The sequence below is a fragment of the Gastrolobium bilobum genome, unplaced genomic scaffold (assembly GCF_033153095.1).
Source record: "Gastrolobium bilobum isolate Gb01-03AN ecotype WA unplaced genomic scaffold, APGP_CSIRO_Gbil_v1 utg2361, whole genome shotgun sequence".
Taxonomy (NCBI): Eukaryota; Viridiplantae; Streptophyta; class Magnoliopsida; order Fabales; family Fabaceae; genus Gastrolobium; species Gastrolobium bilobum.
In genome coordinates, this window is record NW_026898473.1 from 325456 (window position 1) to 397544 (window position 72089).

The 72089-nt window shown below is 34.4% G+C and overlaps 3 protein-coding genes across 7 annotated transcripts in view; 2 read left to right on the forward strand and 1 right to left on the reverse strand.

Annotated features, from left to right (window-relative positions):
• The first annotated feature begins 498 nt into the window (after positions 1-498).
• On the forward strand, positions 499-43097 carry LOC133316538 (glycine--tRNA ligase, chloroplastic/mitochondrial 2). 4 transcript variants are annotated; one of them, XM_061518291.1, is made up of 36 exons: positions 499-781; positions 895-945; positions 1663-1730; positions 2049-2130; positions 2240-2303; positions 10421-10476; positions 10612-10689; positions 11954-12028; positions 12115-12185; positions 13967-14083; positions 14198-14299; positions 16281-16407; positions 19408-19491; positions 19793-19879; positions 22459-22560; positions 22641-22704; positions 23250-23305; positions 24045-24116; positions 24719-24801; positions 25563-25611; positions 27819-27881; positions 27962-28051; positions 28130-28216; positions 29419-29490; positions 29583-29641; positions 33661-33754; positions 34077-34295; positions 34762-34856; positions 35528-35618; positions 35764-35868; positions 35957-35995; positions 39937-40026; positions 41409-41510; positions 42111-42192; positions 42393-42478; positions 42835-43097. In XM_061518291.1, exons 1-36 carry the CDS (start codon positions 521-523, stop codon positions 42931-42933), a joined length of 3222 nt encoding a protein of 1073 aa, XP_061374275.1. In that variant the 5' UTR covers positions 499-520; the 3' UTR covers positions 42934-43097. The 4 variants fall into 4 exon arrangements, with proteins under 4 accessions (XP_061374275.1, XP_061374276.1, XP_061374278.1 ...); XM_061518292.1 differs by lacking the exon at positions 11954-12028; XM_061518294.1 differs by lacking the exon at positions 499-781 and having other exon boundaries at positions 896-945; positions 1663-1747.
• A 17447-nt stretch (positions 43098-60544) lies between these two features.
• On the forward strand, positions 60545-64535 carry LOC133316535 (RGG repeats nuclear RNA binding protein A-like). The gene is made up of 7 exons (XM_061518287.1): positions 60545-61052; positions 61835-62156; positions 62239-62304; positions 62434-62566; positions 62982-63137; positions 63241-63297; positions 64177-64535. The coding sequence occupies exons 1-7, from the start codon at positions 60839-60841 to the stop codon at positions 64354-64356; spliced, it is 1128 nt and encodes a 375-aa protein (XP_061374271.1). The 5' UTR covers positions 60545-60838; the 3' UTR covers positions 64357-64535.
• Positions 64536-69722: 5187 nt separating this feature from the next.
• Positions 69723-72089, reverse strand: part of LOC133316545 (ras-related protein RABD2a) — a 5969-nt gene continuing 3602 nt past the window's right edge. The window contains exon 8 of one of the 2 annotated variants that reach the window (XM_061518304.1): positions 69723-70093. In XM_061518304.1, coding sequence (XP_061374288.1) covers positions 69997-70093 — 97 coding nt within the window. In that variant the 3' untranslated portion in view covers positions 69723-69996. The remainder of the gene's footprint in view (positions 70094-72089) is intronic. The other variant, XM_061518303.1, reaches the window with a different exon arrangement.

Consider the following 72089-nt stretch of genomic DNA (forward strand, 5'->3'; position numbering starts at 1 on the left):
ATGCATTTATTTCTAAAACGACGTTGTTTTGGGATTGAAATATTAGAAATTATAATTATAAAGACTATAATAATCATGCAATAAATTAAAATTACAAAAACACTATGATTTCGGCCCCAAAATGATGTCGTATTAAGCTTACTGTATAACTTATCTGCAATAATTACAGAAAAAACGAATCCTAGTAAATATATTATTATTATTTTCATGGGGAAGGATATTATAACAACCAAGTTGTGTTACTACCATGTTACTACTAATCAATCTCACTGTTAGATCAATTATGTTAATCTAACAGTTATATTTATTTCTATATTTGTATAATTATGATTTCTCAAATTTAATACTTTATATTTATTTTCAGCCTTGTATTATTATGATTTCACTTGGTAGTATACAATATCCTTCCCCTATTTTCGTTAACATATACCTTGATTTGATTTTGAGTATGTAAATTGAAAGGGTTAAACCCTATCTTATCCCCCATTTGTGGAAGAAGCATAAGGGTAGTGTGTGTGCAATGATGGGTATCATGGCGTTGCCACTCGTCATCTCCGTTCTTAAACCCCACGCCCCGCGCCTCTCACTGTTCCGCCACGCCAACCCCACACTCCTCCTCCGCCGCCGCAGCCGCCAATTCACTGCCGCCTCCGCCGCCACCACTCCTCCTCCTCCTTCCCTCTCACACCACTCTTCTTCTTCTTCTTCCTCAACAAACCCGAACATTCACGCCCACAAGGCCTCATCCCTCACCTTCCAGCAAGCAATTCAGCGCCTTCAGGTCCTCACAACTCCACCCTCATCCCATTTTTTTATTCAGTTTGTGAGAATCATATTGCAAACGGGTCATTTTTTATTTTTTTTTGGTTAATTCTTTCAATGTTGATGTTGCAGGAATATTGGGCTTCCGTTGGATGTTCCATAATGCAATGCAGCAACACTGAGGTAGTTAAACTTGCTGTGTTGCCATTGATCCATTCAATTGTGTTCTAAAATTGTTGTTGTTGTTGTTGTTATTATTATTATTATTTGCTTTTAAAATTAGTCTTCAGGATATGAAGTCCAGTTTTGAACTTTGGACCATGTTAAATTATATGTAAGGAAAATATTTGTAGGCATGTGTGATTCTTTTTTTCTTGTTTTTACTACTGAATGCTGCAAGGTACTAGGCTAGATATTGGATTCTATGTGCTGGAGTTATTGCTACTAGTTACAAGTGGTAACATTTTGTTTTAAAATTATTAATGTGCCATTAAAAATGTGCGTGTGTCTTTTAATTTGTTGTTGTTATTATTATTCTTTTATTTTAAGATTTGTCTTCAGGGTATGAAGCGAAGTTTTGAACCTTGGACCTTGTTAAGTTAAATTATATGTGAAGAAAATATTTTATGGGAATGTGTGATCTTTTTTTTTTTCCTACTGTTTGTTGCAATTTACTTGGCTAGATATTGGTTTCTATGTGCTGGAGTTATTGCCAGTAGTTACAAGTGTTAAAATTTTGTTTTAAAATTCTTAATGTGCTGTTAAAGGTGTGTCTTTTTAATTTTGATCTGCAATAGCTGCTTTCAAGAAGTTTTTAGCATGTTGGTTTTGTCTGCTACTAGTTCATTCTCATGTGATAATTATTTATGGTACATATTTCTTTTTGGCTATATTGAGCAGGTTGGAGCTGGGACTATGAATCCTCTTACATATTTAAGGGTTCTTGGTCCAGAACCATGGAATGTTGCGTAAGTATGTTTTAGATGTAAGTTCATTGGTTTATGCATCGATTTTCCAAAATATAAAAGTTATGTCCTTCCCCCCTGTAGGATTAGAAAGTTGTAGCAGATACCAGTTACTGAGTTCCATTATTTTTAATTGTATTCTTTTAGAAGGTCGCTTCTTTTCTCAGAAAAACTTTTGCTTCTAAGCCTACTTGAGTGGATGCTATTTGCTTTTAATATTTTATTTATCAGTTTTTGTTATCTCTACTTGTAAATGATGAATGAGGAGTGTGAGGGTTTTGGATCTGAAATTCCTGGTGTTTTTGACTTTTATGATGAAAGGTATGTGGAACCTAGCATCCGCCCTGATGATAGTCGATATGGAGAAAACCCAAATAGGCTCCAAAGACACACTCAATTTCAGGTCAAGTTTGATAATATGACCAAATTCATAATTTCAATTTATTAGATTGCTTTTCTAGGATGTTGTGTTCATTTCTATCATTGAATTCTTGGTTGCTTTCTGATCTCAGGTGATATTGAAGCCTGATCCTGGAAATTCACAGGACCTTTTTATCCACAGCCTTTCAGCGATAGGTATTAACTGGGTCTAATATTCTCTGAATTAACTAAAATAGACTAAATTATTCTGTTCATTTGCTATTATTGTTTTGATTTACGAGCATTTCAGGGCACCAAAAAAAAATGGCATGAAAATGTAAGAGAAATCTTACAAAAGAAGTAATGAAACTTCCTGTTAAGAAAACTTAGAAGCTGTTAGAGAATAATATAAACCATTAAAATGATCCTCACCCAATAGCTTAAGCTTTTGGGTTGAATTGGTTCTTTACATGGTATCAGAGCCTCGTGTATCGGGTTCGATCCTCACCGCCCCCCACTTTCTTTCTAGTGGAATTTCTTTCTTAGCACAGGTAGGTGGACCTATGTATTGTCCACACTTCAAGCCCAATGGGCTTTCTTGTGAGGGGGTGTGTTAGAGAATTATATAAACCATTAAAAGGGCCCTCACCCAACAACTTAAGCTTTTGGGTTGAATTGGTTCTTTACAGAAACTTTGGTTGGAACATGTTAGAAATATAATATAAATATAAAACCATTCATCTGCTTTCACCTAATAGCTTAGGTTTTGGGAGATTTGGCTGTTTGACATATTATCATAGCCTCTATGACCACATGGTCTAGAGTTCGGTCCTTGTTGACCTTATTCTTCTGATAAATATTTAATTGTGAAATTTTTTAGCATAAGTAAGTGGGCCTTTACATTGTCCACTCTTCAAGCCAAACAAGCTTTTGTGAGAAGGGGCGTGTTAGAAATATAATAGAAATATAAAATCATTCATATGCCTTCACCTAATAGCTTAAGCTTTTGGGAGAATTGGTTATTTGACAGAACAGAATGATGGATTCTGGTTGATGATTTATAAGTTATTTCAATTGCTCAAGGTTGTAGAGTGCACAGAATCTAATTGTCTCTGTGATATGTCTTTGGCATCTTCAATGTATATACTATAGGTGACCTCCTATTTGGTTTTCCAAGCATTTGGGTATTAAGAGTTTAGATCAGAAGGGATGATTGGTTTGGGAGTTAGGGGTTGTTGATGGTTATTGACAGTTAGAATACTAGTATAGATTCATTAGCATTTTTAAAACTTGTTATAATATTAGTCAACTATAGTTATCACTGCAGTTAATTGCTGTTGATTAGCTCAGTAATGACTAATTAGCTCTTGTACTTGATGCACCAAGTATAAATGAGATAGACTGTGTGTAAACATGACGCACAATTTCTCCCAAATACTTTCTGTTTCAACATTGATCATTGATGTTTTGAGTATCTGAGCTGATATAAGATACACTTGGGGTGGAAAGTAGAATAAGCTATAATAGTTGATAATGCATGCCGTATCCATGGGAGTCATTGACTACTTTTATATAAACTTGTTTCTTAGATAGAATTCATTAGGAAATGATAGAAACCATGAGCAGAAACTCACAATGAAACTGTTAGAAATAATATTATTTTATTATTATTAGAATAGTCTAGATTGTGGGCTTGGCCCATTAGGTCATCCCATTAGGTCTTTTTAGTCTCTATAAATAGAGAGTCTCCTTGTACAGACTTATACACTTGAATATACAATATATTTCAGATTCAATTTGGTATCAGAGCTCTCGATCTGAGGGCTCTACTTCCGCATATAAATTTTTTCCTTTCGTTGTACTGCCGTGCATCATACCGGCAAACCTTTTTACCGCCGTGCATCATACCGGCAACCTTTTTCAACCCTCCGAACATTGTTAGACCCTTTTCGATCTCAGATCGTCATCCTCCTTCATTATTTGACCAGAAAACACTGTTCACATCGCCAGAAACACTGTTCCGTCACTGTTCATCACTGTTCCGGCCACCTTTCAGGCGAGAAACCACGCGATCAGGATCCCCTCACGCCGGCGACCATTTCTGTCCAAGACCCGTCCCAAACGGCCGCCGCACGCGCCTCCACGCGCCACCACAGCTGTCTGCGCGTGGGCCTCACGCGCCACCTCTCTCCGGCGCGTGTGCACTGTTCCGGCCACCTTTTCCGACCAAACCAAGGCAGACAGGCTCGCCTCTGCCTCCTCCTTCCAGATCCAGTGACCGATCGTTGTGGGTCTCTTCCGTTCGAGGGTTTCCAGTGCAAAAGTCGCTACTTTGTTCCTTTTTCGCGTAATTTTTACAGTTTTTTTGGTTGTCTGATCGCTGTTCCTGATGGAAGGAACCAGTAAACATTCTTCCGGCATCATTTCAAGTGCTATTCCATCTATCACAACTCTGAAATTGACCGGATCTGCCACTTACAAGACCTGGTCTACCTCCGTTAAGATCTGGTTTACCGGTCAAGGCCATGACAAACATCTCACCACTAAGAAGACTAATATTTCCCAAGATCAGATGACTGAATGGGAGAAAGTTGATGCTCAGCTCCTCAGTATTCTTTGGCAATCCATTGATTCATCTCTTCTCAATATTTTCATTCCTTTTGAGACCTGCTATGATGTGTGGACGGAAGCCAAAATCCTCTACACCAATGATATTCAACAACTTTATTCCATTGTCTCCCAGATGATGGATTTGCGCAAATCACCCGAAGCTCGTATGGAAGTTTATGTTGGTAAGATTCGTTCTTTGATGCAGGAATTTTTGGCTATGTTACCTCATGCTGCGGATGCTACAGTGTACAAGACGCAAGTGGAGCGTCTCTTTACGGTTGTGACTCTCTCTGGTCTCCCTGACGGATTAGAAAGTGTTCGTGAGAACATTCTAACCAGTACTGCGATTCCCAGCATATCCCAGACCTTTCAGCGCCTTCTGAATCTTCAAGATAAGGTGGCTCCCGCACACGTCACAGCTACTGACTCTACTGCTCTCTTGTCTGATTCTGCTGCTTTAGTCTCTCGTGGTAATTGGAACAATGGTGGACGCGGTCGTGGTCGTGGCCGCGGACAAGGCGGTCGCGGGCCCATGACTTCATATGGCCCAGGCGGGCGCGGACAGACGATGTCGTATGGACAGGGTGGCCGAGGACAAAGGCCTCGGTGTAATTATTGCCAATATCTGGGCCACATTGAAGAACGTTGTTATAGAAAGTACCCTCACTTGAAGCCACCACATATGAACTTTGCTCAAACAGATGTTGTGCCGCCCTCTACCGGATCAGTGACTATTTCCGCTGCAGACTATGAGGCCCTTCTCCAGAAGAGTTCTTCTCAGCCACCTGCTCCAGATACTGGTAATCATGTTGCTTGTTTTTCTCAATCGTCTCTTGGACCCTGGATAATAGACTCAGGTGCTACTGATCATCTTTGTGGTAATAAGGATCTTTTTACTTCCCTTACCTTTTCTAATAATCTTCCCTCTGTTACTCTTGCTGATGGCACCAAGGCTCCTGCTCGTGGCATTGGGCAAGCCAAACCAACTCCCTTCTTGACTTTAACCTCTGTTTATTACATCCCTGGCATTCCTTTTAATTTAATTTCTGTTAGTCAATTGACCCATTCTCTTTCTTGCTCTATCACCTTTTCTAAACAGTCTTTTTCTATGCAGGATCTGGGTACGGGGAAGACGATTGGAGCGGGCGGTGAGTCACGAGGTCTCTACTATCTGCATGCACCCTCTGCTCCAGTTGCATGCTCTCTCACAGAGTCTCCTGAGCTTCTCCATAGCCGTCTGGGTCATCCAAGTCTCTCGAAGCTTCAGCATATGGTTCCTTTTTTGTCAGGTCTTAAGTCTTTGAATTGTCAGTCTTGTCAGCAGGGAAAGCATACTCGTTCTTCCTTTGCTAGTAGAGTCAATAAAAGAGCTGCTGCTCCCTTTTCTATTGTTCATTCTGATATTTGGGGTCCGAGTCGGACTATGTCAGTTTTGGGTTTTCAGTATTTTGTAATCTTTATTGATGATTTTTCCCGTTGCACTTGGGTTTATTTAATGAAAAATCGTTCTGAGTTATTTTCAATTTATCAAAAGTTTTATGCAGAAATAAAAACTCAATTTGGTGCTTCTATTCAAATCTTGCGCAGTGATAATGCAAAAGAGTATGTGTCTCTTGAATTTTCTAAATTTTTGGATACACATGGGACGATACACCAGACTACTTGTCCCCACACTCCACAACAAAATGGAGTCGCTGAACGTAAAAATAGACATCTAGTTGAAACTGCACGTACTCTTCTCTTTCATATGAACGTCCCACTTCGTTTTTGGGCAGATGCTATTATCACCTCATGTTTCCTTATCAACCGCATGCCCTCTTCTGTGCTAAATAATGATGTTCCCCACAGTATTTTGTTTTCCGGAGCACCTTCTTATCCTCTGCCTTTACATATTTTTGGCTGTACTTGTTTTGTTCATGATCTTACTCCAGGTAAAGACAAGTTGACATCCAAGGCCTTCAAATGTATTTTCCTTGGGTATACCCGTTTTCAAAAAGGGTATCGTTGCTATTCACCTGATCTCAAGCGTTATATCGTTTCTGCTGATGTCACTTTCCTTGATCAGCAGCCTTTTCACTCTACTCTGTCTCCAGTGTCACAAGTTGATCAGGTCCTTCCTGTTCCTTTTCTTGACTTGTCTTTACCAGCTGCAGGTGCCCCTATTCCAGAGGAGCAACCAATTACCTCCATACCTGCTGATCGTCCTCTCCTCACATACCAGCGTCGTCAGCCTGCACCTCCTCCGACTTTGCCTCTTGATGACTCGTCGCCCTTTCCCGTCGGCTCTTCTCCTCCGGATCCTCCATCAGAGACTCCTCCCATTGCCCTTCGGAAAGGTATTCGATCCACTCGAAATCCTCATCCCCTTTATTCTTTCTTGAGTTATGACAGACTTTCTTCACAACATTTTACTTTTGTTTCTAGTCTCTCTTCTGTTTCCATCCCTAAAACCACAGGTGAAGCACTATCTCATCCAGGGTGGCGCCAGGCGATGCTTGATGAAATGCAGGCACTTCACTCTAATGGCACTTGGGATCTTGTTCGTGCTCCTCCCGGGAAGTCTGTTGTTGGTTGTCGATGGGTGTTCACAGTTAAAGTTGGTCCTGATGGCACTGTTGATCGCCTTAAAGCTCGCTTAGTGGCCAAGGGATACACACAGATCTTTGGTCTTGATTATGGGGATACCTTTTCTCCTGTTGCTAAGATGGCTTCTGTTCGCCTGTTTCTTGCCCTTGCCGCCATTCATCACTGGCCTCTTCTCCAACTTGATATTAAGAATGCTTTTCTACATGGTGACTTGCAGGAAGAAGTTTATATGGAGCAACCACCAGGTTTTGTTGCTCAGGGGGAGAATTCTGGAATGATATGTAAACTTCGAAAATCTTTATATGGCCTGAAGCAATCTCCTCAGGCCTGGTTTAGCCGCTTTAGTTCAGTTGTTGAATCCTTTGGCTTAATCAGAAGCAAAGCTGATCATTCTGTCTTTTACCGGCATAGCTCTTCTGGCCAGTGCGTTTATCTCCTGGTCTATGTTGATGACATTATCATTACAGGCAGTGATCAGATCGGGATTGATCAGTTGAAAGAGCATTTATTCAATCAATTTCAGACCAAAGATCTTGGCAGACTTCGATATTTCTTGGGGATCGAAGTTGCACAGTCTAGGCGGGGCATTTCCATCTGTCAGAGGAAGTATGCACTGGATATCCTAGATGAGACTGGAATGTTAGGCTGTAAACCCATTGATACACCTATGGACCCCAATGTTAAGTTATTACCAGGACAGGGGGAGCCACTGCCAGATCCTAGTCGCTACCGCCGACTAGTTGGAAAATTGAATTATCTTACTGTGACAAGGCCAGATATCTCCTTCGCAGTGAGTGTTGCAAGTCAATTTCTTGATTCTCCCTGTGACTCCCATTGGGATGCAGTTATTAGAATTCTCCGATATATTAAAAAGGCGCCAGGAAGAGGTTTATTATATACAAATTAAGGGAGTTCAGAGATCTCTAGTTATTCAGATGCTGACTGGGCAGGTTCTCCTTCAGATAGACGATCCACCTCAGGGTATTGTGTTCTTTTCGGAGGAAATTTGATCTCTTGGAAGAGTAAGAAGCAAACTGTGGTCGCCAGATCCAGTGCGGAGGCAGAATATCGGGCAATGGCAAATGCAACCTGTGAGCTCATCTGGCTGAGACAATTGCTGAAGGAACTCCATCTCTGTGAACAAAGGCCTATGAAGCTCATTTGTGACAACCAAGCCGCTTTGCATATATCCTCTAACCCAGTCTTTCATGAGAGGACCAAGCATATAGAAATTGACTGTCATTTTGTTAGAGAAAAGATCCAGTCAAGGGAGATCGAGACAGCATTTGTCAATTCCAATGATCAACTTGCGGATGTATTCATTAAAGCTCTTAGAGGTCCCCGAATAGATCATATTTGTAACAAGCTGGGAGCTTTTGATATATACGCACCAGCTTGAGGGGGAGTGTTAGAAATAATATTATTTTATTATTATTAGAATAGTCTAGAATAGTCTAGATTGTGGGCTTGGCCCATTAGGTCATCCCATTAGGTCTTTTTAGTCTCTATAAATAGAGAGCCTCCTTGTACAGACTTATACACTTGAATATACAATATATTTCAGATTCAATTGAAACTAAGAAGACTAGCCTGTCCCTTTAAAGTTGTGCTGGTAGAATTATTGCTAGAAATTCTGGATTTACACTTCAGCATAATTGAACAATCTCCTGCAAAAGAATTTTATATCTTTTCTACTCCTAAAACTGTGATAATGAGTAGTAAAAAAAATTCAGTTCAGATGAGTATCTCCAACAACCTACAAACAGCTGACACCAAAGCTGCCATGCTACCTCCCAACGTGAAAAGAGGTGGCTATTTGTTTCAGAACTTTAGAAGGACATGAAGCAAGCCTTGGGAGAAATGGCCTGGCCATTTGCATTAATCCTATCAAGCACCACTGTTAAACAAAGGCTGTAACTCGTAACTTTGAGGGGGCATTTGACCTTACAAAAAGAATTAGCTAAAGCTAAATTTTGTGGAGCTGGGGATTAGAAATAAGAAATAGAGAATTAATCTTCTCCTTTGTTTTGGATTTAATGGCCACAAATTGTGTCTTTCTTGGGGATCTAAAACATGTTCTGCTGATTTGAAAACTAGTAACTGCTATTTTAGGAAAGAAAGCATGAATGACTAGATTTCTTGATGCATTTGAATCAAACCAAATAGCATTAGCATCATTAATAGTCTAAGGTGGGCGGTGGGTGATTTCAAAGGAATTGGAAGAATGTACAGATATGCATTTGCTTATCTTTTGTCCTATTGACTCTACCATTGGTCAAAGATTTTGTTCCTCATAAGCCTCTTATGTGTATTTGCATATTGCAAAATGTGGTAATGAAGCAATTTAATAGTATTAGAGATATATTTTATGGCTGTAGTGTTCTGTGATATCTTGATCTATTTTATGTGTCACAAAGCAATTTGATCCTATTAGAGATATATGCCAATGTTTCTACATGATTTGACTTACATACTTAACATATATATGATATTTATTTTAACAGATTGTCATATATCTGTAGCTGTAAATGTATGTTCTATGTACAAAAGTCAGAACCTTAAGCCCCTCCCCTTACTGGTTTAAGCACCGGTTTGGTTTTCATATCATTGTGTTAGCCATATGAGCTAAAGGCTCTAAACTCTGCCATCGGCATTAAAACTCGGGAGACCACTCTTAGCCAACTTTCTACAAAGACCAGAAACAACCTCAAAAACATTAAAAAAAAGACCAGATATTTCTAAAATATTCATGTCTTCAGCAAGGAAAAGAGAATTATAATCTGCAAACTGCAAATTAGACACCTCCACGCTCTCCAATCCCACCTAGTGATTGACCTCTGTTCAAACCTTGCTTGCAACCTTTCCTTAACAAGTTGCTCAAAGCATCATCCACCAAAATACGCAAAAAAGGCGATAAGGGTCTCCCTGCCTCACACCTTACTCCCTTTGAAAGTTGTGACTAAGTTACTGGTATACCTTGACCATAGCAAAAAACGTTTAAGAAGTTTAGTTTAATTAGTTATTCAAAATGGGGAAAAAACTCAAGAAGTTTGTGCAGTTCTTACTGTACCTTATTTTTTATATTTCCTGATTTTAAAATCCTGGGTCTGAACTTGTGGAGTTCATTTATGTGATAGGTATTGATGTGACTGCACATGATATACGGTTTGTGGAGGACAACTGGGAGAGTCCGGTAATATTTATTGTTTTGGTTTATAGTTATTTTAATGCTGCTTGCAGAAATGCAATTGAAACATTTTGTCTTTTAAATCTCATACTGGTAAAATTGTCATCTCCCTATCTTTATACTAATTGAAAATGCATATAGGTTCTTGGTGCTTGGGGTTTGGGCTGGGAAATCTGGATGGATGGGATGGAGATTACTCAGTTCACCTACTTTCAGCAGGTATGTTTTGTTGCTTAGAGCGAATTATTATTATTTTTAATGGAGAAGAAAAATTTTCGGGGAGAAGAAAAAATTACAACAGGTAAAGAACAAAATATCCTGCTTTACAGACATGGGAGCTTTTTCCATAATAAAAAAAGAAAACAGCGGGATTTTTTTTATGTACCATCACTTTTTTATTTTTATTTATTTATTTATTTTTATTTTTATTTTTATTTTTATTTATTTTTTAATCTCCTCTTATTTATTGTTGGATTCATCTACCACTAACCCCAATTAGCTTGGGTGGTGTTGAGAAATATAGTCCCACATTGGTTGTATGGGCAACTAATGTGATGTTTATAAGGCCTTGGACACTCTCACCCTTTGAGCTAGCTTTTGGGGCAACTAATGTGGCCAGGCCTTGAGCACTCCCACCCTTTGAGCTAGCTTTTGGGGTGATGTATTCCAAGGTTCTTTACATGATATCAGAGCCTCGCCGCCGCCCACTTTCTCTTGTGGAGTTTCTTAGCATGGGTAGGTTGGGCCTGTTGCATTGTCCACTCTTCTAGCCCAATGAGCTCTTTTGTGAGGGGGTGTGTTGAGATATATAGTCCCACATTGGTTGTATGAGCAACTAATGTGGAGTTTATAAAGTTTTGGGCACTCCCACCCTTTGAGTCAGCTTTTGGGGTGGTGTATCCCAAGGTTCTTTACATGGTGTGGCTGCTGGGATACCATGTTAAGAACCTTGGAATACACCACCCCAAAAGCTAGCTCAAAGGGTGGGAGTGCTCAAGGCCTGGCCACATTAGTTGCCCCAAAAGCTAGCTCAAAGGGTGAGAGTGTCTAAGGCCTTATAAACATCACATTAGTTGCCCATACAACCAATGTGGGACTATATTTCTCAACACGCCCCCTCACATGAGAGCCCACTGGGCTTGAAGAGTGGACAACATACAAGCCCTTCTACATGTGGAAATTCCACTACAAAGAAAGTGGGAGGCGGTGAGATTTCGAACGCTCTGATACCATGTTAAGAACCTTGGGATACACCACCCCAAAAGCTAGCTCAAAGGGTGGGAGTGCCCAAAACTTTATAAACTTCACATTAGTTGCCCATACAACCAATGTGGGACTATATTTCTCAACAAAAGGTGCTGTTGATCACTTTTTTACTTGCATCCTTTTGAGTGCTGATCTTTTGCTGAAAATAAAGAAGCCCTTTTGAGTGGTTCTTTATTGTACCATTTACTTTCATGGTCTCATCTCTCTCCCCCTCCAGGCTGGAAGTCTACAGTTATCACCTGTATCTGTAGAAATCACTTATGGCCTTGAGCGTATCCTCATGTTACTGCAGGTCTGTTGGCTAATATTCCTTTTTCTTCACTCAATCTCTATCACCCATTAAATAACTTCAGAAAAGTTTCATAAATTTTGTGACAGGGAGTTGATCACTTTAAGAAGATCAAATATTCTGATGGAATCACATATGGAGAGCTGTTCTTGGAGAATGAGTACTTGATTACTCTGACTGCTGTTTTTTGAATTGCATTTTATTTTATTTTCTTTGTGGTGAAATATTGTTTGGAGTTATCATCAAGAATGTTACCCTTTTTCTTCTATTTTGCATATACTTTTATAACACAATTTTTTTAACAAGACAAAAACACTTATGATTTGATGGCTGTTCTCTTGGCTCGAAATGAAAGGAGCGTACAGAGAAGGACTAGGAAAGCTAAAAAAAGGCCACTAAAGTACTGTAAAGCAAGCAATTAGTTTCATTTCATAAAGAGTTCATTATTTGAAAGGAGAGTTCAGTTAAGGACAAGACATCCTTGCGAGACAACCAAAGTACTGGAAAGCAAGCAAAACAAAATTTAACACATTAGGTTAAGAGACCTGTAGTTCATGAAAAAGGCTGAAGAGAGGAATGAAAGTGATAACTAAAGCTGAATGGAATGAACTGTATTGCACCTCCTCTTTTTTATTCCTCATCTTAATTATTTCATTTTTCACTGAAACAAATCAAAGTTTTGCTTGTACAGTGGATGAATACAAATGCCTTGGTGTGAAACAGCATATGCCAAAGAATTTAACAAGATACAGGAATATTAAAAGAGAAACTGAGTAACTGACTCAGAGATGAAAATAATGAAAACTGTGGTAGCGGTTAAGTAGACTTTAGCCTTTGGAAATTATGTGTAGCATCACAAAATGTGACGAGCTTATGTCAGAAAAAATTGGGGACAGATACAAGTAGCTTATCAGCCATCGAGTACACCCCAAAGCAGATGGTGGTACTAGACAATTATAATGTAGGATAATTAATGTAAAGAGTAGTTAAATTTGCTATGTTGACTTTATTAACCATTCTAGTAGTTTGTCTATCCTAAATTATAAATATGTTCACTGGGATATCCTATAATATAATTTTCTATCACCCAAGAATATTTGGTGTGATGGTACACCCAATGGCTAGCTAAGGAATAGGTTTTAAGGCCTGTTTTCTTCTTGTTTCTGCATTTATGAGGATATCTTATCCTCCTCCCTTGTAATAGTTTTCCTACCTGTCATTGATAACTATGTATTTTTATAAATAAAAAATATCACATTTAAACAACTGTCACACTCAAGCTTCCAAGAATGATGTTCTTAACACGTGATTTTTACTTTAATGTGCAAAATGTGTTTTTTTGTTCCATATCTGTTTTGCGCTGCTCATACACTTTGTTGCAGTTGATTTGGTTCATTTTATTATATCTCCATTTGTGAAAGCTTGAAATTTGAAGTAATGCTCAATTATATGATATTTCAATATGAAGCTTGTTATGTCACATAATGATGTCAATTGAAATGATTGTTATGATATGCAAATCTCAACATCTTTAGGGCATGGTCTGTAGTTGCAGAACTTTCATTAAATTCTGAGTATATACCTTTTTTGGTCCTCAGCAAATTTTACGATGCCCGTTTTAGTCCCTAGCAAATAAAAAGGCCCATCGTGGTCCCTAAGAAATTCAAAATAGACCCATTTAGAATTGTGGTCCCTCACAAATTCAAAAAAGATCCATATTAGTCCCTAAAATGACTAAAATGAGTCCATTTTGAATTTTTTAGGGACCACGATGGACCTTTTTATTTGCTAGGGACTAAAACGGGCATCGTAAAATTTGTTGAGGACCAAAAAGGGTATTCACTCTTAAATTCTTAATGCTATGGGTCTCTTATTTGTGTTGTGCTAATCTTGACTGCATTGTCTGTTTATGGTGATAATATTTTGTTTTTTGTATTCTAGAAAGGAAATGAGTGCATATTACTTGGAGCATGCCAGTGTTGATCGTGTCCAAAAACATTTTGATTTCTTTGAGGAGGAAGCTCGTTGTTTACTTTCTTCAGGCCTTGCAATCCCTGCGTATGTTTATGGCATTTTATTTTTCTGTTATTCTTACCCTTATCGGCTGTTCAAAATGCTTTATGTTTCTTCGCTGTCTTTATTTCTGATGGATGTTTTATTACTGCATGCTAGGTATGATCAGCTTCTGAAAACATCTCATGCTTTTAATATCTTAGACTCTAGAGGCTTTGTTGGAGTAACAGAGCGCGCTCGATATTTTGGTCGCATGCGTAGGTAATGCTTGTTGCCCAACTGGTAACTCGAGTACATTAAGGAGCTCTTTGTAATTGCATTACTTCGATAGTTTGATAAAATCTTAATCATGATTGAGAATTATTCCTTGAGATTTATCATGATATTGTCCTGTGAAAATCTCTCAAATCAAAAGTTGGGTACATTGGTAATATTGTGTTCTCAGCTCTTATCTTTAACATGACAATCTGTGGTATTCTTGTGCAATTGTAATAAAAATGGATCAGAATTTAGGAAAGAAAACATAATATTATTGATAAAATTCCTCTACCTTTGAACCTGTATCAATGGGATACAAGCTCAAAGATGAAGAGATACAATAAAATGATGGTAACAGAGAATTGTTATCTCATACCAGGATATTCTAGAGTCCTGTCTCTCTTTTCCCTTCACTCTTCTGAAATCAGAACCCTTGACTGAATAAAATCACTGGCCTCCCTTCTTGTGACAGACCAGCCCCCAACCCTTTACTGGAAGCATCAGTTTCCAGAATAAAGGTTTTTGAAAATTTGGAACTGTGAGTACAGAAGCATACTGATGCTCTTTTAGTCTGTCTTGGTTTTCTGATAGCAGGTTTTGGACATTAAATTGTTATGCAATTCTGTTCTTGACATTTTTGTCAAGTTTCCTAGTGCAAAACTTTCCTCACATGTCAATCAGATTTGGAAATACAGGATTCCATAACATTAAGCCATTTCTCTTGTCTTTAAAATTTGTCTTGTCTTTAAAATTAATAACATTGATTGAAAGATAGTATTACTATGTTAGTGTGTCTTTGGTGATTTATTATCTGGGCTTTAACGATTTTCGTGGAAACGGGATCAAATCACACTATCTATTGTAATATTCTTCTGTTGATACTGATATTAGTGTGATATTAGCAGTGTTGTAAAAACGTAGTGTCGAAACGTAAAAATGGACCGTGTCTATGTTTTTATGACCAAAATCGAGTCAAAACGGTAGTTGAAACGGGTTTTGAGTCGAAACGGTTCAAACGTAATGTCGAAACGTAATATGGATTTGTTTTTGCATAGTTCAAATATATATATATATATATATATATATATATATATATATATATATATAAAACACGTAATAATAAAAAAATTATATATATTTTTAGTCATTAATTAGCTTAAATTTAATAACTTATATAATTAATATATTAAAATTATTCTATATAAATTAAAACAAAGATTAAAATTGACATTCTTATAAAATAAACATGTTTGTGGGTTTTGGTATTATATATGTTGGATATATATTTTATTTTTAATACGTTAGTAAACTTTTACGTTTCGTTTACGTTTTGCGATTTTACGTTTTTGCTCACCCCTACCGTTTTTTCATAGACTCTACGTTTTAACAACATTTGATATTAGTATGTGCATGGTGGATTTACAATGGAAGATGAAGAACTGAATCGGAAATAGGTTAAACAGGATATTCGAGAGACTCTGCACTCTTCCTCACTCTTCTACACTTCACCACCTAGCTTCTTCCCTCTCCTTTTTATGTGCGTACAGATCAAACTTTCCCTCCCAATTCCCCTTGATTGCCTCACTGGCAATCTATTACTTAACTATTCCCTCTCTTTAGATCTCAGTTCCCCTTGATTGGCTCTATTGCAATCTGTTACATCAACCATTCCCTCCCTGAAAAACCTGGATACTCTGTGCTCCTTCCTAATATACACCTTAGTAATAGGTGGCTTCCTAACATATTTGTGCTGCTCCACCTAATTCTCTAATATAATACACTCACAAACGGAGCCTAACAATCATCAAGTTTGGGCATCTCTATACAAAGTAACTCTTTTGATCTGGTATTTCTTTGAGGTTGTTTAAGGATTTTCATATACTTTTGATTACATTAGTATATTATTTATTTTGTCAGCACTTACGATCCCTTCTCTTGGATTTTTGCATTTCATTATCTTTTCCTTCATCTTGGTTTTTTTCAGTTTAGCTCGCCAGTGTGCACAACTTTGGTTGAAGACTAGGGAGATGCTTGGCTTCCCCCTTGGCTCCATCTCTGAAACTGATCATTTTGATTTGCCAAAAGAAGTTGTGGAGGTTGCATGTGAAAAGGTAAGTTTGCACATGTGGATCAATCGAGTCACTTTATCTTGGCTTAAATTTTGATATTGCTAGTATTTAGGCAGTTGTTTTGCTTTGGATATGCTTTTTCTGCTTGTAGAAAATGTATGTGTGAATTAGGTTACGGGCCGCTAAACCGCTACCGTAGCGAGTAGCGGCGGTCGGCCGCTACAAACCGCGACGCTACGCGACATTGGCCGTAACGGAAGGTAGCGGCATAGCGTAGCAGCAATACCTCTACCCGCTACCCCACTCCCACGTTGGAATTTGATGGAGAATCCGGAGACGATGATGATTTTCTTTATTAGTTCACTTCTTGTACTTGACTATTTGACAATTTTATTGTTCAATTGTGTTTAATTTTGGATCCTTCCTTTTTGTTCCTTGTATTTGACATTGATTGTGGAATTATGTGTTTGATTTTGTGTGACTTCTTATGTTTGAGCATTAATACTAAAAGCGGTATTGCCTCGTTTCTTGACTGTTAGTATAATATATGTGGAATTAATACTTCACCGTAGCCGTAATACCGCTACACCGCTATACCGTTTTCGGGGTCGACCGCTACCGGCCGCTAACTGCTATTGACAACTAGTGTGAAAAACAAGGAAATACGAAGAGAGAGTTGAGAGAAAGTGAGAATGTGTGTGAAGAGAGAGAAAACAGTTGAAAAGAACAAACTGAAATATTATTAATCTATTGTGTAGGAAACATACAATGGGTACTTATTTATAGAGAAGCTAATGGGTCTAAAGAACTAAACCCAAATCCTAGAATACAATTTGACTTATAAAGGAAACAATCGGGCTGATAAAAGAAACAAATTAGTACAAATATTTTTCATATTTACAACAAAACAGAGTACCGTAAACCCTGAAACTGAAAATACATTCTCCCGTTTTGTTTGTGCAGTGAGTTGAATATTTATAGTACAGAAGTAGATCTAGAATCTGAACTAATTCTGTTAGAAACTGTTAGAGATAGTTATATGTTAGAAACTGTTAAGAGATAGTTACAGGTAGCAGTCTGTTTGGAACTCAATCCAAACAGTTTTATTTGCATTTCATCAATCTTTTCTTCTTTCACACTTTACGATTAAATTTTTGCACAAGGAATGCTGCAAGCCCAAAGGGCTATTGGCATGAGGTTTATGTCAGTGATATGAAACTATTCTTGGGTTTTCATCTAATAGCTTAAGCTTTTACAAGAATTGATGCTTGACATGAATTAATACTAGCAAAGCAATTTTAACATATTTATCACAAAAATCCTCTAACAACAAATAATGCAGTTCTTTTGTGGCTTTCTTCTGGTGATATTTAAGTCATGGCTGCATGATTGGAAACAGTTGATATGATATTAATGCTGATTTAATTAGATTTTTTGGTAGGAATGAACTTCTTGGAGATCAAAATCACTATATCAATAGATGAAACATGATTGTACTGTTAGCATCTTTACAAAATTTGGTGAATATTTGATGATGGTGTTTAAGGTTTTACAAACAGAAATATTTCTTCTAGATACATACATAGGTAATGGTTTTGTGTCTTTCGGTGTACCTGAAAACAGAGGGATTATACTAAATTGTTTCAACATTAACATCAATAACACCTTTATCCCAAACAGAGGGATTGTACTAAATTGTTTACTGTGTTATAATACAAAGAACTAAATCTAATTATACTACTAATCTAGGTCAAGTTTTAGTTTACTACTACTGCTGCAAAGGCTTGAACTATAGTTTTGAAGCATTTAAACCTGGCTTGAGGAGACTGCTTCAACCCAAACAAAGATTGTGATTGATTAATGGAACCATGGGACCAACTTTGACTGTAATTCAGTAAACACCCACCAACAGCCAAGTGTAAATTTGCCAACCAGTTTAGAAACCAGATCCTATGTGCCATTAAAATGTTGGGTAGATGTCTAATTTATGATTGCTCATTGCTTGGTGCTAGCCTGGATTGGATAGAGCTTCACTTGTGGTTTTTGGAATGGAAATAGAGGAAAAACTCAAAACAAAGGTAAACAGCTACGAAAAACAACATTCATAACTAAGAAAAGTATAAAGAGGATGCAGGTTACTATTAGACTGTTTACGTTTTGGATGGTCTGTTGAAAGGGCAATAACTAATGTAGTTCTTTCAATCAGAATAAGGAATAAAGAAAGCTATGAGGATGTTACAGGTGAGTTCAAGCAATATAAAGCCATCTTAAACATTGCCCCAAACTATGCTCAGAATCATAATTTTTTTTTTAGAAAATAGCCCAATGCTTCCTGGATTGATATTGTGAGTTTGGGACGAATTGGAAGCTTAGCAATACTGACTTCCTGACATATCCAATAGCAATGTTTTAACCATTTACAGGTATCCTTGCTTCAAAGAACATTGGCATCTTGGATTTGATGTTACTGTTAAGAACCTTAAGGTCATCACCCCAAAAGCTAGCTCAAAGGGTGGGAGTGCTCAAGGCCTTATAAACCTCACATTAGTTGCCCATACAACCAATGTGAGACTATATTTCTCAACACGCCCCCTCACACGAGAGCCCACTGGGCTTGAAGGGTGGATAACATACAAGCCCACCTACATGTGGAAATTCCACTACAAAGGCGGTGAGATTTCGAACGCTCTGATACCATGTTAAGAACTTTGGGATACACCACCCCAAAAGCTAGCTCAAAGGGTGGGAGTGCCCAAGGCCTTATAAACCTCACATTAGTTGCCCATACAACCAATGTGGGACTATATTTCTCAACAGTTACAATTGTTGGATGTAGTTTGTTTGACTTTTAATTCAACACAAACTTATAGACAAGATTTATGAGCTATTCCTCCCTCAAGTAAAATATTGACAATAAGAATTATATTATTTTTAAAGATGAATCGTGTTCATGTTTAACTTGTATACGACTTTATTTATTGATTATTGTGTGTGAATTTATTTATCAATTAGTGTAAAATTCTATCCTTTCTTTGGTTACAGGTGCATGATCATTCAAGAGCATTTGTTCTTGAAATTGGAACTGAGGAGATGCCACCTCAAGATGTTGTTGATGCATGCAAGCAAGTATAACTTTTTCATCTGATTAAAATAATGAAATTTTAGATACTCAAAAAAAAAATTAATGAAATTTTTTACCTCCAATTTATTGCTTGTGGGACTTCTCTTCTATTGACAAATACATTTTCCCCTTTTTTCAATTTTCTGTTTTGGATTTCAAGTGTCTTCTTTCTCTTTTTGTCACATAAACTTTTTTCAATCATTCACAAGATCTTCATTCTTATATCCCCCATTATTTTTTTAAAATTAAAATATTAGTATTCTCCGTCATCGTTCAATATTGATTTTATTCTGCTGGTTATTGTAGCTGAGAGATTTAATGTTGCAATTACTTGAACGGCAGAGGCTAAAGCATGGGGAAGTGCAAGTTTTTGGCACCCCACGTAGATTAGTGGTGCGTGAATAAACTTTATTTTTGATGCAAAATTCTTGTTTCTAGATGCTTTACATTTTTGTAATAATTGTTTCTGGGATGAAGCTGTTATTTTCTGCATTCTTATGGAATATTTTTAATAGTTCAATGTTGGATTTCCTTATTTATCACAAGAAAAATAAAATAAAATAAAAAGAACAAAAGAACAAAATAAATAAAAATGATGGATTCCCATTTGTTACTCACGTGCGCAGACAAGGAAAAAGAAATTTGATATCTTACAAAATTGTTTAAATGTTAGGAATTTTGTCTCTTGTAGTACACTCTACATTAAGAGAGAGGGCGAGTCAAGAGTAGTGGTAAAATTGCTTTTATGTGATTGGATGTTACGGGTTCGAGTTCGAATCCAGTAAACAAGAGCCTCTTTGCCAAAATGCAAGGATAGGGTTGTGTAGAAGGATTTTCCTCACCTCTACCCTCGCATATCAGGGTTTCATGGGGAGCAATTTTTTAGTACTCTCTACAGTAAGGTATATAAGCTGTGATAGGATAATTTAGACATTAGATTACTGTGGAGTTTTTTCTTTCAAATTCCTATTCCAACTTCCAAGTGGTAACTCATCCCCCAGCATTCAAAGTTTCCTTTTCACAAATCCATTTGGAAATCCAAAGTTCCTTCTAAGGTCCAGGACTTTTGTTTGGACTGCAATACATAATAGAATTAACACAAATTGCTTGTTATAGATACATAGGCTTCACACTTATGACATAGTTGAGTTTGAAACAGATGGTAAATTATCTTGCTAGCATCATATACTAGTATATGAGAGTAAGAGTCTTGATGTTTATAGAAAGGCCATTTCCTCTTAGTGATATTCTGTTACGATCCAGTTGTAAGGTATCTGACTTGGATTCCCACATTGGAAAATAAGGTTCTAGTGTAGGATTTATATGAACTTTGGACTCTTCCACCTTACGAGCTAACTTTTAGGGCGAGGTCTCCCAAGATTCGATTAATTGGTATCAGAGCTTTCTCTTTGTCTCCCAGTTGTAATCGAGTGGCGTGAGGGGTGACATTGGCATTGTAGTGTTCGCGCAAGACTAGTAAAAAACTGGTGCCAAGCCAAGTCGCATGGGCGCCGGGGCTGCGGAGAGTGGTGGGATGTTATGATCTAGTTGTAAGGTGTGGGACTTGGAGTTCCAGTTAGAGAAATATAAAACTATTAATGTAGCTTCACGCAACAACTTAAGCTTTTATGTTGAAATGATTCTTTACATGATATTAGAGCCGACATGACTAAGTGGTTATGAATTCGATCCTTACCATCCCCATTCAATTAATAAAATAATTAAATATTGTGGAGATTCTTAGCATATGTAGGATATACTTGATGCATCATCCACCTTTTAAGCCTAATGAGCTTTCATGTGAGGGGATGTATTAGGGATATTATTGTAATTATATTCTTTGCAATTTTATCTGTTAGAATAGGATGAGCTGTACATATTCTAGAACATTTCTTTTCTTGCTGAGTTGTCCATCTACAGCTCTATATATGTATTGTACAGTGCCTCCTTTTAATTAGGTCAAGAATATAATATTTTAGCTTTCTCTCTCTGCTCTTCTCGTCTTTTCTTCGATTCTCTCTGAGGATGTGTTAGAGAAATATAAAATCATTAATGTAACCTCATTCAACAACTTAAACTTTTGGGTTAAAATGGTTCTTTAAAGCTCCACACTGGAAATATAAGGTTCTGGTGTGGGATTTATATGGACATTGGGCTCTCCTACCTTACAAGCTAGTTTTTTGGGTGAATCTCTCCCAAGTTCGTATCATATTCATATAAGGTTGTATTGGAATCTTTATTGTGCTCAGCAAACAGCTATTTTACTGGGGTTTCTTTGTTTGACATACAGAACTTTTTTATCTCTGCTTACTTGATATTGTTTTTGTTTTTTTTTTTTTTTTTGGTTTTCCCCTTTTTTGGTTTCTTTTAGAAGGATATTTTATCGTGACTTTTTTGTATATGTCCTTCTTTTCTTTTCTCCAATAAAGTTTCTTATCTATTTCTTTTTAATAAAAAGATAAGTTCTACCATTAAGCATTTACTTTATTTGTACCAATAAAGTCTATATACTTTTAGGGGTGTTATGTTGCACCTAAATTTGCCATGGGCATAGGATTTTGTTTATGGCTTCTCTTTGGTGTTTTGCTCATATCTATTTTAAGGGAGTTGTCATTTCTCATATGCAGAGATTGGACAGCTTTCTTGCATTCTTGATATTTTAAAGTTTCTTTGTTGTTTCTTTTCTTTTTTTTGCTTTTTTTGGGAGAACGCGTAATCCTTCTTTCCTTACCCTAGTTTTACGGACCCTCTTAAGGTTTTCTCTCATTATAATCTATATTTTATGTAAAAAATATCTTATGTGAAGAAATTTGCTTTAGTTCCTACTTAGGATTAATATACGGAATCATATGTTCTAGAATTGAAAGTTATGTGCAGTTATGCAATGCATACATCATAGAATTTTCAATTTTTAGAAATGTTCATGTAAGAAATGATAGCAATCATATCTGTTCCCGGTTGTATCATTACAGGTTACTGTTGAAAATCTTTTCACAAAGCAAGCAGAAATGGAGGTTGAGGTTCGAGGTCCTCCTGTTTCAAAAGCATTTGATCATGAAGGAAATCCAACAAAGGTTTCACAATACTTAAGATTTTTCTTTTGTCCTGAATTAAGGTTCAAGAAATGCTGCCTAATTTAGTTTTTTCATGTCAGGCCATAGAGGGTTTTTCCCGTAGATACTCTGTTCCACTGGACTTGATATACAGAAAGGTTGATGGTGAGTATCCGGAGGCAAAACACTTGTTGTGTGGGTTTAATTGTGTTTCTTCTTGTCCTACTCATTAACTTATTATTTTGTTTTATTTTTGGTTTTCATTGTATGCTACTGGCAACCAGGAAAAAAAATTATTAAAAATAATAAATAGCTAAGATAAAATACAATCACGTACTGTTATTTCCAAATGCAGCTGATTATCAGGCCATAACTATGTTTTACATTGTTGGCAGCTTATGGAGGATTTCTGATCATCATATTTTGTACTTTTTTCACCCGTTACATTCTTCGTGTATCCAAGAAAAAAAAAATTCTGAGTTATATAGCCACTAGTTTTTCCTGCAGAAAAAAGAGTGACTTGATCCGTTTTCAGCTGCTGCTTTGGTAGAAATTATATTTTTGCTACCAGAGCATGCTTGAACTTTTAACTTGATTTTCAAGCACTGTAATTTAATTTTGTATAACTCATAAATTTTCTGGTTAATATGTCACTGCCAGAATCCCACTCCTTTAATAGGGTACTTCAATGCACTTTCTTGAAATTGCAGGGAAAACAGAATATGTTTATGCTCTTATAAAGGAGACTTCAAGACATGCTTTGGAGGTTTTCTATTCTGCTTTATTTTTATAATCTCGCCCTTTTATGTTTGTTTATATTCTCTTGATAGTGGGTTCATTAGAAAAATCAGTATAATATTGCAAATGTGGGTCTGTTTCTTAAAGTTACATGTTTGAACCTTTAAATCCTAGACCAAATATTGAAGCCAATATACTAATACATATCCTAACAACATGATTTAAAAGTGGTTTAGAGTCAACTGAGCTCTTCATCAAATGAAGACTCTTGATTTCACTGAAAGTGCTTTATGAACTTGATAGTCTTAAAAACGGGTTTTAGAAGAAGTATAAACACAATGGAGTGTAGATAAGGCTAGCTGATTTGATTAATGATTTGTGTGCTTATCTCCAGTTAGTTACCTATATTAAAATTAGAAGACTGATGTTGATTAATGTCTTATTACCACAATTTATAATATGTACTTGTTAGCAAAAATATATATAATTTCTGTGTACATTTGTAGATAATGTCAATGTCATTATAAATATGCATTATCGTTCTGATTATTTTTCATCTAATATACAATTATCGAAAAGGAAATTCCAGGCTAATTAACTTTAGATTGACACAAGGACATTTTCTGACCACAGTTTTATGATACGATACAAGAGTTTTGAGATGTGAATCTTACACCGATCCTGTCTTGTATGATTTATTTCTTTGTGCTTCTTACACTCTTTGTAAGAAAAATGCTATTGCTGTTGATTTATTCTTCTCTTACTAGGTTTTGTCTGAAGATTTGCCTGCTACTATTGCTAAAATTTCATTTCCAAAGACAATGCGTTGGAATTCTCAGGTACACTGGATTTTAAATGTGTTGTTGTAGGCAATGTGATGCTATCAGTAGTGATATTATAAAACAAAAGTTAAGATAGCCTTTGTTCTAAACCAACTTTCCCAAAAGCTTAAGTTGGTAGTGAAAGGAAGGCGCACAAACAATTAGGACATCAATAGAGGAGACGATTGTGCAAATTACTGGAACTAATAATTACAGTTGACCTAAGATCGTAATCAAAATTATTTCTCAACAGTTATTTCTTATACTTCCATAATAGCTATATTTATAATGCTTTGTCCGTGATATTTACACTTAAAAGTAAAGCTGTAGTACAGCTAATAGTATAATAATCATACTACATGCAGGGAAAGGGAGTGAATGTTCTAACCTGTTTGGATGAAAAGAAACTAAATACAGTCATTTTTTCTCTGTTTTATTTGCAAGAATCTTTCAGAAATCTGGCTTTCTGACCACTAGATGAAACATTGGAAAAAGAATCTATCCTTTGTCCCATGAAGTTTTAGATAATTGAAAAACATATCCGCTATCTTGTGGCCTTATTTTGGAGTAAAGGAAATAACTGGATACCTAACATATGTTTTCATACTTTGAATATATAGGTGATGTTTAGCAGGCCTATCCGTTGGATTTTAGCCCTGCATGGAGATGTAGCAGTCCCATTTATGTTTGCTGGGGTGACGAGGTAATGTATTCTCTTTGGATATTCTGTCGAAAGTATGTGTTCATACTACTGGACTTTTATCCTTTTGCTCCGTAGGCACCATTTCAAAATAACTTATTGGAGAGTATATATTCTCCAATAGAAATTGGAGATTATATACTCTCCAATAGAACTATAGAACTGTTTCCTTGTCTTGTGGTGATTTTGGAAGTTGAAAATATTCTGGCAAATGGTCTAATTCTAAGAAATACTTTTTGTAAGATATGAACTTCGAAAATACTTGGATTTTCCTTTCTATCAATTCTATATAAATAAAATATTTGAATTTTATTTTCTCATTCTGTTTCAAAAAGAATATTTTGTTTTTTTTAAATGGAAGTCATCTATCAGAGTTATTTATTTTTTTGACGATATCATGGTAGTAATATCTAAAGACTGTGCATTAACTACATCATATAATTGATGTGTCTAGCCTATTCCCATTAATGAAAGAGTGTAACTTTATACTCTTGTTTGCACTTCACACAATATCTTTATTTTTATAAAAGAAGACTTTATTAGAAACAGGAATATTATGAGGCAGTGAGGCATAAGATTTCCGTCTAAACAACCAAAAGCAGTAAACAGATCAAAGAATAAAACTAGAGAAACGATAATATCTTGTCCACTTATTCCAAGGCCTTATGGCACCCAATTACGATAAATTCTTTTTCGTTTATCAGTTTCCTTTTTATTATCTGATACGTGAATAACACTTACCATGTTTTGTTTATATTATGCAGTGGAAACTTGTCTTGTGGTCTTCGTAATACTTCTTCAGCCGCTGTTCAGGTGCATGCCTGAACCTAAATTATTTATTTTGATAAATGGAAAATAAGTGTGTTTCAATCAATGTTCTATTCTTTAGCCTTCTTGCTGTTTTCAATTTTATGGTTTTTAGTGTGATGCATGTTTGAGACAACATATTTCTTTGAAAAAACAATGTGTCTGTGTCGTTTGTGTTGAGTAAAACTCTTACATTAATTCGTACCATTGACTCCATTTTAATTCGATGGTTCAAGATTACTTAATGAAGAGAGAATAGTAAAATCTGACATGAATAAGGAAAGATATCTGTGAAATATGACTAACGATAAGAGAATTTGACACATGACTCTTTTCATTAAATTGAGAAATAATATATTTTGTGTACAAAAAATATTGTTATTAAAAGAATATGTATAGATTAATAAATATTTATTAAAATTGAAAATTTTCAAAATTTTAATAGACAAGTATTAAATTTCAAATTTATGAAAAGTACTTAATAAATATGAGACACAAAAGCATAAAGCATAAAATGATATGATTTAACTGGTTAGAAAACTGTTACAAAAAGAATCCACTTCTTATACTGATATATGATCTTGCCAGTTATATGCATGAAGCGTGTTGTCTCAGGTAATTAAATCTTTTTAGAAAATTTGTTTTTTTAATAGAGGGAGATGTAAATCATAGGATTCAAGCTTGGGTGGATGAAATGGAGGAATGCTTCAGGTGTTATTTGTGATAGAATGGTGCCTCTGAACTTCAAACGATGCTTTATGGTACGGAAAGTTGGGCAATAAAGTGTCAACAACAGCATAAGATAAGTGTTGCAGAGGTGACTGTTGTGTTGGATAAGTGGTTATCTGATACGAATCTTGGAAAAGCCTCATCCCAAAAGCTAGCTTGTAAGGTAGGAGAACGCAAAGTCCATATAAATCCCATACTCCGATGTGGGACTCCAAGTTTCATACCTTACAATTGAATCGTAACATTGTCATAAACCTACTATTCTGAAAGATTGAGTTATTAGGTGAAGACATGTAAATGATTTTATATTATGTCCATTTACTTAAGAGTCCTTTGAGCTTGAAGTATGGGCAATGCACAGACCCATCTAACTTGTGCTTAAATTCCATTTTTATTAGAGGAATGGGGGGATGCAATAATGAAACTCTAGACCATTTGGTTATAGGCTCTAATGCCATGTCATAAACTAGTATCCCAATAGTTTGAGCTGTTAGTTGAAGACGCATGAATGATTTCATTTCACATCTTTACAATGGTCTCCAAGAAAAGTTAAGATATGGAATGAATGTATTAGAGTGAAATTAGGAGTGGCCCCTATTGAGATAAAGACGGTAGAATCTCACCTAAGATGGTTTGGATTTTAACTCCTGTGAAGAAGGCCAATAGAAGCCACAAATAGTAGGGTTGATCAAATGGAGGATAGCCCAATAATTAGAGTAGAGGAAGACCGAGAAAAACTCTAAGTTAAACCTTTAGAAAGGATTTAAAATCTAAATGGCTTTTGTTATGGTAGGAGAAAATGAGAGTTTGATGAAATCGGTGTGCTTCAATTACACAACTATATCTAGATTATATAGCTAAAGAGTAATAAATACAGATATCACTAGTATCCTAATTACTATCATTACTTGATTTTGACTACCCTATTTACATAATCAACACGATACTGAATACCCTATTTACATAACCAACATGATACTATTAATATAGTTACTGAAATTACCAACAGCCTCTTTGAAGAATTGGATTTTGACAGAACACAGTGGTGTTGTTTGATCATTGTAGCCAACCCCAGCTAGTGGGGAAATGCTTTGGTGGTGGTGGTTGTAGAAAATCTATTTTTTTGGAGTTTTTTTGTTTACATTTAGACCTAAGCAAATCATTTTTTGGTAATTCTAATCAGATTTTATTCATGTCAATGATCTTTTGATACCTTCAGTAGGTGACGATCAGCATATTCCTAAGAAATATATTTACATTACTATATCCAGGCTGTCAATTTCTGTCGATATATATGCTTGTGTGTGTGTGTTTATTTAACAGCTTCCATACTTTACTTTTCTTTGTTCTCTATTGTTTTCTTTCTTTTTCTTTTTCTTTTTTAAGGTGGATCTCTTACCCTCCAAACTCTTTGTAATCATCTTCTGTTGCCTTAATGAATTTCTTCTTTTATATAAAATAAAACTACTGTACTTAATTTGCAGGTAGAAAGTGCAGAATCATATTCAGTTGCAATGAAAAATGCAGGAATCAATGTTGCAGCTGAGGTATGAATAAATAAGTTTGTTACTATAACAAATACATACTTATATACCTATATAATAAGATTGGTATATTTAATTGGTAGGACCGCAAGAAAATTATTTTTGAGCAATCTAATGCATTAGCAGAAAGTGTCAATGGCCAAATTCTTATTCCAAAAGGTTTGCTTGACGAGGTAAGATTTGCATGTTCCCTTTTCTCAATATTGTCACATATGTGCATTTTAAGAATTTCCGTTTACATCTAATCTTAGGTTGTAAATCTTGTTGAGGCACCTGTTCCAGTGCTTGGAAAGTTTAAAGAAACCTTCTTACATCTTCCGAAAGATCTTTTGACTATGGTGAGCGCTTCAGTTTTGCTTCGTCAATTTTGTTGGATATCCTTTTCCCTGTTGATCATTAAACCAATTAAAATTGTGTTTTCATATCAAAGACTGCATGTAGGGGCAAGTCTTCATGAAGTACTTCAAATGGATGATTTCTGCATTCTTATTTCTATTTAATTAACCGATGTTGCAGTATCCAAAATTTGCTCTTTGCTTGTTATTCTTTGTCCTTTGTCGTATCTAAATTGTGCAAGTGTGTCTTTTTTTTAATAGGAAAAGAAATTTCATTAAGAGAAGAAAAGTACAAAGATAGAGGACAAGACATCCTCACTAGAAAATACAAAAGAAACGCCTAGAAACTGTGAGATTGAGTTATGTAACAAAGCGTGCCAATCTCTCTGCATGTTTAACAGAGAAACACCTCTAAATAGTCCGCGAGCAGAGCACCACATACAAGCCAAGAAAGTAACCCTGTCCCTAATGTTATCTAGTAATGACAAAGTGCCTTCCAAAGTTCTAGCATTCCTTTACAGCCAAAGACAGAGCACTGCCACAGAATTTTAGCTTCTTTATGTGAGTCAAACCCTCTAATTTAAGGAGAAATTGATTCAAGTTCTTAGGGCAGACCCAACTCTCAAAAAAAATCCCAACCAGTTTGTTCCAGAGAAAATTTGCAGGAGAGAACTGAAAAAAAATGATTGTCAGCTTCCAAACTAGAACAGCACATTGCACACGTTAGTAGACAAAGTTCTGAGAGGTCTGCGCTTTTGTGGCATGTAATTAGTGTTAATCCTATTTAGAACAGTAGTCCAGACAAAAAGATTTAACCTTAGGTCGAGCTTGGAATTTCCAAATGGGTTTATATGAAAGGAAACCATCTCTGTCAGGGGACTTAGTCAAGAACTGAAAATATGATTTACAAGAAAAACACCCGATGAGGTGCCTCCCATTATTCATAAGTCTGTTCATTTTGTTTTGTTGGAGTGCCAAATGCTACCTACGACAGTAATAAAATGATCAAAATAGCCCTGACTGAAAATATCACAATTAACGCCAATATCAAAATTAAACCAGACTAGTGATATTTGTGGATCTTTAAATTTAATTTCTTCTGGATTGTACTGCTTGGATTATTATCAATTATTACATATATAAAAGCCGGAAAGTTTTAAAGAATATTGAAAATAGAAGCTAACCATTGTGCACCATGCCTCCAGGTTATGCAAAAGCACCAGAAGTATTTTGCTGTATGTGATGCTAATGGACAATTGTTGCCTTACTTTATTGCTGTAAGTTATTTTCCAGTTATATAGTCTCCTAGAACATCTGCACTGCATGTTTTGTCTTTTTATCTGTTAAATGACATGTGATTTTCTTTTAGGTTGCGAATGGAGCAATTGATGAGACTACAGTGAGGAAAGGAAATGAAGCGGTGCTCAGGTATTCTTATCTCAACTTCTTATCATGTATTATATAGTTTATTGAACAGGAGTTGCTATGAATCCCAGGCTTTCTTCTTGGGTACTAGTGCTCTTAATGATTGTTAAATATTTATATTAGTTGTTTATACTTGGTGGCCTCTGTTTAGGACTAGTTCTGCTAAAAGTTTGAATTATTAGGTGGAGGCCCATGAATGAGTTTATCTTTCTAACATTCTCCTCCAAGCAAGAGCCTTTCAGGCTGAAGCATGGATAATAAATAAGCCCACTTTACTTTTTATGGAATTTTATTTTATTTAAAAAATTTGGAGCAGTAAGGGTCAAACTCTTGACCACTTGGTCAAAAAAACTCTAGTATCTTGTTGATGACCAACCATCCCATAAGATTAAGCTATTAGGAGACCTAGTAATGATTTTTATATCTCTAAAAGACTCCAAACATTTATTGTGAAAGCAAGCAACCAGTAAGATACTAATACTTGGGGAAAAATGGGTATGGGAGTTATCTAAACAACCATACTAGCTTTCATTTTATTTGAAATGAATTTTAGAGATAATCTGTTAGGATACCATCTTTTAAGGTACATTCTAGAAAGAAATGTAGAGAATCAGGACTCAAGGCACTCATGTTGAGTCACCAAGGTAGTTAGAGGGAGAATATTTTGGAAGCGCAATATTTTGTATAAGATTTAATATGTCTTATACAATTATTAAATCTTTTAAGCCTAGCTCAAAATGAGCGAGACATTATATCCTCACTTCCCATTGCTAGCCCCAACCTTCAAAACCTGCTTCACCGAGGGTCTTTGCTCCCCCCAAAGGATCATCACAGCACACAAACACAAACAATAAGCAAAAAGCTGGTAATCTCAATCCAAAACACATTAAAGATAATCATAACTCAAATACATCATAATCAACTCAAGCATCAATCCAAGTATGCCATTTCCATTATTGATCTTATTTAGTTTCATTTAGTTCATTTAGTGGGAAGAGAATCATGGTAGACCCGGGAAACCTTGTTGCCAGCCACGTACAATCAAATTTGGCCGTCATCAAAACGTCAAATCCTTAGTGTGCACACCACTCCACCAAAGTTGTTACTAGTACCCCAGGAAACTCTATTGCTAGGTACCACTTTGGGAAGAAAGGATAAACATCATTTTCACATCATATTACATCATAGGCATAAAGCCCTAAGGTTGTGTTCATTACTTTCAGGAGGTAGCATCCCAAAAGGTATCTTCCCACTATTATCTTATCACTCACAAATTAGGGAAATTCAATCTTGTCACAAATCACATACTTAAAATTTCCTCAAAGAGTATCATAATTTCCACATCAATTATCTAACATTCATCAAATATAAGATTCATATCACACATAATCAATCATCCAACATCTTATTAGAGGTAAAATTCATACCTCAATCAATTATCCAACATCTATCAAAGGTATGATTCATCTCACACATTATCAATTATCCAACATCTCAACCTATTATCATTAAGGAATTAGGATTATACCCAAGAAAATAATTATATAATTAATCTTGTGATTTCCTAGAGATTAAGGTTAAACCCATCAAAATTCCCAACAATATTCATATATAATTAACCTATGATTTTCTAGATATTAAGATTGAACCCAATATAATTCCCAACACAATTCATATATAATGAACCTAGGATTAATTAAGGGTTAGGATTACATATAACAAATTCCTTATAAAACTAACCTATAATAACCTAAGGATCAAGATTACATATTACAAATTTTATATAAACTACCCTATGATACCCTAAGGATCAGGATTCTATATAACAAATTTCAAATAAAACTAACCTATGACACCCTAAAGATTAGGATTATCTGAACTCTGTGTTTGAAAGCTTTCTTGGGAGAAGAGCGATTAGTGATGGGAAGTGCAGTTGGTAGCTAAGGGGAAATAATTGCATCAGAATTTGAAAGGGTTGGGAATAAGAATAAAAAGGAGAAGAATAGAAGGGAAATGGAGAGATGCATGAAATTGGAGAGAATATGGAAATGATTTGGTTTGTTAGGTTCAGCTCTTATTTATAGTTGAGGTTTTGTAACGGAAAAATGAAATTAGTTGCAGGTAATATTAATAGTAATCATAATTACTTTAATTATCATTAATATATCTTAACGGTTACAAAATTAAATAAAAATAACTGTTGAATGTTACAAATTAAATGATAACCAACAATAAATGCTGAACGTTACAAACTAAAATCACCATCAATTAACGTTACAGTTTTATAGTCAAATAATGACACATTGGTAACAATCAATGACAACCAATAAATTTATCAATGCCTCTAACACCACTTTATACTAAACCCAATATGTCTAATATAATATAATGATACACACAAGTAGGGGTGTTAACGGGCCGGGCCGAGCCGAGCTTTGTTCTTAAAAGTCTAAGCCTGTGTTTAGATGTGTCAGCCTGACCAAGCTTGTTACCTGTTATAAATATAATTATTGGCCTGTGGCCTGACTTGTTTACAAAAAATAAAAGTCTGGTTTAGCCTGTTTTAAAAAAATAAGACAATACAAGTTTATCCAAACAGAATATATAATCAACAACACTAACAATTTCATAAATATTTATAAATTCAAGGTACATCCAAACAGCATAATATAGAACAAAATCATTCAAAAATTCTGTTTAACCAATAAAATAGGATGAAATGGATTGAGGAAAAAGAGAGAGAGCTATTACAAGTAGTATAAAAAATAGGGAAAACTTCAAAAAAAAACCCTACAAGTTTTCTCAAAATCACTTAACCCCCTCCCCGAAATTTTTAATCATTTACCCCTTTACTCAAAAATTTTTTATCACTTACCCCCCTAATTTGATTTTCCATTCAAAATCATGTTAAATTGTATAAAAGGTACCAAAATTACCCTTAATAGAAAAAAGAAAAACATGATTTCCTCACAAACTACTTTGTAACTAGTTTAATATGTCTTTTTAATTTAAGGGATGATTGCTTAATTTTAAGCTTGCAAACAATTGGTACCTTTTAAAAAACTTTGTTTTATCATAGCTAATTCTCGAACCGCAAGGTGATTTAAGGGGACTAAGTGAGAATACCTCCTTGTTATAATAATAATAACAAATGATTTGATATAAAGCTTAAAATTAAGCAATTGTTGGCAAGCTTAAAATTAAGCAATCATCCCTTAAATTAAAAAGACATATTAAACTAGTTACAAAGTAGTTTGTGAGGAAATTATGTTTTTCTTTTTTCTATTAAGGGTAATTTTGGTACCTTTTAAAAAATTTAACAAAATTTTGGATGGAAAATCAAATTAGGGGGGTAAGTGATAAAAAAAAATTGAGTAGGGGGGTAAATGATTAAAAATTTCGGGGAGGGGATTAAGTGATTTTGAGAAAACTTGTAGGGGGGTTTTTGAAGTTTTCCCTAAAAAATAGTATATATATACTAGGCCGGCCTGAGAGGCTCTAAGGCCGAGCTTTTGAATTGGAGCCTGAGGCCTTTTTATTAAACGAGCTTTTATACAAGTTCAAGCCTGGTGCCAACAACCAATTTTAGACATGTAAGCTCAGGCCTTCACGAGCCGAGCCAAAGATCCCTGGCTCGTTTAGCACCCCTACACACAAGGGTATACACTATTATTATTATTATTAATTTTGTTACTATTATTTTTTCTTGGGTTAACTTATCACACTTCCTATACTTAGATGGTTGAGTCTGGTTTGGATTCAACTATAGCAATACAATCTCAGTTGTTTCTTTTTGTTGTGGGTTCTGATACTTAACATAATGAGATATAGCCTCAACCTTCGTGCCCGTTGGGTCAACTCTCATTTACAAGCAAGAGAGAATGAAGAGTACTATCTTTTGCTTCAATTGTTTGCTCTCAAGTATAAAAATAGCACAGTTGCACTATGTAGCAAATGCACATCTCGTGTTTGTTCTTTTATGGTGACTCCACATTAACCTTGCTTCTCAATTATAATTGCAGGGCTCGCTATGAAGATGCTAAATTCTTTTATGAGATGGACACTCGTAAAAGGTTTTCAGAATTCCGAAATCAACTGAAAAATATTCTCTTTCATGTAAGTTGTATATTAAAATTTTAGCTACACCCTTTGTGATAAAGCACCTACTTTCCAGAATATGTAAATATTTATTCTATCTTAATTGGGAAGTTGAATAAATAGCCATTTATTTAACTATTTTGTTTTCATCCTTTACTAGTTTTATTTTCTTTTAAATGAGGTACAAATTATTTCTGACAAGGTCATTGTGGATTTTGAAAATAAAACGAGGGGGAGAGTTAGAGACTTTAATGAATAATACCAGTATGGGAGAGTTGTTGAAAATACAATGCTTAGCCTCTTATAGCTGCTTTTGTTTTAATAACATGAAATGAAACAGGAGAAGCTTGGAACCATGCTGGATAAGATGACTCGTGTTGAAAACATGGTTACTAAGTTGAGTTGCATACTGGATATCAATGAAGATATGCAACAAATAATCCGAGATGCTGCCTCACTTGCTATGTCTGATCTGGCCACTGCAGTTGTCACTGAATTTACCTCACTTTCAGGAATAATGGGGCGTCACTATGCCCTTAGAGATGGATACTCAGAGCAGGTTGTTTAACTTTTTGGTTGGCTATTATTTGGTAATCTTAGAATTTATGTTTCATCCTTGCAATCTTTAATACTGCATCCTATTTGGTTAATAGCTAATTTAACTCTTCGTACATTAATTTGGGTCACTCTACCCTTTAGAGATGGATACTCAGAGCAGTTTGTTTAATTTTTGGCTGGCTATTATTTGGTAATCTTAGAAATTATGTTTCTCCTTTGCAGTCTTTAATAGTGCATCATATACGGTTAATTATCAATATATCAACATCATCTTTATCCCAGACTAGTAGGGGTCGTCAGTCGATAAATCCAAATGCAAAGCAAGAAAAGATTGAGGGAAAAGAAAAATAAATAAGAGAGGAAAAATGAATAAATAATTATATAAATAAATACCTGTGTACATAATTTTGGTTAATATATCTTTGTACATAATTTTTCTTTTTTCGTTGTCACTCCATATCTTGCAGGTTGCAGAGGCCTTACTTGAGATCACACTTCCTAAATTTTCTGGGGACGTACTTCCTAAAAGCGATGCTGGCATAGTTTTGGCTATTGCAGACAGGTGAAACTGATGCCAGAATATGAGTTTTTTTATTTATTCTAGTGATAATTGGTATCTGACATAATACCCATAACTCATTGCTGCTAGAAGAAACAAATGCTATATAGGTTGTGTTTTACTCAAGAATGCTCATTGAACTTCAGATTGTTGAAGAGCTACAAATCTTTCGATTATATTATCTATTAGTTTGCCTAGGCTATTATCAAAGTTGAAGAGATATGGATGACATAGAATGGATTTAAGATACCCTCCTACTATGGCTTATAGTGGCCTTCAAGTTAACAAAATTGTGAATTTTAAGGTTTAGTTTGAAAAAGAAAAACTATTGAGTTCAGGAATTTGGTGGATTGACATGTAGAAATGTAAAAGGGTGGCTGATTTAAGTAAATTCAAGATGATGATGATCTTGCGATCAGAAGATGAATTTTGCTTTTCAAGTGTTAATAGTACTTTCCTTCATCCTGACATTGGCAAAAGCAAGACAGCAATGATATTGTGCAATTCCTCCTTCCCCCTTCCTCTAATTCCTTAATAATCCTATTTCTATCATAAAACTTTCTTTCACTGCAATCTGAAATGAGTCTATGATACACCTTGTTGTAAAGGGATATTTCCTGATTGATTTCAACAACGCAGCTCTGCATCTTATGTGATTTGATAGTTGTCTGCAGATTAGATAGCCTGGTAGGTTTATTTACTGCTGGCTGCCAACCTAGTTCCACAAATGATCCATTTGGTTTGCGAAGAATATCATATGGTCTTGTAAGCATAACAATACTTTTCCCTTCATTTTCATTCATATTCTTTTCTTTATTCTCTTAGAAATTTTATTTCTCTTAAAAAAGCATAAGTTTAAGTTCTGGAAAGATAAATACTTGCACTCAAACAGATGCACTATATACTTCAGGTACAATTATTGTTGGAAAAGGATAAAAACCTAGATTTTAAAGAGGCTCTGGAACTTGCTGCAGATGTCCAGCCCATTGAAGTAGATTCTCATGTAATAGATGATGTAAGATGAAAGTCCTTTTCTATAATTCCCATTTCCGCTTGCTTCTTGTTATGCCATTTACATCTTATGATCATGATTTTCCCTTTAGGTACATCAATTTGTTACTCGAAGATTAGAGCAATATCTGGTATGTATTATTTTCATTATAATTAGTTCTTTGCTTGCCCACTATTATATGATATTTCATTTTATCATCATTTATTTGAAAGAATGTTCTTTATTTCTATAAAGACAACTTATAGCCAAAATTAACTTTTAAAAACATTAAGATGAATGACTTGAAGATATATGTCAATTGTTTTATGAGCCGTATCTTTAGTTGGCAAAATAGGGTATATGGTTGAGGGGGTGGACACGGGTAAATTGTTTGGTCGCATCTTGGATTTGATTATTTTTGGGAAATTTTTTTTTCACAAGCTCTGGCAGGAAGCTTTTGATTGTAAGTTGCTTTCAACACAAAATAAGCTAATCCGAAAATACACTGGATCTATGTGAGGTTATTGCTAACATGCTAATCTTCACTTTTCTCCTGTACAGCATATAAAATAAAAATTGTGATTGTGATGGTAGAAAAACCAAGAAAATATTGCATAAGTTGTAGAGCATGATGTAAAAGACTCAGATTGTAAAACAATTTGACTATTTCTTAATCAGATTGAGTCTTCTTTCTGCAAAAAGAAAAAGGGACAAATTACAACAAAGGAATTCTGTTAAAAAATTTCCTATTTTGGAAGAGTTGACCATTCAACTGGTTAATTGTGTTTGTAGAGTTAATGAGTAATCACTTATGTTGACTTAATTCACCACTTGTATGGTAAATTCTTCCTAAACTGAAAATATTTTTACAAATAATACCTTTTTTTTAATAACTTCCCAGAAAGTATCATGTTCTTTTCTCATTAATAACATATAGGGGCAGACAAATTAATTAACCTTAACCAATATGATGAAGTGCTGTATTTCACTTTTTGTTGAAGATCAAATTTGTGATGTTTATTCATATTATCTCAATAGCTTTCTTTATTGGATCAGAAATAATTGATACGTTGTGATGTTTATTCATATTGTTGAAATTTCTATGAAAATGAAAGTTCCGGGATAAGATATGATCTTGAATGGAATAAAATTAGAATTATGCTAGGTAGAGACGTTATAAGCATGAGGAAAAGCCTCTACAAAATGCAGACCCTACCCAATTGTTCTGCCAAAATCTGTTGCGAGAATCATCATCCAATATCAAAGAGATGAGTGGTTTGAGAGAGATGTACTCTTGGGAAATAAATTCGAAGGATTAAGCCACTAGGAGTGGGCTATTGGTAAGAAATTTGGGTAGTTTGTATGAGGTTATAGGTTCGAACCTCGATACCGACATTGTATACTGTTAGAGATGTATAAAACCATTAATGTAGCCTCATCCAATAGCTTAAGCTTTTGGGTTGAATTGTTTCTTTACATGGTATCAAACTCATGTCCCACGTTCGATTCTCACCGCCCCTACTTTCTCTTGTGGAATTTCTTAGCACAGGTTGGTGGGTCTGTGCATTGTCCACCCTTCAAGCTCAATGGGCTCTTTTGTGAGGGGCGTGTTAGAGTATATTCTAAATTATTAAAAGGGTCCTCACCTAACAGCTTAAGCTTTTTGTTTGAATTGGTTCTTTACATAGTATCAGAGCCTCGGTGTCCCATATTCGATCCTCGCCGCTGCCCATTTTCTTTTTGGAATTTCTTAGTACAGGTAGGTTGAGCCTGGTGCATCATCCACCTTTCAAGCCAATGGTCTCTCTTGTGAGGAGGCGTGTTAGAAATATATAAAACCATTAATGTAGTTTCACCCAATAGTTTAAGCTTTTGTGTTGAATTGGTTCTTTTACAAAAATTTTAAAGGATTCAATGACTTTACACATATTTGCTAATTACTAGATATTTCTGACACGAATCAAAGTGTAGGAGCTTATGAATGCAGACTATTGTATGATTTGGGGGAGGTGTATTTTTGTAACACCCCCGAATTTTTAACAATTTATAATAACATAAAATTTCTAAAATCATAAATAACTGTGAAATTTAAATTAACCAAATTTGGGAAATGTTATCGCCGCATTTGTACTATGGACAAGTGCAAGGCTAAATTTATTACATTAAAATAAAACCAAAGACTAAAGTTTGACTAAAGGAAATATGTCTTATGCATTTATTAAATCTCATAAAATTTCTAAACTTTAGAACTAGCTAGAAATATCTGAGTCGTTATCCTCACTGCCCACAGCTAGCCCCATCCTTTGCAACCTGTTTCCCTGAAAATCTGCTCTCCCGAAGGATCATTGCAACCAAACAACCACAAACATAAACGCATAGCTGGTAATCCCAATCCAAAATACAAAAAAAAATATAACTCATAATAATCAAATCAAGTAATATAACTCAAAAATTCAAATCAAGTATCAACTCGTTATTAATCATATTAATCTTTATTTAGTCCATTTAGTGTAAACCTGGGAAACCTTGTTGCCAATCTACCCCGTGACCCGGGAAACCTTGTTGCCAGTCTACCCCGTGACTTGGGAAACCATGTTGCTAGTCACGTATAATCAATATTGGCCATATCAAAATATCAAATCCTAGTGTGCACACCTCTTCCCAAAGTTGCTACTAGTACCTCGGGAAACCCTGTTGCCAGATACCACTTTGGGAAGAACGCAAAACATCATTGTCACATAATGTAATATCGAAGGCATAAAGCCCAAAGGTTGTGTTCATCACTTTTAGAAAGTACCAATGTACCATCCCAAGAGCTATCTTCCCATTATTATTTATTACAATCATACACAACCAATAAAATTCAATCTTGTCACAATTCTTATAGTTGGAAAATTTCCTCAAATAGTTTTCATAATTTCCTCATCAATTTAATCAAAAGTATAATTTCCAAATTCAATTTTTCAAGAATATCATAATTTCCAAATCCATCATAGTTTTCAAATCCATTATCCAAGAATATCATAATTTTCATATTCGACATCTACCAGAGTAAAACCCAAATTCAATCATCATATCATAATTCAAATATTCACATCTATTAGAGTAAAGCCAAAGTCCAATAATTAATTCAATTAATTTCTAGAGGTTAAAATAATTTAATTTAAATACCCTTAAGGGTTACATATAATACATGAAAACATACTAAAATTCCCAAAGGATTAAGATTACATTTAACAAATTTAATATAAAATTATCCTACGATCACCTAGAGGATTATGTATTCCAAATTTCATCTAAAACTAATTTAAGATGCCCTAAGGATCAGGATTATTTGGTCTCCGTGTTTGATGACTTCTAGGAGGAAAAACGAATAGAGAGAAGACAAGCGCAGTCGGTAGCCAGAAAAATAAAAATTTTAAATAAGAAGAAAGAGTAGAGGAGATGGAGAAATGTTGAGGATTGAAAGTGATTTGCTTTGGTTAGGTTAAGCCCCTATTTATAGTTGAAGTTTTGTAACTGAGATATTAATTATGGTAATATACTTATTTCATTTATTGAAACTGCTAGTAATATCAATGGTCATAATAATTACGTTAATTATCATTGATATATTGTAACGGTCACATTTAAATGAAAATAATTGTGCATATTACCAATTAAATGATAACCAATACCACTAACATTCACTATCAACCAAATAAATCAATGTTTATAACACCACTTTATGCTAAACCCAACATACACATAAGGGTACACACTATTATTATTATTATTATTTTTCTTGCATTATCACAATTTGTTAGCACTAGTTATACAGTTATGAAGTTAATCTTAGTTGCAGATAAGAAATTCAGTGAGTGATGACTAGGATATTCTTTCTTTTAATTTTTTTCATGTGCGATTGCTTTGGAGAACTGATGTGATTTGTACACTAACCATTTTATCTACTGTATGTGTTCCTATAGAACATGTGCCCTAAACATGTCGTGCTGTATCCGTGCATAATACCTTATAATGATTTTGATGAATACGTTATGATTCTGAGAATGGCCAAGTGAGTTTTACTAACTGCTATATTTTTTTCAACAGGTTGACAAGGGGGTGAATCCAGAATTTGTTCGTTCCATTCTTGCAGAGAGAGCAAATTTTCCCTGTCTAGCGGCAAAATCAGCATATAAAGTAAGCATCCCTTTTTCATTTCCCCCCATATTTTCCTTTGATAGAGCATTGATGTGTACTCAATTGTTTATCATGATTAACTACCTCAAGGTTCTGTGATAATTGGAACTATGCCATTTGTGGTGATAAATGGTTGTCTTACCCATAGTTGCTACCTATCTGGTATAGGTATATTGGTACACATGGGTATGTACCGAACACAATTTTTTTATTTTTTTTTATTTCAAATTTCTCTATCAAATACATTTAGGTGCCATTTAGCACCCGAAATGGGCTTGGAATGGAACTTTAGAAATACAACTGGACCCTGAATTCCGATAATTTTGTCTCGTGTTAAAAATTAGAATTGGAAATTGGAATTACAATTGAGTCCAATTCCATGGAATTGAAAAGCAATCACATTACTCTAATTTCATTTTAGCTTAGACACTAAGAATACAATTCCACGTACTGAAGGAAAAAGTTAACATAATTTTATATTTTATATTTTATATTTTATTATGAACTATCTTTTCACTTGCATACTCTAGCAACTACTATTGCTGGCATAGTCCAGTAACCATCATTGTTGATGCTGGCTACATCACCACTAGGATCCTCCAATCTATATCTCAATTCTTTATTTATCCCAATCATAAAGATTAAGACTCTCTGTGAATTCCAATTTTGACAAAATTGGAATTGAAATTAGAATCCCAAACTAACTTCAAATTCCATCATCCAAATGGAATGGAACCTTTGATACATTTTTGTCCAGCATTTCAATGGGCCGATATCACTCAGATACAACTTACAGTTTCTAGAGAAGAAAAACCTAACTGTTCATATCAGAAATTAAATGTGACTCTTGTATGAGAAATCACTAAGTTTACGAAAAATCAAAAATAACTGGGCCTGGATTGAGGCCATGAACCTACGTTGGAGCTACAAATGTCTGTACTTTCACCATACATCAGGGCCTTTTCTGAGCTGCAATCTGCCTGAGTTTTGCTCTCAAATGGAATAAATTGTCCTTTAAGCAATACAACCAGCAAAGAACTAACTAGATCATCAAGTTGCAATCTGTAAAATGACCACCCTAGGATCATCATACTAAATTATTTGGAGGCATTGATCAACCTGTCCAAGTAGTCACATTGGGTTTACTTATTTTCTTACGCAGTGGGATTATTTGTCAGTTTAGATGGTAGTCTGATCCTATGATTTGAATCTCGCTCTAGTGTCATGACAATAAACAAGGCAGAGAGACAGACTAGAGATTAGAAATATAGTTAATTTGTTCTTTCTAGTTAGTTCCCCTGCATTTGGAAGTAACTTCTTTTATTTTCAGTACTTTTGAAGATAATTAATATATTCCTGATGGTTTATAATGATTGATTTAGATGGAAGAATTATCAAGAGGCAAGCTTTTCCCTAAAGTAGTTGAAGCATACTCTCGGCCAACAAGAATTGTCCGTGGGAAAGAAGATGAACTTCATATGGAGGTTATTTTTTTTTTCTTATTTTATTCAATTGTAAATGTATAAAGACAACCAGATTACTGTCAAATCTTATCTAAAATAAAAAACTTTAGATACATAGCATAAAAGCCACAAGATTTAGGAATGCATTTAAGTTTGGTTGCCTCTACTCATTCCAAAGCATAAAATACATCAAAGCAATAATTTGGGTGATGATGCTAACCACGGAGTTCTAGTTGACTCTTCTCGATTTCATTAACAGAACTAAAATGAATAATAAATTTGTGCATATAATTTACTTCATTTTTTCCTGATTTATTTTGCAATTTTTCTCCCTGGGAAGGTTTAGTCAGTACATATTAGTATTGACTCAGTTGAATATTAAGTTATGAAGGAAGAGGACTTAATCCTGGAAGAAGCATAGGAATCTTACTCTTTATTCTGAATATGAAATTTGTTGTCTGAATGTAAACGATGACAACGTATCAACAAATTAGTTTATATTCATATATTTGATCTGCTATTATTGACCATTTATGTATATATGAATGACTTTTGTTTTTCTTGTCTATTACATCTATTATTGTTGGCATATCTCTCAAATGCTTAAACTTACATGATTAGGTGGATGAGGCTGTTCTTGAGACAAATGAAGAGAGAGTTTTATGGAGCACGTTTTTGTCAGTTAAAAAGAGTATCAATCCTGGTATTTTTTTTTTTTAATATCTCCAGCTTATTCGCATATTGTTGATGCTAGCTAATATAGCTTCCTTTTATATTTATGAAATATAACATGTTTTTCTAACTTTCCTCTGTATTTTTTTAGGATAATTAATTTCTTTAGACATGGAACACTGGATTTCTTTTTCATTTTACTAAACTATGTAAACTTTCTTCATTGTACAGGTCTTGACTTAGATGATTTTGTTGATATTTCATCTCAGCTAATACACCCGCTTGAGGATTTCTTTAATAATGTCTTCGTAATGGTGGTATGTTAATCTTACTTCTCAATTAAAGAATTAGAAGTTGTGTGTTCATATATTTGTGGTGACTCTGAATATAAGCATTTTTGAAATAGTCTTCCATGGTCTTTAAAGAACTTGATATTGTAGAGGTCTTTTCTTCTAAAATGTAGTCTTATCAGGAATCCTGGGTCTCTTCTAAAATTTTTTTTTTTTTTTTTTTATAACAAAAATTATTATTTTATTCATATTGATTAATTGTATTTTTTTACTTTAAAGTTTGCCTTCTATATATATTGCTTGCAGTTTGAGTTGGATAACCATACCAGAAATATTTAATGGGGGTGAAAAAGTGCTTTAATTTTCTTTTTGGTGTAATTTAGGATGATGACAAGATCAGAAAGAATAGGCTAGCTCTGCTAAAAGGGATTGCTGAACTCCCTAGAGGAATAGCAGACCTTACAGTTCTACCAGGATTTTAAGGATTGGTGAGCTTATTATTTATTTCCCATAGGATAGGCAATATATTTTTAGGCTCCAAAGGTCTTTAACCATTTGGCCGTATTTATATTTTCTTAATTTTTTCTGGCCAAGTTGAGTATCTAATTTTTTGTAGCTATGTATTATATAACCTGTTCGTAATATTCTTCATTTATCTAATAAAAGTTAGTGTAAACAAATTTTTAATCCTCGAAAAATATCCTTGCAATTTGTTTTTTTTTTTTTGTGCATTCACATATCATTTAAAGCATCTAAAATGTTTGGGAGGACTAGAGGTGTCAAAATGGATTAAAGCTCGTTGGTTAGCCCACAAAGCATCATATTTGGCCCTAATCCATTCGGGCTTTTTTTGTGGTAGGGCTTGTTTTAGCCCTAACCTTCATAGCCCTATAATTTAGCAGGCTGGGTTAGGGCTGACCCGCGGGCCTAACTTTTTCTTTAATCAAAATTTTTATTATTTAAAAAACAAAAAATTATATAAATTTAAATCTTTGTAAATATAAGTAAAAATTGTAGTGAATTTGATGGAGAATGTAAGAGAAAGTGAAATATGAAATAAAGGAAAATGAAGTGGAGAAAAAAAATAAAAGAAAGAATAAAATAGGAATAAGTATGAGCAAAGAGTTTGTATAAGGACCTATCTTAGATGCATTTTTAAACATGGAAGTCATGAAAAGACAAAGAGTCATATGTTATGAATCATGTGAAAGATCATTCATAATCCATGTGAAAGGTCATGCATAATCTATGTGAAAGGTCATGCATAATCCATGCGAAAGGTCATCTATAATATTTTACAATACCCCTTTAGATGTATTCTACAATTCAACACACCATTAGTGTGATGATTATAGAATATATCAAAGGTCATGAAAAACAAAAGAGTCACGTCTTATGAATCATGTTAAGTTCATCATAATATTTTACAACAAAAATTAATTTTCCAGTAGTGATATGTTTTAACAGAGATTTTCATTTGCGCATCAATAAAAATAAAATTTCTATTGACATCTAAGCATGTTATATATCCAAATTTGTATTAAAACATTGTATACAATGCACTTTAGTAATTTTGTGGATAATAATAACTAAAAAGTTTTTTGTAATGATAGTATTTAAAGAAAATCAATTATTTTACTTTCAAATATATAACATAATAAGAGCATTTATTTAATACTGGTATTAAGATAATTTTTTCATCATTACTTTTAGTTTTTCACTATAATTGTATTTACTACCGGTGAAATTTTTTTTATTTGATGGCATCATTTAATAATGAATTTAGTAAAAGTAGTAACTAAATTTTAATTTATTTTAAAATTTTGTTTACATTTTCACTTGTATATTTATGTACAAATCTTATTTTGTTAAAAAAAAATTATAAAAAAATTATAATTTGTATAAAATATGCTAAGAAAGTGTTAAAAATTCATTTGTTAAAATATTTTTTAATGTATTGAATATGATAAAAAAAAATTGTGAAATTATAATTTTGGATGACCTGCGGGCTGACCCTAATCAATAAGGCTTTTGATTATTGAGGTTCATTTGGCTCTGCGGGCTTTTTGGCCCTAACTCACACGAGTTAGGGTCAAATGGGACGGGCTAGCTCATTTTGACAGCTCTAGGAGGACCCAATTCAAGTACCCAATTAAAATCAATGGTAGTTGATTCAAGTGGTATATATTTGATTCTGCTTAAGCAATGTCTTAGGTTTAAGTTCTTGTGAATGCAAAAAAAGAGTTAGTCTCACTATGATGTGGATATTCTCGGCTTGCACATGATTGCTTCCTGTGAAAGATATCTGTTGTTTATCCCAAAATAAAAAAAATACTCAATTATAAAAATATAAATAAAAAATCACGAAGAAGTATCAAATTATAAAATGTTGTATTTATAGAAAGCCTAAAACATTAGTTCATTGTTGAAAATTAGCATTTACACAAGAAGGGAAAAGAGATGATGGTGACTAACAATGTATTATGAGATTAATAGTAAGTTGGTATACTAATACAATAAATCAATGGACTTATATATACTACTAATTTGGTCAAGTACTATTACTACTATACAAATTTAAGTTTACATTCAATAACCTTATATAATTTAATATTGTAAGTTTGTTTTAAGTGGCAAATTCAAAAATAAAAAACAAAGAAACTATCAACGTTTAAACAAGCTCGGTAAATCTCAACAAAGAACTTAGGAAACTAAATGCTCCATCCGAATAACAAAGCTTGGGCAATGTCTTTGGCAAAATAGCTCCTTCCTTCTTGGCATATGTTCCAAGCATAGCAAAGTTTACCGAATTGGAACGGTCTTCACACCCCCATCAAGTCTATAGAAGAAACATCATCACAGTTTCAAAGGAATCGAATCTGTTGCAACCTTCATCGCTAGATTCATAATGTGAGACACCAAAGCCGTGGCCAGAAACACAAACGAAAATGAAGGCTAGAAGTACCAAATTCAGGAAATCATGACAACCCAATTAAAGCAACAATAACATAATAATGAATAAATGCACTGGGCAGGGCCAACACAGCCAAGAGTCACTAGGGGGAAAAAACTAGCTAGAAAGTTAAATACCCAACGTTGTTGAGGGTGAGAAAAGAGAGAATGGCTATTAAAAATACAATGAGATTGATGGGAAGATGATACACTAATATAGTATTTTACTGCACCTGTTTATGGTACTAATTAAGTCAAGTATTAGCCCTAGCCTAAGCTCGAGTCCACTTTTAATAACCCTATTATATTCTAACGTTAATTTTCATCATTTTTTTATTTTTGAATTATTTTACTACTTCATCGGTTACTTGATTAATTCAATTTGAGATAGGCAAGACAGAAAGGTGACAAAACTCTTCTTATCAAATTTTTAACAGAGTTGTGTATCTAGATTCAAACTCGAAGTTATTATTTAAGATGGAACAATCCCTTAGTGATTAATCCACATTTTTGGTGATAACATTGGTATTTCAGTACAACAAATCGATAATCTTAACTACTAAACAACAAGAATCAATAAAAAGGGGTTCTAATAATAATTGCTACTCTTCATATATTAGTGTATCAGAGGATTTGAGGGGCTAATTTGTCTCATCTGATTATAATTTATCTATTTATCTCATATCGTATTCTATATATAATTTGATTATGTCACTTACCTAAATGTGAAAAATGTGATGGATTTTCTCAAATTTCGTAAATATTTTTGTCTCTCTAAAATATTTATCATTATCGTTGAAAACCTTTATCATATATATATATGGTTCGCTTTTTCTGCAGTTACTGCAGATAAGTTATCTGCAGTAAGCCCAATACGATGTCGTTTTGGGACGAAAATCAAGGTGTTTTTGTAATTTTAATTTATTTCAGGGTTATAATAGTATTTATATTTATAATTTTTTAAGATTTCAATATCAAAACGACGTCGTTTTGGGAATAAATGCAGATAAGTTATCTGCAGTAAGCCCAATACGACGTCGTTTTGGGGCGGAAATCACGGTGTGTTTGTAATTTTAATTTATTTCAGGGTTATAATAGTCTTTATATTTATAATTTTTTAAGATTTCAATACCAAAACGATGTCGTTTTGGAAAAAATACAGATAACTTATCTGCATTAACTGCAGAAATATTTTTTCCATATATATATATATATATATATATATATATATATATATATATATATATATATATATATATATATATATATGGGTTTATCATTTGTTCTGTTACATAATCTAAGGTTTTGTCGTGTCATCTCAAAACTACATTATTTTGAGTGTTCGAGGAATTAATGAAGAATGTTTTGGTAAAATTTATATAATTAATGAAGGTTGTTTTGGTATTTTCGTTTGTTTGTTTATATATATAAATATATATATATATATATATATATATATATATATATATATAGGGGACACTTTTTCTGCAGCGGCTACAGAGAACTGCTATATGCAGTTGACACAGAAAAGTGGGTCCCACTGCTTTTCTTAAAAAAAAAAACCAGGATACAGAACTGTATCCTGCCTTTTGTATCTGCATCGGCTGTAGAAATGATTTTGCGATATATATATATAATAAAAAAATTTATTATACCATTAAATATTGAACAATGATATAATAAATATTTTTTAACAAACTTATATATAATCTAATAAATTTACATATTTATTACTTTTTCTGGTATTTTTTATTCTATATTATCATAAGAACAAAGTTACTATATTTTTTTACAAAGTTAAAAGTCACTGAAACTAATCAATTGAAGTAATCCAAGATTCCAATTGTAAGCTTGTTGCTCTTACTCAATTTAGTTTCTTAATGGGGAGACACAGTCTAGATTACCCAAAAATTCACCACACAATAAAGTATTATAGAATAAAAAAGACAAGAAGGGATTTATGGAAATTAAGATTGACCTTGAAAAACTTATCACTGCCTTATGGGAATTTGTTGTGGATACCTTGGTTGATAGTGCAATGCCAGAGAAATGAAAATCTCTTAATATGAATGGCCTTTGCCACATTTAGAGGAAGGGGATTTCAAATGAAGTTTAAAACTTGGTGTGGGAAGGGTAAATTATATAAATTAAAAGTAAAGCAACTACCTTTACCCTTTTTTTTACATAAAAAGTTAGAGGGAGAGGAGAGGTAACCTAAATGACCTACATATAAATAAGTCCACTAATGATGGTCTCTACTAATGAAGAGAAAACTCAGTTTTGTGTTATAGTAGAAGTACGAGGAATGGCTATAATATTTTACTCGGATAGCATAGAAACGGTTTTACTTAATATGAATGATTAATGGGTTTCTTATTGGTGGTAGTTCAACCAAGGACCAAGTTTTGTTTCGTTCGAGTGCTTCAATTACTTTTGTCCTAGCATCTTTGCTGATGAGGAACAATTGTTGCTTTCTTATGAGTTAAGGGCTCAGTTTCAGAAGAGATAATATTACAGAAATAAGTATGTTGTGTGGAACATTTGGAGTATAAGAGTACATGAGAAAGGGGATAAGAAACGTCAAAAATCAAACATGGGGACGAGTTGGTGTCTGCTATATTGAACTATCCACAATGGAAATCTATCAAGTATTGAGGGCATGTTTTGATCCTGCTTTAACATCTAAGAGGATTATCAATATTGTTATTTAGGACAGGTTGATCAATAGCAGTGACCATTTTAGAATGAGGTTGAATATCAGGAAGGGCTGACTCAAAGGAATTAGTGTCATGATTGATATTAGAACACGATGAACAATAATCATGAAACAAATTTTAGAATTTTCAAAAAACCGAAAATCGATCCAATCCAAATCGAAAAAATTGGATTGGATCGGATCGGATTTGAAAAAAAATTCAAACCGAATGGATGATTACATGATCAAACCGAATGGATTGGATCAGATGATTTTTGCTCTCAAAACCGATCCAATCCACACCGCGAACACCCATATTTTCTGGCATGAGACTAAAATTTAGTCCTATTTGTGTGTGAGCGTGGAAGCAAAACATATAGATGTAAAGACCTTTAAATGAACAAAAGATGGTGGAGTTTGAAGTAGTACCTCATAAGGGGATTTATCTTGGAGGACAGGTGTGACAAGGCGATTAATTATGTGTATTGTCTAAACAATGAAGAACACGATGAACATTCTAGAGAGAATAGGGACAAGGAGGAGGAACAGAAGGAGAAAACAACATACATCAATTCATTACTTAAATACGGTTATTACAACTCAGGGGTTTTTATATACAACTCAATAACTAAGCTAACTAACTCTTAACAGAACATGGTTTAACAATTAATCATGCAACGTCATTATTTACACCCTCTCGCAAGCTGGACTGTGGATGTCCAGAAGACCAAGCTTGGATACAATAGATTGGAATGGACCTGGATGTAGTGCCTTTGTGAAAAGATCAGCCAACTGATCTTCAGTAGAAACAGGAAGTAATTTCAATAGACCATCAAGGAGCTTTTCTCGGATGATATGACAATCAAGCTCAATGTGTTTTGATCTTTCATGAAAAGTTGGGTTATTAGCTAGATATATTGCAGACTTGTTATCACAATATAGAGAAGCTGGCAGTGATGTATCAACTTAAAGATCAGCATGGAGAAAAGTAAGCCATTGCAGTTCACATGTGATGGAGGCTAAAGCTCTATATTCAGCTTCAGTGGAGGATCGTGGAACAGTATGTTGCTTCTTTGCACGCCATGAGATAAAAGCAGATCCAAGGAAAATACATTGGCCAGTGATGGATCTTCGGGTATTGATCGGACGTAAAAACGTTCCCATCTAGGCCCATTTTGATGGCAAAATGCCATCCGTTTCCTCATCTGATGAGCAACTTCAGCATGAAAATCACTTGTTTTACACTTTTGTGACAAAAACACAGTGGGGGAATGGATGGTGACGTAATCCTTTGGAAAACATGTTAAAAGGGGAACGGATTGAGAGCATTTATTGCACCTGCTGCACTCATTTAATGCTTCTGACCACTATGCAGGAAACGTGGAAACAACGTCTCCATAAAGCAGAGGCGGTGCACCAATTAAGCACGAAGAAACAAGCACAACAGGAAACAAGCAGAGATCAAATCTCAACAAATAACTATCCCATCTAGCAAGTTGCAAAGCCTCAAAGCACTGTTGCCACCGCCCCAGCCCCAGCCATACTGTCCAGAAACCAACTCCAATGAATTTTACAAAATTGCCACTCACTCTTCTGCCTATAAATAGGACGTCCCAAACACGAAGACATAATCGAATTCCTGGGGGATAAAATTCCTTAAGAAGAGATCAACTTAGTATTGTTTATAGTTTAGTTTGTGTAGTTGTAATTATAGTTAAGTGACAACACTTCTTCTTATTCTGTATCATTCACTTGAGACTCCTCACGAGCATCAACCATCTTCTCCACTTTATATTTTTGTAATCTTTCTTGTTTCAATTTAATATAAGTGTTTATTCTTTCCTTTCCATTTGTTATCTCTGAACTGAATCTCGGGTCTATGGGATTTCAGCTTAGAATAATTATGTTTAAGTTAACAGCCATTGGCTGAACCCTCTATGAAACAGATGAGCTGCAAAGCTCTTAACTAATTATTTTCAAAACTCTCGACTGAAGCTTTTTGTATTTTTCTGACTAAGTAAGCTATAATCATTGTGTATCAATGGAAATTGAACACATACTGAGAAAGGAGATTCCATAAGGAAGGGATTTCAGACAGCTTAGCCAGTGGGGGAAGGTAGTGTTTTGGCAACGACACTATTGGTTGCCTTAGGAATAGGGGGCCACTTCGTCCACTTTAAGGTTCTGTACCAAGTACCTGTTGGAGTCAAGGGAGCCATAGGAATATGGAAACTTGTGAGCCATCTAGTCCATGAGCTGAGGAATCAGAGTTGGCAGTTAAGAAACTGGGACAAAGCCAAAAAGTGGTAAGTCTTGAACAGAAAGGATAACTATTTAAGAAGGGAGCAGTAAATTTGTTCCTTGTGTTAAAACTGTTTTTAAAACCATCCATCTTGTTGTCTCTTGATTATAGTTATTACTGTTTTATTTTTCCTTTATTCAATCTTGTATCTATCCGTCTCAAATGATTATTATCACACCTTCTTGTGACAGGAAGGATCACATATATAACGAAGCGAGTAGTTGTCTGCCATCAGATTAAACTTACTATTTTTGAGGAACGTTGTCAAGACAGTAGGGAACGTTTGACCAGACAATTCAATCACTAACTTTTCTTCTCATTTTCATTCTTTATAAAATAGTGTAAAGCATAATTTAGAGTTCTATGCTCGTGGGAACGATAATCTGGGCATTAATACACTCATTATTACTTGATGCGTGCACTTGCGCACTTGGGTTGGAAGTAAGGGAACAAAATTGTTCTCCCTTACAAGTTCAGAATAGAGGAACGTCCTCCATCAGAATATATATATTTTTCCACAATCAGCAAACCACCCAACAGGTATCAAGACAAGCTCCCCAATCAGCATCTGTGAATCCAAATAAATGAAGATTGTTTTCTTTTGGGAAAAATAATCCCTTTGCAGGGGAGCATTTGAGATACCACAGGACTCTAGTAGCTGCCTGAAAATGTAGTGTCATGGGATTAGCAACAAACTCAGAAAGTTGCTGGACAGCCAATGTGATGTTTGGGCGTGTGGTTGTAAGATATAATAATCGACCAATGAGACGACGGTAAGATGCAGGATCAGAATATGGTTCTCCTTGTACTCTTTGTAGTTTGGAAGAGGGGTCCATTGGTGTACTTACTGGTTTACAAGCTAAAAGACCACCATCTTGTAAAAGATCCAAAATATATTTCCTTTGGTTGAGAACTAAACCTGTATGTGAGCGACTGACTTCAAGTCCCAAAAAGAATTTGAGAGGTCCCAAGTCTTTTATTTTGAATTCAGCATCAAGCAATCCTTTAACTTTTGTAATCTCTTGAGTATTGGTTCCTGTGATGACTATGTCATCAACATAGACTAAGATTGCTGTAAATGATGAAACATGTCTGACAAACAAAGAATAATCTACAGTGGATTGTTTATAGCCAAGAGAAACCATAAATGTTGACAATCGTGCATACCACTGCCTGCTGGCTTGTTTTAGACCATATAAGGACTTGTGTAGTTTGCAAACTTTTCCAGAAGTAGCATTACTTAAACCTGGTGGTGGAAGCATGTATACATCCTCATGTAACTCACCATGAAGGAATGCATTATTGACATCTAGTTGTACAAGATCCCAACCACGTGCTGCAACAATTAAGAAAAGAACCCTGACTGTAGTCATCTTAGCTACCGGTGAAAAAGTATCAAATAATCAATTCCTTCTGTTTGGTTGTACCCTTTCGCAACTAACATTGCCTTGTACCTTTCTATAGAGCCATCAGCTTTCATTTTTATTTTGTATACCCATTTGCATCCAATGGGTTTAACATCAGCATGTATATCAATTAAAGACCAGGTATGATTGAGTTCCTTCTTCATAGCATCAACCCAACACTGCTGTTGTGAGTCTTATTTATAGGTTGTATGTTCTATCAGAGAGCTTAAGGTAAGGCAGTAATATGTATATTGTGATGAACAATTATCAAAAGTGTATAATTTGGATAATGGATAAAGGACATTGACTTACCTGGAGATGAGGATTCAGCTGTAGCGGTAGAGAGACTACAATGATAATCATCCAAATATTTAGGTGGCTATTTAGATCTAGAGGACCTTCGAGGGTGGTGATCAATGTCAGCTGAGGGTTGTGTGTTAGTGTATGGTGAGGGTTCATTTGAGCCATGTATTGGAGATTGATTCAGTTCTGTGGTGGAAGTTTGTATTGGTTCTGTCATTGGATTATGATTTGGGTTTAAAGATTGGTTCTGTTTGGGTAGATTGTAGCTAGAATCAAAATCAGTCAAAGGAGGAGGTGGACAAGGTTGGACTATATTGTTGTTGGATGAAGAAGTATGAAGAAGAGGAAAATAGTGTTCAAAGAATTGGACATGTCTAGAAATAAAAACAAAACCTACAACAAGGCCATACAAAATATATCCCTTCATTCCTGGTTTATGGCCAATGAAGATACACTTTCTTTCCCTTTGTGAGAATTTTGATCTATGAGAAAGAAATGTAGAAGCATATGAAAGACATCCAAACACTCTCAAATCATGCAAATCAGGTGCTTTGCCAAAAGTTTTTCAAATGGTGAAACATTATCAAGTAAGGGAGTATGGACTCGATTAATGAGGTGGACAGAATGGGATATAGCATAACACCATAATTTTGGAGGAATGTTTGCTTGGAAAATAAGGGATCTGGCTACATTTAAAATATGTTTATGTTTCCTTTCTACAACCCCATTTTGTTGGGGTGTCTCCACACAAGACCTTTGATGAAGAATTCCTTTTTTTATGAAAGAAAGAGTTCATATTAAATTCGGAGCCATTATAAGTTCTGAGAATTTGTAAGGAAGCTTGGAACTGATTTCCCATATAAGAAGTGAAACCTTATAAATGATGAGAAGTTTCTGATTTACATTTCATGAGTATAACCCAAGTGTACCTTGTTAAATCATCAACAAGTGTAAGAAAATATCTATGACCATGTAAAGATCGTGTGGCATATGGACCCCAAATGTCAGCATGTAACAATTCCAAAAACTTTGTGGACTTTGACATACTAATTGGAAAGGGCAATCTGTGTTGTTTGGAAAATTGACAGACATCACATGGAGCAACATGTTTATTTGGAATGAAAGTATATTGAGATGCCAAAGTCTTTAAAGTGGTATGGGATACATGTCCAAGTCTATGGTGCCAAAGCACATGATCATTGTTTAAGCTAATATCTGAATCAGAAAAATTACAATGTAAGGGATAGTTATGATAAATCTGTGTTTCTAGAAAAGGCTTCCTTGATCTAGTCTTCGAGATGATTAGCACATAGAGTCCTCTTGTGAGTTCAGCTGAACCAATCATTTCCTTGGTATGCTTCTGTACAATAACACAGTTTGAGTCAGAAAAGGTAAGGAAATAAGGTGAAGTCTTGAGGAGTTTTGGAACTGAAATCAAATTGACTTTGAAGTCAGGAACATATAAGACATCTACCAATCTTAGTGTATCAGTTATATCAACAATTCCACTGAACTTGGCTATAATTTGGTGACCATCTGGTAGATTCATGGATAAAGGAGCTATCTCATGCAAAGATGAGAAACTGGATTATTGGAAACAGATGTGGTCAGTGGCATCTGTATCCAAAATCCAGTCATGGAATGGTTTACCTGCTAAGTATGGTGTTTCTACTGTCATGGCAGAAGCTTGCGCCAAGTTAGTCGAATGATGATCTGCTCCTGTGCTAGAATTCAACAATCTTAGTAGTTGTTGATGTTGTTCAACAGTGAAGATTGCACTGTGTTCTGTTTGTGAATTGTTTTCTTGAGTAGCAGCAAAGTTTGTTGTCCTTTTTGACTTGTAACCAGGAGGAAATCCATGCTTGAAATAGCAGCTCTCAATTGTATAGTTTGTCATTTTGTAATGAGTACAATAACGTCCCTTTCCTTTTGCATTGTTACTTCCTTTGTTAAAATTAGCTTTTCCTTTTCCTATGTTTGTAGCATTCTTGGATGCAAATACATAGGTGAAAGCTCGAGTAGTTTCTGAAGCATCAGTATGAACTGGACCACTCAACTTTCTTTCTTGTTGTATTATCATGGAAAAAGCTTTGTTAACGGCAGGAAGTGGATCGAATAACATGATTTGGGAGCTAATATGTTCATATTGATCATTTAGTCCCTTAAGAAACCTAATTACACGGTCTCTTTCTCTGATCTTACACATGCTATTATAACCACCACAAGAGCATGGTACTTGACATGTGCATCTTAGAAAAGGAATCAGATTGTCTATTTCATCCCATAGGATCTTCAATTCAGTGAAATATTGAGCTACTGTTCTGTCTCCTTGTTCTAGTTTGCAAAATATCATCTTGAAAATATGAAATGCAGAATATATCAGCCTGAGAGAATTGTTCCTTGAGGTCATTCCAAGCATCTTCTGCATAATCGATCCATAAAATTGATTGTGCAATGGAATCATCAATCGATCTTTGGATCCAGCCTAAGACCGTATTGTTGCATCGTTCCCAATCTGAGTAGCTTTCATCAGATCTTGGAGGAATCTTCATGGAGCCATCTACGAAAAACAATTTATTCTTTGAACTGAGAGCCATCCTCATAGCTCGTGACCAGGAGTGATAATTGGAGCCTGACGTGCGCTGTCGAACCCACTCAAATTACCGAGCTTTAGGTTTGTAGTGATAGGGCAACTCGGATCGTCTCCCAAAGAACCTGCTAGAAATCAGAAACGCTCTTGTGAAATAGATATAAAGGGAAGGGGGATTTTGTTGATTTGAAATTTAAATAAAACAGATTTGAAAAAGAGATTTAAAAATCAGAATTATAAAGCAATCAACCTAAGGAATCAGGATTCATTAATTTATTTCGTCATTGGATAAAAAGATATAATTATCAATTCGTGATTAACCCCAATCGAATTAGGAATCCTCAAATTTAATTGGAACCCTCTCTAGACTATCGCCTAGAGTTTGGTTGAATACAATATCTCAACTATGCGATTCCAGTAGTTTTGATCTGTTCAACTTATGTTCATCGGGTAAATTAATCTGACCATTAAATCTAATGATCAATTTTCCCTTAGAGAATGCAATCGCATTATTCAGTTTGAATATCTACAATCGCATGATATTCAATCTGAATTGGGAAAAAAATGAAATTGGATTAAAAAGTTAAAAACATACCATCTGAAATAAATTAACGAACCTTTAACCTTAGATTGATTAAAGGTGTTTAGCCTAGCATCGCGAGGTTAAACATAATTCAAATTAAATAGCATAAAAGAAGAAGAAGAAGAAAATGAAAAGAAAAGTGCAGAATTTCGTTAAAGAAAACTGAAAACAATTGTTCAATTCCAAAATCTGAATGCCGAAGGGTTTCCTAACATTTCCCTTAAATAACCCACATTTAGAACGGGTTAGGGTTTCACCACTTCGGCCCATACATAAAATAAAAACTGAATAAAATAAAATAAAACATTAAAACATGGCCTTAGGCCCTAAACACATTGGGTTCTAATTAACTTACAAGTCAAAATGTCAAAATAAAATTTTAGCAAAAACACGTCATCTTGGGCTCAGGTTTCGACCATCTTCCCATCCGAATTAGGCTTCATTAGCTGAAATAGCGATTGCATCCCTTTTTGTTAGCTGAAAAACGCAACAAGAACGGAGTTAATCGGACATCATTAGAGTGAGATATGGACAAAATACGAAAGTAGTGTAAATCTGGAAAAATCTGACGAAACTCAATTAAACCCAATAAAAATCTAGAATTATGATTTGACCCAAAATACCTTTATCTTTATTTAATTCAAATAAATTGTGGTGGTGAAACCAGTATGGTGGATGGACTTTCATTAGGATGAAGATAAAGAGGATTTCGTGGATTGTTTAGGAAATCAGGTGGTTGGATCTGGTTTTCTTTTGCATTATGCATCTGGTTGGAGTTTTGGTTTGGATCTTGGTTTTCAGTTTCACTTGAATTCTCCATGGACGATCGTGAATGATCCATGAGAAGACTCAGAGTATGTACAGCGAAAAACAGTGGATACCAGAGCCAGGAAGCTATGATACCATCTAAACAATGAAGAACACAATGAACATTCTAGAGAGAATAGGGACAAAGAGGAGGAACAGAAGGAGAAAACAACATGCATCAATTCATTACTTAAATACGGTTATTACAACTCAGGGGTTTTTATATACAACTCAATAACTAAGCTAACTAACTTTTAACAGAACATGGTTTAACAACTAATCATGCCACATCATTATTTACATTGTTTACATATTACATGAATGACACAATAACACCAATATATTTTGGGAATGCTAGACTGAATAAAACAAGGAATGAGCAGTGTTTAAGAGGGGTTGATGTTTTCGCTCCACAACACCGTTTTGTTGCGGGCATTCAACGCATATGGCTTGATGAATTATTCCTCTGGAGTTGTAGAATTCTGTCAAGAGAAATTCTGGTCCGTTATCTGTTTGAACTGTTTTGACAATGCCATAAAATTGAGTTTCCACTAAAAAAATGAAGTTACGTTGGTAGGAACATGTTTTAGCTTTTGATTTCATTGGTATTACCCAAGTAAACCTAGAATGATCATCTACAACTGTTAAAAAATATCAAAGACCATGGATTAATTGAGGGTGTCGCATGGGGACCCCATATATCAGCATGCAATAGATCAAAAGCTTTTAAAGATTTAGAAACACTGAGAGGAAAGACAAGACGTTTTTGTTTAGAGTAATGACATACATCACTAAAGTCAACTTGGTCTTTACAAGAAATGAAATGACAATACTTTGACATGTTATGTAAAATAGATTGAGAGCAATGTTCAAGTCGTTGATGCCAGATTGTAGAATTGACCACCATGCTCTTATAGCATAGCATTTATTGGAATCTGTTGAGATATATAAAACCATTAATGTAGCCTCACCTAACAGCTTAAATTTTTGGTTGAATTGGTTTTTTACATGATATCAGAGCCTCGGTGTACCGGGTTCGATCCTCACCATCCCTCACTTTCTTTCTAGTGAAATTTCTTTCTTCACATAGGTGGGCCTGTGCATTGTCCACAAGCCTAGTGGGCTCTCGTGTGAGGGGACATGTTGAGATATATAAAATCATTAATATAGCCTCTCCTAACAGCTTAAGCTTAAGCTTTTGGGTTGAATTGATTCTTTACAGAATCTTTATTCTTGATAGAATTTCCAGTTGTGTAATTGAGGATGAACAAACCATTATAGAGGTCGTTTGTTTAAGCTTTTAGAAAAAGTAACTTTTATCACTTCCTTATTTTAAAAGTACTTTTTACAAAAGTTAAAGCTATTTATATTTTTATAAAAATATTTAGATTTTGAAAAAAAAATTTAGCTTTTGACTTCTGCTTTTCTTAGAAATTAAAATTTTTAGCTTCTGAAAAAAAGTAGGTTTTTGGCTTTTTTTGTGACTTCTCCTTTTTTTTAAAAGCAGACATCCAAACGAACTAAAAACGAGAAGTGCTTTTTTTCTTGAAAAAAAGCAACTTTTGAAGAAGAAAAAACTCATTCGAACGGGCCATATGTAGGTTAGCAGAACCAATCGTCTTCCCATTGATATTCTGCATAATATAACAGGTTAATGAGCGAAAATTTACGTGACAATCAGATTCACCAAGAAGCTTTGCTATGAATATCAAATTAACACGAAAACAAGGTACATAAAGAACATTAGACAATTTAAGTAAGGGAGAAGAAGAACGATTGGTAGAATTCTGATTTTCTTGAGCCATGTTGAATTGAGACACAGCACCACAATGCTGAAGCAAGAAGAAGAAGGATCGAAGATGAATACTAGAGCCTTAATGGTCTGATACCGTCAAAGTAGAGAGAAGAAATTGATATATAGTGAAAACTAAAAACTTCATTCTTGATTAACTAATTGTTCTGATACATAATACAGGTATATAAGCATATGCTAATGTGGCAGCTAATAAATAGGCCTAAAACAGGAGGGAATAAAGCCCAATTGAGATGACCAACAGATATATGCCAGCTAAGCTAAAGTGCTAACTAAAATAACTGATTACACAACAATTGAACTACTTGTATGAAAGACTAGCTGACAAAAGATAAAACTAAGCTTTACTATGTACTGTAAGATAGGGAGAGCGTGCTACTTTGAGCAAATCATACCCATCAATCAAATACCTGAAATATGAATGCTTCCTTAGCTATACAACATGATTCGTATCGTTATTTTCCTTTGTTCATCTTCTCAAGACCGTGGCCCGTTTGTATTCACTTTTTAAAAAAGTCTTTTTTTATCACTTTCTTATTTTAAAAGTACTTTTTATAAAAGTTACAGCTATTTAGATTTTTAGAAAAATATTTGATTTTTGAAAAAAATATTTGACTTTTGACTTCTACTTTTTTTATAAGCTAAAATTTTTAGATTTTGAAAAAAGTAAATTTTTGACTTTTTTTATAACTTCTGTTTTTTTAAAAAACAAACATACAAACAGACTTTTTTCGAGAAGTGCTTTTTTTCCTTAAAAAAAAAGCTTTTGAAGAAAAAAAAAACTCATCCAAAGAGACTTTATATCTATATTCATATCACAGGAACAAGCTCGGGTATAGGTTCCCAATACAGTGTAAATTCCTTAACACATTCTACTTACTTGAATAAAAATGGAAAGTGATAGAACAAGGGTGTTTCGGAGTGAAGCTGAAAGATGAATGAACGTTGACTGAATGAACGAGGATAGATTAGATTCTTGTTCCTCCTTATAATTAATTTTTTCTCTCTTCATCTTTGACTTAATCTCAACCATTCACTTTGAGGCTTATCTGATGGTCCATAAATTTTTTAGTTATTTTGCAAGGGCTTTTTAGTCTTTTCCTTCTTCAATGGTGATCCCTGTCCATGTGCATCTTCTATTAATTCCGCTTGCAAACTCATAAAAGACTCTATTTTAATAATAGTTATGTTTATCTTATTTTATACGAGATAAATAACTTTCATACATATAGGAAAATGTATTGAGTTTTATTATTCTTTTTTTTCTCTTCTCTTACCTGTAGGTCGCACTTATAATTTTATCTCTACAATATGAAATAACTTTTTTCCTACGACATAAAAAAAATATTTCCTTTTTAGTAATTCACATGTTTTAGCTTTTAAGCCAAACTAACTCAAAATTAACACACAGAAACCATATTCAAGCTTTTTGTCATGATCTATATTGTCACCATAGCATGTTGTTACACATTCTTCAGCATTTAACACCTAATTATGTATGAAAATAACTTTTTAAGTCACCAAAACATAGTAGATTATATCATCTAACTCTACTTTAAGAGAGTTAACAATAAATTTTCCATATTATTAGTAACATGCACTCATCCTAATTAATATTTTTACTATTGTCTAAGTTCTTGCTTAATCAAAGATGATACGCGGTACGAACATAATTCACAATTAAACGAGATGGCATTATGCTATAATATTTTTGATTATACAAATATTGAACAACCAAGAAGCATAATATATGTCGACATGATATAATAAGTAAACAATTAAGAAAAAAAAAAAATATAAAAATACTAATCAAATAAAATATTCTTAATCCACCATCATAAAGATTAAAGTAACAAATCCTGTTATGTTTATTTTTTTAAGAAGACCCTGTCGTGTAAAAAAAATAATGATCATAATTTTAACAGTAAAGCTCTTTTTTTTTTTGGAGTTACTCAACCTTAATTATCTCTTTGAGACGAGTTGGCTCCTTCCGGTATCCCCACGAGCTTCGACTCTTTGAGCCAGCTATGAGACTAATCCGGAGTGCGGGGAACAGTGATGGCGATTCAGCCCCCTCCCCAAGAATACATTCAGCGGGAATCGAACACATATCCAACCCCACTAACTCAGCGCCAAGTTACCAACTGAGCTGCACCCATTGGGTCAGTAGAGCTCTTTTTGTTCCTAACAAAAAAAACACGATTCTCGTTTTATTCCTTCACAAAAAAAAAAAATCCATATTAGTTATTTTTTAGGAATTAAATTGGGTCTTCATTGAATTTATGAGAAATCACAATTTCAAAGAATTAAAATTGTAAAGAGATCAAAAATTGACTTTTTTTCATAAGGGACAAAAGTGGAAATCATATTTTGTTGTTACGGACCAAAATAAGCTTTGAAAAAATTTATAAAATAAAAAAAGTATCATTTTAATCAATGATCATTAAGATATATTACATAACGTGATCACATTTAAAAAAATAGAAAATCCATCTCCTTAAAACCCTAGTGTAATATTGAGTAAACAAAAGAGACTAATGTTGAACAAAATAAGAAGAAAATAATAATAAAATAATTGCATAGGCCGCATTTCACGAACTTCTATCTATGTGAGCAAACAAACAACACACTACTATACCAAGAAAGTCCCAGAAACAAAAAACACAAATAAATAAACATATTTGGAGATTAGGTTGAGATTGTTCTGTCTATTCTCTTTTCTCTCTCCTATTGCGGCTAGGGTTTTTCCTTTCACTCTTCTTCTTCACTTACTTACCCTTCATCGTTTTCGTTCTCTTCGTTCGTGCGATTCTCTGTCTTGTTTGTTTTTTATTTGACACGATGGAGTCGTTGTGGAGTTAAGGTTTTTTGTGTGTCTGTTAAGAAGAGGAACGAGTGGTTTGGTTGAGGTTTTGTGTCGGTGGTTGTGTTTGGAAATGGCGACGATGAACCCTTTTGATTTGTTGGGCGATGATGTTGAGGATCCGTCGCAGTTGATCGCGGCTGAGCAGCTGAAGGCTGCGGCGGCGGCGGCAGCGGCGGTGCCGAAGAAGGGTCAGGAGCAGGGTAAACCGGGAACACGTGCCGGTCCGGTTCAGCAGAACAAACCGGCTCAGTTGCCATCGAAGCCGGCTCCTCCGTCTCAGGCTGGTCAGATTCTCATTTGGAGAAGTTTTGTTTGTGTGTGTGTGTGTGTGTTTTGGGTCATAAAAATTGTGGCTTTTTGTTTATGGGTTTTAAAATTGGATTTGTCTGGTTTTGGATTCTTGTTGTTTTTGTTTATTACTGTTGACATGTGTTCACTTGATGCTGGTGTGTTGTTTTGGACTTTTTTAGATATACTAACTAATGTGTTTAACGAGTTATTGCTTTTTTTATAGTGTATGAGTAATTCTTAATGGTAGTGTATTAGGGATTATTGGGAATCTACATATGCGGTTGAATTTTGAACATACTTTGATTATCTTCTGTGTGTTTTGATGCATACAATGTTAGTGTTTGACTTTAGTCTCAAAAGGAACTAAATGCAATTTGTTTTTTTATAGTGATAAACGGTCTTGTCTAAGTTTGCCTGTAAGCTTGTGGATTCTTTGTTGTATCATGCGTTGGATTTTCTTACTGAAAGCTGTGAAGGACTTTAATAAGTTGCAGTTCAAACGTATGCTTCAGTAAGAAATTTGTTCAAATGCATCCCTTCAATTATTTATATTCCTATCCGTCTCTTGTTATTGTTTGCAGTGTGGAAGGTATCACCAGAATTGAAAGTCGATTTGTTTCTGATGACTTTATTAGTCTATTATTCTTTTTGTGTCAGTTGAGTAAATATGTCATTATTTTTTCTCTACTATCTTGATTCCTGAATGGCTACTGTATTCATGATGATCCTTGCGATGTTTTTCTCATCCGTTTATATTTTATTGTTGTATTGATAGTGCGGGATGCGAAAAATGAAACTTCTCGTGGCGGTCGTGGTGGTGGCCGAGGAGGTGGACGTGGTTTTGGGCGTGGTAGAGGTGGCAGTGGCTTTGGTCGTGACTTTTCCAGTGACGAGAACTCATTCCCTGCAAGTGGAGCCCCTCCTAATCAAGGTGCATTTGAAGAAGGAGATGCTGGGAAATCCTCAGAAAGACGCGGTTATGGTGGACCTCGTGGGCCTTATCGTGGCGGTCGTCGTGGAGGCTTCAGCAATGGTGAAGTTGATGAAGAAGGTCGCCCACGAAGAACATTTGAACGCCGGAGTGGGACTGGACGAGGGTAAAACTCTTACTAAATTATAACTAATAATTTCTTCAACCTTTGTTTCTATCAATATTTACATCAATTGTTCTATTTACAGAAATGAAGTCAAACGTGAAGGCTCTGGACGAGGGAACTGGGGAACTCAGTCTGATGAAATTGCTCAGTAAGAAATTTGGTTGTCATGATTTTAATAATAATAAACAGAGCATGATTTCAGTAGAAGATTTTCTTGCTTTTGATTCGTAGTTGTTTATATGTTCTTTCCTTTTCTTTTGATATTGAATTTCCTTAGGGTGACTGATGAAGTGGCGAATGAAACTGAGAAGAATTTGGGTGATGAGAAGCCTGCAGACGAGAAAGATGCAGCAGATGGAAACAAGGAAAGTCCTGCTAATGAAACTGAAGAAAAGGAGCCCGAGGATAAGGTGAATGGCCAGCTCAATTAAAGCTTTCTCCATTTATTCTGAATCTGCTGCTGCATCTTCTAAATTTTCTGCTTTTCATAATCAGGAGACAACCTGAAGATATGTGTCTTAGGAATGAATGATAAATCATTCAAATTTGGCTTGGTTTGTCTGTTAAGTGAATCTCACTAATTGTATGGGTTGCTTTATTTTCTTAAAAGGATGTCTCACTCTGTTTCTTTTTCTTGATTATGAATTAATGTTTCCATCCAATGTTGGCTTACCTTTTGATGCGTTTGCAAGTGTTAGGACTTGGTACTTGGGTGCATTTATTTTTCTTGCTCATATGCTTTCTGATTTTAGTGTTATATTTGAAATTTAAATTCTATTGGCTGTTGTTCATCCATTGTTAAACACTGTTTATATTGTGTGACAGGAGATGACACTGGAAGAATATGAGAAACTGATGGAAGAGAAAAGGAAGGCCCTACAGGCACTCAAGACTGAAGAGAGAAAAGTAGATATTAAGGAGTTTGAATCCATGCAGCCACTATCAAACAAGAAAGAAAATGTTGATATCTTCATTAAATTGGTGATGGTTTTTTGCCCCTCTTCTTTTTGAATTTGTGGTTCATATTATATATTATATTAGTGATGCTTAAAGATATCTTTTGACACTTTTATTTCCTTTCCAGGGATCTGATAAGGATAAGCGCAAAGATGCTTTTGAGAAGGAGGAGAAATCCAAGAAGGTGTGATTTAGTGGCATTTGTTTGTCTTTTTTATTAGTTTGCATTAAGCTCCATCAGGGATCATTTTCTTCTGCTCAACTATCTAAATTACCTGCCTCCAATACTTACCGTTTGAAAGGTTATCAGTTGCTTCTAGTCTAACTTTACCAGTTTTGGTTGCCTAATGAACAGCATTTTCATAACTTTTTCATTCCAAATCATCAAATTTGAGGTGTAATATCTTTATGAACTTATTTTGGCGATTTAACAGTATTTGGAAGATGCCACAATAGTTGATTATAAAAAGTGAGGAAAAACATGTTGCAGTTATTGTGAAACATTAAAATTGGTTTATTAACTTTTCTATTCTTTAAGCAAACCGTAGTTTTCCTATCTATTTTATAAGTGCCTTGACATGGACATCATGTTCTGTCTTTTTCCTACTTGCTGATATCCATGATCCATATTGCTTTTTCTTGTGTTATTGTTGTGGCAGTTTTAGACAGTTGTTTATAGTGAACAGGTTCTTATACCATTACCCACATATCAATTGTTTTGTTTTTCTAAATCCAAATGTTATAATTACATGACCGCGTCATGTTTTTGTTTTTAGATGATAATTTGTTTATTTGTACCACTGCTTTTACTTTTATTGTTTTTCTTGCTAGCTTTATGCGCGATATGTGTTTACTATATTCCTTGATAATCACTTCACTCTGGAGTTGGTTCTGATGTCACTAGAAGAAATTCTTATCATTTTCTCTCGTTTTATCCATTCACCTAAATATATTCTGTGTTGAGATTGGCTCTGTTAAGACTATTATCCATCATTTTCTTTGCTTATTTGCTTGCTTTTTCTCCTAACTAGTTCGTTTCATTTATTGGACTTCATATTCTCAGGCTGTCAGTATTAATGATTTTCTGAAGCCTGCTGAAGGGGAAAGGTACTCTTACCCGGGTGGACGTGGCCGCGGACGTGGCCGTGGTTCTAGAGGAGGTTATAGTGGAAATGCAACCAGCCATGTGTCTGCTCCATCAATTGAGGATCCTGGGCAATTTCCAACTTTGGGGGGCAAGTGAGATTTTTGAGAACCCTTCTGACATTTCCCTGTCCTTTTTTTTATTTTTATTTTTTTTTCAATTTTGGGTTCTATGATTTGAACTTAAGCAGGGAAAGAACTGTGGTAATTGGACTTCCTGAATTAGAGGGGTTATTTAACTTTTTATGCCTTAAAATTGTAAATTTAGGTTGTTCTTCATATGGTCCTTATTCCCTTCTAGCCTTTTCCTCTATTGTTATCTTTTGATGTTACTATGTTTGACATTGTGGGGGGGGGGGGGGGGGGGGTTTTATGGTGGCGGATAAGACATAAATGTTGTTGAGTTCGTTTTACTTATAGATTGAATTATCAGTTTTGTTTTAAAATTTGTGCTCATATATCCTCTATTTCTAGTCAAGAACAATTTAATAAGTCTGGTCTCACTTGAGCCTTGGTTTATGGAAAAGTTTTTCTGTTACCAAAGAGCCTGTGCATAATATTAAAATTTCAATTATGATTTTTCATTGTCATTGTTGCATTGTTACAAATCCTTTGCCGGTTTCAAAGAACTAGAATTTAAGAAGTTGAAAATGAATATCTTTGAAACTTTGACCTTAAGCTCTTGAACTATAGTGACTCAAAATTAAAATAAATGAACCTTGTTGAGGCACGCAATTTGACTTTTGATAGTTAACTTTTGAATGACCTAAACATTTCGTCACTTGGTTTATAGCATGTGTACTTTTTTGTGATTAAATATAACGAATTGATGTATGCCGGCCAACAAACTTGCAAGTGGCACTTGACTTTGAGGGTGATTTTAAAGTTATAATGACTTTGGATGGGCTTTAAAAACAAAAGTTGTTATGCTTTCTCTTTCTTTGGAAGGATTAGAAGGATTTTTTTTTTTCGAAGATAAAGCTATGTTGTCTTTAGATTATTATCTAAAAAGCTTTTTTATGTGCAAAATTGATATTTTTTTTGCTTTTTTTAAAGTTGGAAATCTTAGTTTTTTAAAATAGCATCAATTTTCTTTTCTTTCTTTTCTTTTTTTAACTTTAGTTGTATCCAAACAGAGTAAACATAACTTTCTTGGAAACAACAAAACTGAAGAGGCATGATTGAAGAGTCTTAATTTTCACTATCTTAATTTTTTTAAAAGGAAGTGACCTGCTATGTTTACTATCAATTTAGGTCAATCGTTTTTACTGCCTTTTTTTTTTAAATTTCTGTTAGATCAAATTTTGATCAATGGGCAAGATTGAAGAGTGCGGAAAAAAAAAGCAAACTAGATTTTGATCAACGGTGAGAATGAAGACACCAAAAGTTGGCCACCGTTTATCTAAATCTTTTACAATAATAATCAAAGAGGCAATAAGATTGGCAAGACTAAATTGACGGTTAGTATAAATTATATGGGAAATCATCATCAAATAATTTTACATGAGATAACTATCTCATTATTTTCATATCAAGGTACAATTTTTCTTTTTTTTAATAGGTGGTGGGCTTCATCACATCATGTTAGGAGATAACTATCTCCAACAACATAAAAAAATAGACTCTCAAATTATATATGATATAACATATTTGAGCTGTATATGTACTTTTTTTTTTTTTTTTTTTCAGTAACTGAAGGGTATCCTCACCCCCTTTGGGGGTGAGACTAATTCTAAACCGAGCACTGTAGGACCCTTGCGGGGAGGCTCTACTCAATCCTTTTTTTCCATACCCAGGGCTCGAACTCGAGACCACTGGTTAAGTGAACACAGTCTCCGGACCAACTGTGCCAAATGGTTTGGGTATGTACTTTTTTTTTGAAATAAACACAATTGAGATAGTTCTTTATTTCAAACCAATAAAATATAGAATTCATGTATATACTTTTAATGTTTTGTACAAATTCTTATTTCAATTTCACAAGTAAACTCTTTGATCTTTGTTTATTTTTCCTTAGCAAGCGTTTCAAAAACGATTTCATGTGTCACGAAATTTATAATAGTTTTAGTCTTTCCTTTTTTTTGGGAGTGGGGAAACCAAGAAATATTCTTTGTTTTCTATATAACTCAGTTTGAATATAAAAAGTGAAATATGTTTCTCATATTACATTAAATAAATTGTCTCATGCAAAAAATAAAGAATAAAATACCTTTTGGATCTCCAACAAAAATTACGAAACTCAATTTAATCGCTTAAAAAAAATCGCGAGTCCCTCTTAAATTTAAAATACATCCATATTAGTCATTTCAATGGATTAATATGGGCCTTCTTTAAATTTCAGAGGGACAGTAATTTTGATTAATTGAATCTATTTTGAATTTCAGAGGGACCACAATCCATTTTTTTCCCTTAAGGGATTAAAATAAGTCCCGTGACTTTTGTTGAGGACTCAAAAAGTACTTTACTCAAAAATAAAAATGGATGGGAATCATTTTTTTCTTTCTCTTTCTTCTACTTAATGGGTTTCACTCACTTTTTTTGTGTATTGCATGAGACAATTTGTTTCTTGTAAGTTGTAACGTAAGAAACATATTCCCTATATAAAAAATTAATTTGATATTTTTCATATTATAGGAGATAAAATTATCTCATATATAAAAGTATACGAGGCCCATGTGGGAAGCCATGTTAGAGAAGAGAAAAAAAAATGAATTCTACATACTTTTATGTGTGTGTGTTGGAGATAATTTTATATTATCTCCTGTAAATATGAGAGAAATTAAACACATAAAAAATAGTGGGCCTTTTTTGTCACTGGCAAATTTGTAATTCTACCTTGTATATGAAATCACTTTCTACCTACAAAGGATAGATTTTTCCCCTTCTCATCAATTCATCATACCCTCTTCCATTCTTATTTTTTGTTCATTCTTGCTTTAAGCAATATTCTTTTCAATGGTTATGGAACATTCACTTCAATTATGCAAACTTTTAGAGAAAGATACAAACGAAAATCTACAAGTACTATGAGTGATTTCTATGACTATTTGAAAGCTTTATAATTTAAATTAATTTTTTATTTTAAATTCGAAATTATAGAGTCATATGAACTCGTGAGTCGTGACAAGCGATTTTTTTTTTATTTAGAAAACTCACTATTGGCTTCTGAGCACGGTAACCATTATGATATAGTTGAAATTAGTTTTGATGTAAAGATGGTAAACGATATACAATAATTATGTAGGGTTTTATTAGTGTTACGTTACATGATTTAGGTGTTGTTTTCAACACATACAAAAAAATAGAGAGAGAAAGTGGAATGATGAAAGAGAAAGAAAAACATATGGACCCCACCTCTTTAATGTGTGTGTAGATAAGTGATGTTATATCATGTTACATGATAAACATAAAACTCAATTATGTACCAATCATGGTATCTCTTATAGACATTGGTTTAGCCCAATGATAATTTTTAACGCCAAATGTTATGCTTAAGTTCAAAATTAATTGACAGTTTTCTAATGTTGGTAAATGTTTTTCTTGAAATAATTTTATTTGAATATATCATATTTATTTTGGTTTATCTATAAATAATTTCCACATGACAGTCATGTTTTAAAATTTTAAATTTCTTTGGGGAGGACCTAGTCCATTTAAATTTTAGGCCAAGACAATATGCATTGCTTATAGTTTTGAGCTTGTGAAGTCGTAATTATTATTAGAAAAATATAATATAAATTTATTAAAAATACATCACTTACTAGCTTAAATTTTTGGGTGAGATAATTGTTTTTTATGATATCAGAACTAATGAAGTTTCTTTTCGTGACATCTACAATTCAAACTCAAAGGACTTTTGCATAAGAGAGTGTGTCACAGAGATATAATATCAATCCATTGAAACTCCTCTATTTTCTAGTGAAATTAAGCAAGCACAAGGTAAAACAAAAAAAAAATGACATATATAATATCATTTTAAACGTTTAAGTGAGATATTTACTTATCATATATTTTGTGTTAGTTTCCTGTTGTATGGATTACATTTATATGAATAATGTTGTAGTCTGAATTATTGAAAATTGTTTACTTTGTTATTGAAAAGGCACAAGAATCAAACTGAATTAGCCGAGTGAAACTGATACTCCATATTAAACTCCAACCTAAACCCGAAAAATGACAAATTTCGTCTTAAGAACACATGCAAGATTCGTCACTAGTCATCGACTCGGTTGGAATACCGAGTCAATGGATTACTAGTTAAATTGCTTAAATTAAATTTATATAAAAATATTTAACAAGGAATAAAATATTGTTCCTACCTTTTTTCATGTCTATTTTATCTACTTATCTTCAATATCATTATATCATAATCTCAAAAGGAGAGAAAAAGATTAAAATTTCAATTGAAATTTTAATATAGTGGTATATTGGAGAGAAGTAAATAAAATAGACATGAAAAAAAAAGGTATAATATCCTAATCATTTAATAAATATATAAATAAAAGTAACATGAAAACCAAAATAATTTAACTTAGTGGTTTCTATTTCACTCCACTTTTCCTTTAAGTGCCAATTTTAAATGCAAAGAGTGCAATTATGGTGAAATTTTGGCTTAGTAGAATTTTTCAAAAATCAATTCAACCAGAAAACCAATACCAGGTTAACACCAGTTAAACCCGATTTTTGACCGATTCACAATTTTATTCTAAGTTACATTCATGATTGGTTAATTGACTGAATCAGACCAGCTAATAATCCGGTTCTTGGTTCCCATGTCCCACCGGTTTTAATAACAATGCTCCAAGTAATCCCATTGTGGTCTCACTTAGTAAAGTTGACAACAAATAATTCAACTAACTGCATTTTTTTTTTTTTTGGAGGTTACAAGAAATTGAACACAACACCCTACACTACACACACTCCTAACACACACACCCCACACCACTAAGCTAACCCTTATTATAAAAACTCTTTTACACTTACGGAGCGGAGACATTTTTTTTTATCCGGAAATCACGATTTCCAAAAATATGATGAGAAAATGAATTTTCTGAGAATGTTATTAAAAAATTATTTGGTAGACTAACATATTTCCAGAAATATTGAGTTAATTTTCTTGATGCTATGTTTAGTTGTATTAAATTTTTCCTTGCCATAGAAATCTTAAAATACCACCTTTTGAATGGTATTTCTGGATAGTTTTTTCAAAAAAATTTACAAACAAAATAAAATCCCAAAAAAATTGAATTCCCGGAAATTTTTTAAAAAACTTGTACCAAACGTGAATAAATAAGATTACCACTTTCAATTTCCTCCGAATCTTAAAAAAATCTTTCTAACAAACGGCTCCTTAATGTCACCTGAATCCCACCTTTACCTACTTTTAGTAAGAGTACCTATACTAAACATTCGGAGTGAGACGAGAGCTTAATCAAACATTTATTACAGGGAACAAGTGTGCTTAAATATACAGTTCCAAGATGGCATACGTTTCAAAGCACTCGAGTAAAAGAAAACTACTAGTATCATCTTGATAAAAACATATATGAACATAAAAAGAGATTTTATCATTAAAAGTACTATTTAGCACAAGCATACCATTTAAGTATATGTAAAGAATGGGATCATCTAGGCCAATTCCCAAACCAAGTGACATTGGTCCACTATCTAGTGAAATAACAAATTTTACATGCAATCAGCAAGTAGAAGACCAAGTGAAATGGATCTGAATAACATCAGGTTAGGAAGAACAACACCCACTTTTCTGCCCAACTGGTTGTCCTTTGATCTGCACTGTTGGAGGCCTTGCATTATTTGCGGCTGGTTGGCTTGCCATTCTACATTCAGGATAAAATCATCATAAGATAACGTTCTTGGAAGGAATCAATGCCAGAACAAGAAAATGTTTGTTCAATAGGGAATTAACAAAAGTAATCAAATCATTCTAGAGTAAAGACCCAAATTGGTCCCTGACAAAAAATTCGGTACCCAAATTAGTCCCTCACAAAAATAAACTCGTTAGATAGTCCCCAACAAAGTGAAACAGGACCCACGTTAGTCCTTCTGTCAATCCAAAACTCACGGTGTCAATGAGGGTGATGACGTGTCACGTTAAGTGACATGCTGGAGGCCATGTGGGTTGAGGAACGACGTCGTTTTGAGAGACTCATCCACGTTGGTCAGTATGGTCCCTAACAGTTTTAACAAAGGGGACCAGTATGGTCCCTAACATTTTTTTCGGGGTCCTTTTTAGTCCCTGCTAAAGTTCTGTTAACACCAGTGCCACCATTTGCTATTAACACACCAGCAATGTCATTTCCCCTTGTACATGCTAATATTAGTCATGCATAACACAATCAACTTCTGCATAATTCACACCATGACATTCTTAGTTTTTGTCTTTATATATTGTTTCCATTCCTTTTTTTATCTCCATCGAGTTTATACAACATTTTGTGCCAATAAACATAACTTGAAATACATAAGTCATGCTACATACATTGCATGAACAACAATTCATTACACCAGCAAATCTCAACATAACCACATTTTAAATTTTACTTCAGCCTACTTGCAAGATATATACATACTAGAAACACAACAATAATGGATCCAGCAAACACCCTAGCACACATACACACATGCATCATTTCCTTCTCAACACCCTAGCAAACACCCATACACACATACACACCAGCAAACACCCTAGCACACATACACACATGCATCATTTCCTTCTCAACACCCTAGGGTGTTGAGAAGGAAATGATGCATGTGTGTATGTGTGCTAGGGTGTTTGCTGGATCCATTATTGTTGTGTTTCTAGTATGTATATATCTTGCAAGTAGGCTGAAGTAAAATTTAAAATGTGGTTATGTTGAGATTTGCTGGTGTAATGAATTGTTGTTCATGCAATGTATGTAGCATGACTTATGTATTTCAAGTTATGTTTATTGGCACAAAATGTTGTATAAACTCGATGGAGATAAAAAAAGGAATGGAAACAATATATAAAGACAAAACTAAGAATGTCATGGTGTGAATTATGCAGAAGTTGATTGTGTTATGCATGACTAATATCAGCACGTACAAGGGGAAATGACATTGCTGGTGTGTTAATAGCAAATGGTGACACTGGTGTTAACAGAACTTTAGCAGGGACTAAAAAGGACCCCGATAAAAATGTTAGGGACCATACTGGTCCCCTTTGTTAAAACTGTTAGGGACCATACGGACCAACGTGGATGAGTCTCTCAAAACGACGTCGTTCCTCAACCCACGTGGCCTCCAGCATGTCACTTAACGTGACACGTCATCACCGTCATTGACACCGTGAGTTTTGGATTGACAGAAGGACTAACGTGGGTCCTGTTTCACTTTGTTGGGGACTATCTAACGAGTTTATTTTTGTGAGGGACTAATTTGGGCACCGAGTTTTTTGTCAGGGACCAATTCGGGTCTTTACTCATCATTCTATATCAAAATCATCCTTTGCGTATAACTACAGGAAGGATAAACCAGAAATTTTAAAATTTAAAATTAAGCTGGGAAAACTAGTTTTATATACCGATTATAATTTATGCACTTATTTCTTGGCGTCTTATTATATATGGGGAGAGGATAAACTCGTACCAATGTAAGTCTAATAAGTCATACACCCATTATTAGCCATTGAATCTACTTGCATCTAAGGGCTCAAGTGACTAATAAATTAGAGTTGTTAGATGAAATGGAATTAATGGCTAATAATAGGTGTAAAACTTATACCAGTATAAGTTGATCCTCTCTCTCTCTCTCTCTCTCTCTCTCTCTATATATATATATATATATATA

What these genes read in the sequence shown, in the direction of transcription:
- LOC133316538 (XM_061518291.1), top strand. Translation starts at nt 521, where the DNA reads ATGATGGGTATCATGGCGTTGCCACTCGTCATCTCCGTTCTTAAACCC. An exon ending in TATTTTGGTCGCATGCGTAG is followed by an intron (nt 14,300 to 16,280) that starts GTAATGCTTGTT and finishes GGTTTTTTTCAG; the next exon opens with TTTAGCTCGCCAGTGTGCAC. An exon ending in GCACCCCACGTAGATTAGTG is followed by an intron (nt 19,880 to 22,458) that starts GTGCGTGAATAA and finishes GTATCATTACAG; the next exon opens with GTTACTGTTGAAAATCTTTT.
- LOC133316535 (XM_061518287.1), top strand. Translation starts at nt 60,839, where the DNA reads ATGGCGACGATGAACCCTTTTGATTTGTTGGGCGATGATGTTGAGGAT. An exon ending in CGGAGTGGGACTGGACGAGG is followed by an intron (nt 62,157 to 62,238) that starts GTAAAACTCTTA and finishes TTCTATTTACAG; the next exon opens with AAATGAAGTCAAACGTGAAG. An exon ending in AAAAGGAGCCCGAGGATAAG is followed by an intron (nt 62,567 to 62,981) that starts GTGAATGGCCAG and finishes ATTGTGTGACAG; the next exon opens with GAGATGACACTGGAAGAATA.